Source organism: Eleutherodactylus coqui, chromosome 9, assembly GCF_035609145.1.
Source record: "Eleutherodactylus coqui strain aEleCoq1 chromosome 9, aEleCoq1.hap1, whole genome shotgun sequence".
NCBI lineage: Eukaryota > Metazoa > Chordata > Amphibia > Anura > Eleutherodactylidae > Eleutherodactylus > Eleutherodactylus coqui.
In genome coordinates this window covers 65,622,818-65,694,906 of record NC_089845.1, presented here as the reverse complement: position 1 = coordinate 65,694,906, position 72,089 = coordinate 65,622,818, and the positions used below count along the sequence as shown (strand labels likewise).

At 44.2% G+C, this 72,089-nt stretch overlaps 2 protein-coding genes across 2 annotated transcripts in view; both read left to right on the top strand.

Moving 5' to 3' along the window:
- Window positions 1-19,814: 19,814 nt before the first annotated feature.
- On the top strand, window positions 19,815-54,490 carry LOC136579145 (beta-Ala-His dipeptidase-like). Its single transcript, XM_066579490.1, has 12 exons — window positions 19,815-19,902; window positions 26,494-26,598; window positions 27,878-28,021; window positions 29,576-29,738; window positions 29,848-29,936; window positions 32,241-32,435; window positions 36,234-36,318; window positions 40,034-40,194; window positions 43,650-43,814; window positions 50,044-50,185; window positions 50,686-50,833; window positions 54,114-54,490. The coding sequence occupies exons 2-12, from the start codon at window positions 26,515-26,517 to the stop codon at window positions 54,244-54,246; spliced, it is 1,509 nt and encodes a 502-aa protein (XP_066435587.1). The 5' UTR covers window positions 19,815-19,902; window positions 26,494-26,514; the 3' UTR covers window positions 54,247-54,490.
- Window positions 54,491-65,353: 10,863 nt separating this feature from the next.
- The window catches only part of LOC136579144 (cytosolic non-specific dipeptidase-like), a 21,698-nt gene continuing 14,962 nt past the window's right edge, over window positions 65,354-72,089 (top strand). The window contains exons 1-4 of the mRNA XM_066579488.1: window positions 65,354-65,895; window positions 70,132-70,242; window positions 71,037-71,180; window positions 71,275-71,437. Of these exons, the coding sequence (XP_066435585.1) occupies window positions 65,893-65,895; window positions 70,132-70,242; window positions 71,037-71,180; window positions 71,275-71,437 (421 nt within the window). The 5' untranslated portion in view covers window positions 65,354-65,892. The remainder of the gene's footprint in view (window positions 65,896-70,131; window positions 70,243-71,036; window positions 71,181-71,274; window positions 71,438-72,089) is intronic.

The following is a 72,089-nucleotide window of genomic DNA, read 5'->3' as shown; positions in this document are numbered from 1 at the left end:
TGTTTAGGGAATGCGGTATGCCTCCCTGAAGAGGTGCGTTTTTAGAGCACGCCGGGAAGTTCTGCAATTCCTTGATTGCTCGGGTAGCCTTTGGTAGTGCGTTCCAGAGGACAGGTGCTGCTCTGGAGAAGTCTTGGAGGCGGGAATGAGAAGTTCGAATTAAAGGGGCACTCAGTCTGGTTTCATTAGCAGAGCGGAGAGCCCGGGCTGGTTGATGGATTGAGATAGGGGAGGCGATATAGGGGGGTGCTGCGCTGTGGAGGGCTTTGTGGATGAAGGTAGCGAGTTTAAATTGAATTCTGTATTTAACGGGCAGCCAGTGCAGTGACTGGCATAGGGCAGAGGTGCCCGAGTAGTGGCTGGACAGGAAGATGAGCCGGGCTGCCGCATTCAGGATGGATTGGTGAGGGTAGAGTCTGGTGCAGCGGAGGCCGATCAGCAACGAGTTGCAATAATCGAGCCGGTAGTGGATGAGGGCAGCAATAAGCGTTTTTAGCGTGTCTACAGTGAGAAAAGAGCGGATTCTTGCGATGTTCTTGAGGTGCAGCTGACATGTTCGGGCCAGAGATTGGATGTAGGGGGTAAAAGAGAGATCAGAGTCAAATATGACCCCAAGACAGCGGGCGTGTTGTCTAGGAGTTATGGTGGCACCACACTACAGTAAGAATTCCCTGCTGGGCATCTTCCGACATCGGGGCTGTACAGCCTTCAATCAGAATGTCTTCAGACATCAGACAGTGAATTGAAAAGGGTTAATACTTTTAGTGGTAGCTCCCACATTCTGAATTGTATATTTAAGAATAATTGTCATTAGTCTACTAATTACTTCTGTTCTCATATTTACCTGTGTATGGGACATTACACTTTTATTGTACCCCCTGTATCAATATATTACTATGCTCACATAAAACATACCGGGTGGATGTTACACTAATAAAATAATACAGCATATAGATTATTGGTGCTCTTGTTTAGTTGTGACATAATATGCATGTTAATTATCATTATTATTACCATGGAGCTTTGACTCTCTGGTCTTTTGCATGTACTTATTTGGAAATGGTGGTCCTTTTGTGAAGATGCTCTGATTAAAGCTCTTTACTATGTAGAGTCCCGTTCCTGACATAGCGCTGGCGCCGATGCTGTATATTGGCTGTATATTGCTCTCTAAATTGGACCTGCGCATACAGCACATGTGTGTTAGGTGTTAGTAAACTACACATATGAGGGTGAATCCCCGTTGGCTACTTCATAGTGTAAGATCTGTGTTTCTAAGACCTGCTTTTGTTACATAGAAATATACTTAGTTGAGTTACGGAGAGTGTCTTTACTAAACACCCTTTTACACCGGCCAACAGTTGTTCAAACGACCACAAGAGCGCTGATGTCAACTCTAAGCTCGTCAGCGCTCGTGGAGAGTGTTTACACAGAAAGACTTGCCGCTGGATCAGACTTCTCATCCGCTCCTCGCTCAGCACAGTAAATGAGCCTTAAGCTCTGCCGTTTGTTCACAGCGCCTGTGCCAGGTGTTAGTGGACTAATTATTTTTAATAACATGGGCTGTTATTAACCAGCATTTATTATGTGATCTTATTTGTATAGATACCAGACACTTTGAGGAGGTGATCGTCAGCTATTAGACATCAGGATCCGGTGGGATTAACTGTTAACTTTTATGGCTCTGTCCTTAACAACTTCCTTCTATTGGCTTAAGCAGAGGAATGTAGTTGGCCCATATCAGAAGGCTTAATGGAATTGATACTATTTAGATGGAATCAGCTTGCGGGCGCATGCACATAGCACTGCTTTTTCCCTGATGAAGCTAGAAATCTAGCAAAACATGTCGGAGGGGGGCTATTTATATTACTTTTTTAAGTGCAGATTGTTATAGTTACTATTCATTTATTTAGTTATAGACAAGGTCCATATCTGCAGTGGGGATATGCTCTTATTTATCTGGCTAATAGGATAGGCTTCAGTTAATACCAATAAAAATAGGCTGGACTAAAGGCCCATTTACATGCAAAGATAATCTTTCAAAGGAGTGGAAGATTGAAAGATTTAGCAATCTTTTTGCATAAAGTGTTAATGGCCATTAACACTTTATTATCTTCATTTGCATGTAAAAGGGCCTCCAGGAGCTGAATAATCACACGCCCAGCTGTGCACACAGCTGCATTGTTTTCATCGTGGCTGCTGGCACTTTACAATGTTACAATGTGGAGATAACAGCCTGTGGTCTACTGACAGATAAAGGTGTTTGCTTTATCTCATAGATATGAGATAGATAGATAGATAGATAGATAGATAGATAGATAGATAGATAGATAGATAGATAGATAGATAGATAGATAGATAGATAGATAGATAGATAGATAGAGAGAGACCTGGTAAGATAGATACATAGACCCATATGCTTGGTGGGAACCTTAGGCTTACTTTCCATTTCTACTTACTTTCTACTCCTCTGTCCTTCTCCTCTTATGTGACATATTATAGTATGGCTGGCTTCCTTTCACAGGGCATTAATTTACAAGCATTGAGTGTAGAAGTGGCACAGGTGTTTTCTACTACGGAGGGAAATAGGGGTGAATCAGATATTCATACTGTGTTTCGTAACCTTCAGAAAACGTACAAACACTATATTAAATCATGGTGAGAGGTAGCCAGCTTTGCAACATATTTGCAGCATGAATTAGCATATCGCAGTCTCAGAATCACTATGACACCCAACTGACACCTGGGAGATATTGCATTTCTAAGAGGATGGGAGCAGCTTCTAACTGATAACTCCTTGCGGATGATTCAGGATCTGCTGAATTATGAGAAAAGTTTCCTAACTGTACAGTTAGAGAAAGAAGTTAACAATATTAGGACCTTTGCAACAAATGGTGATTTTCAAATATTGGAGCAAAGATTACAAGAGAATATCGATCCTTTTAAAAGAGAAGTGAAAGATAAAAAAGCATCGCAAGTTTGTCAGAGACAGCAAGGACTTTGAGACTGGACAAGTGTATTTAAAGGATAACATTCATTCACCGCAGAATAGATATACAGATATTGGATTCAGATCTGTCTGAACTTGGGGTGGGACCCCACTATACTCAGGGCAATACAAATACAGAAAGAAGAATTAGAAATAAGATACACTAGCGTAACCGTATACCGTATTCTATCCAGTCAGGTCCTCAGGTAAATCATTTCACTTCTTTACAAAGGAGCTTGGGATTAAGATTCCCTTTTCAGGGCCCAGTTCGATTTGACACTTTAAGTTGAGTAATGCCTCCACTGTGGAAGGTGTTTTTATGCTTGTCAAAGGTGTATCCATTCCCATCCAGATGGAGTTTAAATGCTTACAATGCCAGCGGCAGAACTTCTGCACAGTCTTACCCACATATAATTTCTGGCAAGAACACTTTGTGGCATATACAATTCCTGTACTCCTACAGGTGATATGCGGTCTAATTACATAGATTTTATTATCATGCAAATTCATAAAATCCACTTTTTCAATATATATTGATAAAAAGAACCGTTACCACGGGTAACATCCTCTATTCATTCTGCTAAACCAATTTGATTCAGCAGCGGGAGAGTTGGTAAAATAGTTAAAATAAGATTTCCCCCCCCCCCCCCCCCCTTCTATATGCAACACTTGGATGTTTTTATAATAACCTGAGCAAAATCAGAGCCTACCTAAAGTATGGGCTAAATGTCCTCATAATCTGTTCTGGACATCCATCATATGTCCCGATACATCAGTTTATTCTCTTCCTATTTGGTCTAAGAAGTTTATTATATTCCTCAGATTTCACCCTTCAATAAGCTTTCCTTAACCCTTTACAGAGGTATCCCCCTCTATGGAATCACATTCTTGCTGAAAAGAGACTTCATCTGAGCAGTTTCTCCTTTCCCGTAAGTATTGGCTCACTAGAATACCTCTTCAAAGAAGGAGGGTGCCAACTATCCTAAAACAAAAGGTCACTTGTTGTTGTTACAGCTCCATATTGACAGTGACCGGTCCCGGGGATCAGCCAATTGGCAGGGATCCTAAGAGATGGATCCCCACTGATCTGCTGCTAATGGCCTATCCTGAGGAGAGGTCAGCAACAGTAAACAGTGGGACAAACCCTCTAAAGGAACATGTAAAATATATTTGTTATGTTCATGCAGGGCTTATTCGCCTTGCCTGCACGAACGAACAAAGAAAGGGGTTCACGCCTACGAATGGAGGGGATTCAGGAATCCGTACACCTGCAGGTGGAGGGGATTCAGGCATTGTCACACCTACGGATGGAGGGAATTCGGTTGTCCATACACCCGCAGGTGGAGAGGAATCAGGGGTCTGCACACCTATGGATTAAGGGGATTGAGGCATCCACACACCTACAAACAGAGGGGATTCAAGCATCTGCACACCTACGGACAGAGGGGATTCAGGCGTCCTCAGACCTGCGGGTGTAGGGGATTCAGGCAGCTTCACACCTACAAATTGAGGGGATTCAGGTGTGTGCACACCTACGGATGGGTGAGAATCTAGGTGTCTGCACAGCAGTGGACGGTGGGGATTCAGATGTACACACACCCGTGGGTGGAGGGGATTCAGGCATCTGCACGCCTACAGATGGGAGAGGATTCAGGCGTCTGCACAGCTGGGGATGGTGGGGATTCAAATGTCCATGCACCTGTGGGTGGAAGGGATTTAGACGTCTGTACACCAACGGACGGGAGGGGATTCAGGCGTCCGCACAGCTGTGGGTAGAGGGGATTCAGATATTCACACACGTGTGGGTGGAGGGGATTTAGGCGTCTGCACACCTACGGACAGAAAGGGATCCAGGTGTCCGTACAGCTATTGTCGGTGGGGATTCAGATGTCCACACACCTGTGGGTGTAAGGGATTTAGGTGTCTGCTCACCTACAGATGGGAAGGGATTCAGGCATCCGCAGTGATATTTCCCATGGCGACCTTCCCTACCGGCGTCAGTGCTGTAATTTCCCCCCCCCCCCCCCATCCGCTGCATTCCTCCGCTGTCACTGACCCTGGTGCTCTGCCTTCTTCTCCCGACCCTGCTCTGGCGAAGTCGGTCACTCGCTGTCAGTCTCCTCGCCTGCGTCACATAATGATTGCAATATGTGATGGCACCGAGGAGACGGACAGTGCAGGAGCCGGGAAGGGGATAAGAGAGAGCAGCGGAGTTTCACTGGCCCCCAGCGCTCTGCCTTCTTTTCCTGTCCCTGCCAAAGCCAGTAAGGGCACAATAAAGAGTGGCAGTGGGGTCAGTGGCACGACGAGGCGGGGGGGGGGGGGAGGGGGTCATAATGGAAACCCATTCTCCGTGGCCCAGACAATCAAGTTGTGGGCGTGGAGTTTGTCTCCACCCATTATTCGGGTGGAGACAAGATACAACAGCACTCCTCGTTAATTTATATTGGATCTACCGCATCTGCATTTTTCAGATGCAACATGATAAGAATAATTTATAAATCTGTCCTGAAACAAGTGCATAAAGTCACAAGAGCACTCTCCTTTCCGCTACAGATTTGCAGAAGGACTGTCCCTGGATACGACCTCCAGTATCTCCCCACAAAACATATGTACTGTGTGGCATTCCTTGCTATAGTGCTGATGTAATCAAGCTGTGCGTGTTCTCTATTCATTGCAGCTGGGCATGTACAGTAGTTTTGGGTCTTAGGGTGAGATGGGACACAGTGACTGGAGTGAGAGGAGGCAAGAGGGGTCATAGAGGGGCATGGAGCTAATGGTTCCTGAGCTGCTCTTCAGTTTTGAACTTTATTGACATCCTGAGATGACAGATTAAGTTAAACGTGCCGCTTGTCTTGCAATTTAGAATCATAGACTGGTAGAGTTGGAAGGGACCTCCAGGGTCATCGGGTCCAACCCCCTGCTCAATGCAGGATACACAAAAACATCCCAGACAGATATTTGTCCAGCCTCTATTTGAACACTTCCATTGAAGGAGAACTCACCACCTCCCATGGTAACCTGTTCCACTCATTGATCCCCCTCACTGTCAGAAAGTTTTTTTCCAATATCTAATCTGTGTCTCCTCCCTTTCAGTTTCATCCCATTGCTTCTAGTCTTTCATTGTACAAATGAGAATAGGGCTGATCCCTCTGCACTGTGACAGCCCTTCAGATATTTGTAAACCGCTATTAAAGGGGTTGTCTCGCGAAAGCAAGTGGGGTTAAGCACTTCTGTATGGCCATATTAATGCACTTTGTAATATACATCGTGCATTAAATATGAGCCATACAGAAGTTATTCACTTACCTGCTCCGTTGCTGGCATCCCCGTTGCCATGGCTCCGTCTAACTTCGGTGTCTTCTTGCTTTTTTAGACGCGCTTGCGCAGATCTATCTTCTCCATTCGGCTTGGCTCGGCATCACCGGCATTTTGGCTCTGCCCCCTTGTACGCGTCATCGCGAAGCTCCGCCCCCGTCACATGTGCCGATTCCAGCCAATCAGAGGCTGGAATCGGCACATGTGACGGGGGCGGAGCTTCGCGATGACGCATACAAGGGGGGCGGAGCCAAAATGCCGGTGATGCCGAGCCAAGCCGAATGGAGAAGATAGATCTGCGCAAGCGCGTCTAAAAAAGCAAGAAGACACCGAAGTTAGACGGAGCCATGGCAACGGGGACGCCAGCAACGGAGCAGGTAAGTGAATAACTTCTGTATGGCTCATATTTAATGCACGATGTATATTACAAAGTGCATTAATATGGCCATACAGAAGTGCTTAACCCCACTTGCTTTCGCGAGACAACCCCTTTAAGTCTCCTCTCAGCCTTCTCTTCTGCAAGCTAAACTTTCCTAGATCCTTTAACTGTTCCTCGTAGGACATGATTTGCAGACTGCTCACCGTCTTGGTAGCTCTTCTCTGAACCTGTCTATGTCTTTTTTAAATCAGGGTGCCCAGGACTGGACACAGTATTCCAGATGATCGAAGATTTAGACCCCCTACACACGGGCGGCAATTCTGTTGCGGGATTTACCGCAGAATTTTCGCCCGTGGAAGCTGCCATAGGATTGCATTAAAAAACGCAATCCTAGGCAGACGGCCATGACATGTCCGCATGAAATCTCCCGCGGAAAACAAATCGCGGCATGTTCTATTTCTGTGTGGGTCTCGCAGAGACCCGCACAGAAATGTCACTCCCGGGCCGCTGGCTCCGCTCTGCACATGTGCCGGCTGGCCGGCACATCAGAGAGCTGGAGCCACGGGAGAAGGTGAGACCCTCACTGGTCCCTGCAAGGGCACGGGTCGGGTCCCGCTGCGAGAATTCTCACAGCGGGATCCGACACGGCCGTCTGCAGGCGGCCTAAGAGAGCAGCACACAGAAATCTTGCATAATCTTCTTTGCATCAAAGATGCTTCTTTATTGACTCCACAGAAAGAACAAACAACGTTTCAACCACTACTGTAGATGCATCTTTGATACAAAGGAGATAACGCAAGATTCCTGTGTGCTGCTCTCTTAATCTTTGTTTGCCTTAGTACTGTGGATCTGGGAAGTCAGGATCCTACTAAGGAGAGTGCATGCATACAAGCTCCCCCCAAGACATTAGGTATATGGTTGTGCTGCTGGCACTTTCTATATTGTTGCACAGTATTCCAGATGTGTTAGTTAGTGCCGGAGAGGCAAGGTATTTCTTTTGTTTCTGCTTTCTTGTATTTTTTTGTATCTATTGTTGTATTTTTTATTGCAAACGTGCCAATAAAGTTGGACAAGTGTCAGTTTAAAACTTACTTCTGACCGCTAACTCTGTGTTTGGTGCAAGACACATGTCCTTTGACCCCAGTAAAGGCGATCCTGAGCCAACCGTGTCTCAACTCTTGGAAGATCAAGTATTATGTAACGTACTGTATGTTAAAAGTAAAGAACTTCACAGCTGTGTTTTATTCCCTAATATACTTTTTAAAGGGCCTCTAAACTAGCGCTTCCCCTTTATGTAAAGTCTTATCTTCCTTCTTCTACCTTGCCAGGACTTTTCTTTAATCTTGGTATGAATCCTAAACAAACGTCACTCCCATTCCAATACCTAACAGGGGATGAGATATTCAGTGTTACCGGCGAGGTCAGCTAAGTCCAGCCAATCAATCCTGGGCAACACTGCGGGGAGGTCAGAAAAAGCAATATAATACGGCAGACACTGCAGGGGACATCCATGATAACACTGCGACCAAATGAATAGCAGATATTCCAGATCCGCATCCATTCCAGTGATCAGCATGCAGCGCGCTGTGCAGGTACCTACAGGGTTGTATACAACGGTGTGAACTGTGCGATGCTGAATGCTAGCATTTACTCAAGCGTTACATTATCATGTGCAATGACTGGTTCTGCAGAGCTCATCGCAGCAGGGTGGCTTGCAATATGATTTGTAAATTATGTGCTGCTAATTTATTAAGAACCCAATTAAAGTTTTCACTTCAGTACTTTTTATGTAGATGTATCGTGCCTGGTGTAATTAGATACAAAGGAGCGTGTATATCATTCACTCCATATCATATATGTATAATAAATATGAAATGTACTTTATAACATATACTACTGTAATCCCTATTACAAGATTCTGATTTAACCTCTTCAAGACCAGAGATTTTTCATTTATTTTCCAAACTGTAAAGAACATTACTGAACACGTTAATTTTGCAGATTGCAATTCCAATGTGTCCAATTGGCTTCCAGGTGCTGACTGTCATGTCAGGAGATTGGCGTTAATTAAAATATCTTGTTATTTGTATAGCATCAACTTATTCTTCAGCGCTTTCAGGTAATTTATTTATTACCCTCCACCACGCTGGGTACTCATTTTACTGACCTCGGAAGGATGGAAGGCTGAGTCAACCTTGAGCCAGGTACCTGAACCACATGGGGATTGAATTTGTAAAAAAGTGTAAAAAAGTTTTAGAGAATAATTAAATATATTAAAAAATGAATATTAAAAACTCAAAAAATAAATGCACACAAAATAGAACAGGTCCTATTTTTTGCACCTGCGAGAAGTGCAATCGCAAACTAAGAAATGAGAATTAATCCATTGAAATCAATGGGTTCTTGTTACGGCACTCTGCCCCCCGAGCGCCAGTTGGGGTGCCCTGATCTCCTGCACCCCACTGTCCCTGCCTACTTGCCTCGGCCCTGGCTAACCCCAGGCGGACAACTGGGCGGCAGTCCCTGCACTGGCTAGGGACCTGGCGACTACCTAGATGGAACTACTAACAGGGGACAGAGTGCCGACAGGAGAGGCAGGTGTAACAGACCAACAAAACCACTAGGTGAATCAAGGCTGGAGGTGAAGCTCACAGGCAAACGAAGGATACTGACAAGCAACTAGGACAGACTAGAATAGACCTGACTAGAGGCTAGCAGAACCAATAACTGGCAGTGAGTTCAGGTCACTGCCAGTCTTTTAACTAAAAGCCTCCGCCCCGGGGCGGAGGGTGGGAGGAGCCGACTCTCCCACTGTTGCATAAGGGAGGTGGATGAGAGCGGGCGGCACCCTACGGGCGGACACGCCCACGCCGCAGCACGCTGGCTGCTCCACGCTGCTGCACGCTGGCTGCTCCACGCCGCCGGGAGATCCCTGACAGCACAGCTCCGGGACGCCGAAGCCGAGCACGAAGCGGCGCGCGCCGGCCGCGGGACCCAGCGCCGCCCTGCATGGTAACATTACCCCCCCTCTGACGGGGGACCTCCGGGCCCCCGGAAACTCGACCAGGCTTATCTGGAAAACGACGGTGGAACCGCCGTACCAACACGGGAGCATGAACATCACATGCGGCCACCCAGGAATGATCTTCTGGTGGAAAACCCTTCCAGGCCACCAAGTATTGTAGGATTCCTCGACACCGACGAGAGTCCAGTATCTCCTGGACCTCGTATTCGACTTCATCCCGGACCAGGGTGGGCGGAGGGGGACCGGAGGTGGGTATCACCGAAGGGACAAAAGGTTTCAGCAGCGACTTATGGAATACCCTGTGAACCCTCCATGTGGCTGGCAACCCCAGCTCGTAGGCGAGTGGGTTCACCACACGTGTGATGGCAAACGGCCCCACGTAACGTGGCGCCAGCTTCAAGGACGGGACCCGCAATTTGAGATTTTTGGACGACAGGTATACCTTCTGTCCCACCCTGTACGGTTCAGACACCGACAGACTCTTCCCACTGCGCAACTGCATACGGGCCCCCGCTGCCTCCAAGTTTCTCTGCACCTCTTTCCATACTCCCCGAAGCGTATCTGTGGCGTCATCCGCTGCCGGACAGGGCGACGGAGTAGGGATTGCTGTAAGGAAGCGAGGATGCTGACCGTATACACTAAAAAATGGAGACACCCCAGTAGAAGAACAAAGGCGGTTGTTTAGTGCAAACTCTGCCAACGGCAGGAACTCTGCCCACTGGTAAGCCTTTTCGCTGGCAAACAACCGCAAATATTGCACTAAGTCTTGGTTCTTCCGCTCAGTCTGACCATTAGTCTGCGGGTGGAACGCTGACGGGAAGGAAAGCGACGTTCCCAGGTTTCTGCAGAAGGCACGCCAAAACTGCGACACAAACTGAACCCCGCGATCAGATACAATATTTTGGGGAACCCCATGTAGGCGAATTATTTCCTTTACAAAAATCGTGGCAAATTCTTTTGCCGAGGGTAGCTTTTTTAACGCCACAAAATGTGCCATCTTTGAGAACCGGTCGACCACCACTAAGATAGTGGTGCACTTCTGGGATTCTGGTAGGTCAGTGATGAAATCTACTGATAGATGAGACCAGGGACTGGAAGGAACCGGTAGTGGTCTCAGGGGACCCTCCGGAGGACGCCGCCGACTCTTATTGCGAGCACAGACCGAGCAACCCCTCACAAAGTTGCGGATCTCCTGAGACATGCCTGGCCACCAGAAGTATCGGGAGCAAAGCTCCAGGGTCCCCTGGAACCCTGGATGCCCGGCGAGAGCCGACGAGTGGGACTCATCCATGACTCTAGGGCGTAGGGTCTCTGGCACAAACCATCTGCCCTCCGGCACCCCTGACGGAGCGTCCTGCTGAGCATCCTGTAGTTGAGGGACGAAGTTAGACTCTAACACTGCCACCACCACGCCGGGGGCTAAGATATTCTCGGGAGTCAGGGTCCCACTGTCTGGTACCCCGAAACTCCGTGACAGGGCGTCCGCCTTCACGTTCTTCTCTCCGGGGATATATGTCACGACGAAGTTAAACCTGGCGAAGAACAACGCCCACCTGGCCTGACGTGCAGTGAGTCTTTTCGCACTGGCGAGATATACCAGATTCTTGTGATCAGTATATACGGTAATTGGGTGTCTAGCACCCTCAAGATGGTGTCGCCACTCTTCCAGAGCCCATTTGATAGCCAACAATTCCCGGTTACCCACGTCGTAGTTGCGCTCTGCTGAATTGAACTTTCGCGAAAAGAACGCACATGGGCTATAGCCAGACCTCCCACTGACTTCCTGCGACAATACAGCTCCTGTCCCCACTTCCGACGCGTCTACCTCAATAAAAAAGGGTAGTAGTGCGTCCGGCTGTATTAGCACCGGGGCAGTCGTGAATGCCTTTTTTAGACGGCTAAAGGCCTCAAGGGCTGCAGGCGACCACTTACCCAAGTCAGCCCCCTTCTTAGTCAAGTCGGTCAGAGGTTGAGCAATAACTGAGTAATTTCTAATGAATTTGCGGTAGAAATTTGCAAAACCTAAGAACCGCTGGAGAGCCTTGAGGTTGTCGGGTCTGACCCATTGGGAGATTGCTGCTACTTTATCAGACTCCATCTGAATCTCTGTGGGGGAAATTACATAACCAAGGAAGGATACTTGTTTAGAGCCAAATGTACATTTCTCTAATTTGACAAAGAGTTGATACTCGCGCAAACGGGTCAGGACTAACCTCAGGTGCCGCACATGTGAATCCCAGTCAGGTGAGTACACCAGGATGTCGTCCAGATAAATGACCAGAAATACCCCCAGGAAGTCGTGGAAGACTGCGTTCATAAAACCCTGAAACACAGCGGGGGCATTACAGAGTCCAAAAGGCATGACCAGACATTCAAAATGTCCTAACGGGGTGTTGAACGCTGTCTTCCATTCATCTCCCTCTCTGATGCGAATTAAATTGTAAGCCCCCCTTAAGTCCAGTTTGGAGAACCAGCGAGCCCCTACCACCTGATTCAACAAGTCAGGAATTAGGGGCAAGGAGCACTGGTTCTTCACAGTGATTTTATTCAAGGCCCGATAATCCACACAAGGCCTTAGTGTCCCGTCCTTCTTCTCTACAAAGAAGAGACCTGCCCCGGCAGGGGACCTGGACGGCCGGATATGTCGGTTGGCCAGAGCTTCCGAGACATAGGACTTGAGGGCTTCGTGCTCACGACCGGACAGATTGAAAATGGCTCCCTTAGGGATGGGACCGTCGGGAATCAGGTCGATACCACAGTCCCACTCCCTATGAGGGGGCAGAGCCTTAGACAGTCGTTTGGAGAACACATCCTGAAAGTCTGACAAATACTCCGGAATGAGCACCGTATCTGCGGAGCACACAGCTATGGTAGACAGGTGATTGTGACACGATGACCCCCAATGAGTCAATTCCCGGGTGGACCAATCAAATTGGGGGTTGTGCAGTGCCAACCAGGGCATACCAAGCACCACATCAACCGACATCTTTTCCATAACCAAGAAAGACAGTTCTTCCGAGTGGAGGACCCCCACCGTGAACTGTAATCTTGGGGTCCTCCATCGTACCAAGCCTGTAGAGAGAGGGGTGGCATCAATGCTGGTAAAATGAATTGGCGTCTTCAACGCCACAAATTCCGCCATCAGAGAACGGACAAAACCCAGACTTATCAAGTTAGCGGCTGCTCCGGAATCAATAAACGCCCGCCCTGATCGGGAAAAATCCCCGAATCTAACATGACACGGTACCAAAAGTTTAGGAAGTACCTGAAGTCCTAGGCGATCCTCCCTGCAATCGCCTAGGACTCGGAGTTTTCCGCCGGTCCCGGCTGCGGGCGTTGAGACCTCAGTGGGCAGGTTATCACCCGATGTCCAGCTTTCCCGCAGTAGAGGCAGAGACGATGCAACAAACGGATCCGGCGTCGCTCTTTGGGGTCCAGCGGGTCCACCTCCATCGGATCGGGCGCAGAGACTGGTAAGGAGGAGGAGGGACCAGGGCCACTGACCTCCCTGACTCTACGGGTCTGCCTGTCCTGCTTCCTAGACCTGAGCCTCCTATCTGCTCTCACCGCTAGCTCCATAGCCTCCCTTAAGGACCCGGGAACGGGATGGGAAATTAACAGGTCTTTAACTGCGTCGGAGAGGCTCTGCAGAAAAACGTCCTTCAGCGCGCTATCGTTCCATGTCGAATCCCCCGCATAGCGTCTGAAGTTGGAGCAATAATCCTCCACACACGACAACCCCTGCCGCAGCGCCAACAACCGTGAAACCGCCAACCCCGCTCGGTCCGGTTCGTCGAAGATACCCCCGAGTTCCTGAAAAAAGGAGTCCACGGACTGCAGGCAGGAGGAACCCTCGGGGATGGAGAAAGCCCATGTCTGTGCCGAGCCCCGCAGCAGGGACATTATCAGCCCGACCCTCTGAGCCTCCGACCCGGAAGAACGGGGACGCATGCGGAAAAACAGGCGACACGCCTGTCGGAAAACAAAAAACTTGTTCCTCTCCCCAGAAAACACCTCGGGAAGAGGGCACTTGGGTTCGGGGCTGGTTGAGGCGTCCGACCCCTGCGACACTCCCCGCTGCTCCTGGGCCACCATGCGGGCGGATAAATCCTGGATCACAGGCACCAGGGCCTGCAGCTGGTTCGCGAGGGAACTGATCGCCTCCATGACAAAAACGGTTTTAAAGGGCCAGTTATTATGTTACGGCACTCTGCCCCCCGAGCGCCAGTTGGGGTGCCCTGATCTCCTGCACCCCACTGTCCCTGCCTACTTGCCTCGGCCCTGGCTAACCCCAGGCGGACAACTGGGCGGCAGTCCCTGCACTGGCTAGGGACCTGGCGACTACCTAGATGGAACTACTAACAGGGGACAGAGTGCCGACAGGAGAGGCAGGTGTAACAGACCAACAAAACCACTAGGTGAATCAAGGCTGGAGGTGAAGCTCACAGGCAAACGAAGGATACTGACAAGCAACTAGGACAGACTAGAATAGACCTGACTAGAGGCTAGCAGAACCAATAACTGGCAGTGAGTTCAGGTCACTGCCAGTCTTTTAACTAAAAGCCTCCGCCCCGGGGCGGAGGGTGGGAGGAGCCGACTCTCCCACTGTTGCATAAGGGAGGTGGATGAGAGCGGGCGGCACCCTACGGGCGGACACGCCCACGCCGCAGCACGCTGGCTGCTCCACGCTGCTGCACGCTGGCTGCTCCACGCCGCCGGGAGATCCCTGACAGCACAGCTCCGGGACGCCGAAGCCGAGCACGAAGCGGCGCGCGCCGGCCGCGGGACCCAGCGCCGCCCTGCATGGTAACAGTTCTATTCTCCATGTTTTGTGGGCTGTGTTAAGGAGCCCCTATGTGCGTTTTGCAGAAATGCTGTTCATGTGTAAAAGTCCTTATTACTGTTCTTAAACATTCCAAGGATGCATATGAGAGGCTTTCATATAGATCCATCATATTGTTGGGAAGTAGGTTTTTTCACTCGTAGGGCTGCCTTTCTGTAACTTTCCCTGGATATTAGCAACCAGATTGTCTACAATAATAGCAAATATTGTGCACAAAGATCAAACATTCTTTATTCTGAATAAGTCAACAGGATGGAATATAAGAAGAGTGTTTGCTAATGGCCAAATTCATTTCTTGGTGTCGAAACATGGGGATATTAGTGCAATGCACTCTTATCTGTTGCTACACTTTGCAGGCATATCTCTCCTCTGCTGCTCGTTTGCACATGCAGTTGTCAGCATCTTAAAGAAAGAGTACTTTTTAACGACACCTATTTTCAGCCAATGCACTTGTGTACCAAGTTTCTTAACCAGTTTCAAAATGTAGGTCTGCAATAAACAAAGCTCCCTCCCCTAACTTCTTCCCCAGCCTATGGAAGCTGCAGGCAAAGGGAGGGAGTTTAGCAACGCGAGCTGCTGCTAAACTCCCTCCCCCTTCCCTTTCCTGACGGCTCTCATAGACTTCAATAGGAATCTATGGAAATGACTGGTGTATTACGGCAAAAGATAGGACAATACCAATCACCCTGTGCGCTATCTTTTACGGCAGGCTGATTCTATACACCGGAAAAACGCCCATCTGAACAAATGCATTAGAATCCTATGCTTCAGATGGTCGTGATTTTCGCCTGCCATTTTATCACAGCAAAATCGCCACAATAAAACGCTTGCGTGAAACTATCCTCAGTGAAGACACATCATAAAACTGTCACATTCCTGAGCTCAGTGGACTGATTAAGTATTTATGTCTCAGCTCATTTTGTCTGTTTTAAGTTTTGAGTGCAAAACAGTCTCAAATTTCTGTGTGTGAACATTTGTATTTCAATCAAGAGGGTGTCCTCTCTGCATTTGTATATTATATATGGGCCCCATCCAAACCAGTTCCATTCTAGCCTGATGAAGGATCGATAGGAGACCCGAAAGCTCGCTGTAACATCATGTATTTTTGTTAGCCATTAAAAGGTATCATATCTACAAGATTACTTGGTTTCTCTCACTGAGAACAATCACACTAGCCTCAGTTACAAATGTCCTATGTGCGATCCTTTTGTCACATGACAGATACCAATGTGATAATCCAATTAGTTCCAAACACATAAGAGCATGTCCCCATCAACACTCACAACGCAGCTGCTATCAATGCCAGATATTATGCTGCTATACAGGATATTCTAGCAGGTTAAACTATTTTTATACTAATGAATCACTGCATTATCTACTAGAGCAGCGCTGTAGGCAGGGGCAGGAGCATGTTGATGGCGCTGTCACTGATATTGTTCCTTGTTGTAGATAGATATCACCAAATGTTGCTGCAGTACTAATTAAAGCAGCGCAATAGGGCGGTATTAGGTCACTATATCACCTATTAAGGGACATGTTGATATTGTTTTCATGAACGATTAAAACCAGCATTTTGTTCCTTAATGTGCTGTAGTCAAAGTACTCTTGTTATTACATCAAAGAAGTTATCATATAGGTGTCCCTTCATTTTTCTTTATAAAACATTCTGTTTTATTAGACCCCTGAGGAAACTGTACTAACTGAAATCCATATGGTCTGAGGGTCAAATAGAATATGTATTGCTATTCTATGGGAGCTATTGAAACTTTATATGGATAGCGTCTTACTAATACTGAGGCATATTGGCAGTACGGCAAAGAATATATGACACTGAGTTTGTTTCTAATATTTTATTATATACTTAAAAGTTACATTTTAACCTTTTTTGTATTTCTCAGTGATACAAGTGTAATAATTTTGAAAAAAGCAATCTTTGATTATTATTACCGTATTTTTCGCTTTATAAGACACACCTGATGATAAGACGCACCTAGGTTTTAGAGAGAGGAAAGTGGGAAAAAATATTTTGAACCAAAAAGTGGGCTTAAATATCTAATAAAATAACAGAATAATATGTAAACATGAACAGCAGTCAGTCAACAGCCGCATTAAGAACTATTATTACTGTAATTAACAGATGAGCAGAGATTTTTATTTTAGAACAATACACCTCTAGTCATCAGGAAACCCTCATAAAGGATTCCATCCTCAGAACCGTCCAAGGCATTACTGATGCCACATTTTTTGAAGGATCCTACAACAATTTCCTCCTTCACAGCCAGCCACAATGTTTTCACCCACTGACAAACCTGAGTGATAGTGGGCCTTTTCATGCGTCCAGTGGGTGTCAGGTCATGATTTCCAGCAGCCATCCACTTGTTCCACTCCTCTCGCATGAAAACTTTAAATGGCTTGTTAATAGAAACATCCAGAGGCTGCAACTGGCTGGTAAGCCCCCCAGGAATTACAGCTAGATGGGTCTTTGCTTCTTTAAATATTTTTTTGTGTTTTCACTGATATGTGCCCTAAACTGGTCAAGTACTAGCAGGGCAGGTTTCTTCAGAAGCCCTCCAGGGCGTTGGGGCCACACTTTTTTGATCCATATTTTCATTCCACCTTCATCCCTCCATCCTTTCCCATGAACATGGACAATAACTCCTCGTGGGAGTGCCTCTTTTGGCATGCTTTTTCTTTTGATAATTAGCATTGGTGGAAGTTGGGTGCCATCTGCACAGCAGGACAACACAACCATGTAATGCGTTTTCTCATGTCCTGAGGTTTTCACAGTTATGGATTTTGCACCTTTCAAATCAACAGTCCTGTTTGATGGAACATCAAAAGTTAACGGGACTTCATCCATATTCCCAATCTGGCCTATTTCAAAGCCATTTTTCTTTCTTGCATCAATTACAAATTTATGAAAAGACAGACTCTTGGCTTCATATTCTTTAGGCATTTTTTGCGCAATCCTAGTTTTGGTGCGCATAGCAAGGACACATCTCCTCATGAACCTGTAGCACCACGATGCGGATCCAGTGAAGTCCTTAATGTCTTTCTCTGTAGCAAGACGCTTGGCTTCAAAGATGATCATTTTTGTAGAGACTGAAAATCCGTTGTTCCTGTGACGTATTATCCACTCTTTCATTTCCACGTCTATCTGTGGCCATTTTGCAGTATGCCCACGAAAAGTGTGCTTACTGTTATCTGCTTTTTGCAGCTCCTCCTCCTGTTTTCTCCATTCACGTATCATTTTTTTTGCTAGAGGCGGCCCAAAATTTCTTTCAGCTGCTCTGTCCCCATGTTCTTTGGCGTATTTCACTACCTCCAGTTTAAAAGGGATTTTATATGCTAGTCGTTTCTTCTTTGACATCTTTCTAAAATTGGATGGATGCAGCGAAGACTAAGGTAGCTTTGTCATGCAATAATGAAAGAACTGTAAGCACTTCCTCATAGGAGGAACAGGTCAAGCGGATTGGTGGAGGAAGGGGAGCAACAGTTGTTCCCGCCGGCGCTCACCACCAATCAGCAGACAGCAGTGCAAAGGAGAGAGAACTAATTCTGAGTTTCTTTGGCCGAATTTTCGCGTGATTGCACGTTAAACTCACGATCGCGTGAACAAGCGGCACGTTCGCTCTATAAAACGCACTGACTTTTCTCCCCCACTTTGGGGGGAAGAAAAGTGCGTCTTATAAAGCGAAAAATACGGGTGGTCAGTGGTCGTATAGTAAGGGGAGGAGTAACTTGGTTTATGCTTTTGGAATGCATTTAATACATGCGTACAACGTGGACCAAGTGGTCAGTTGTCTAAGATGTGGCATAGTAGTATTTTACCTATGTGCAAAATAGGAAGGGTGGACCAGTTACGTAATAAGGATTGAGCCTCCTTACGTAGAGGAGGGAACTTAAGGTGATACAGTTCAGTGTACTTGGGGGTGATATTAACTCCCAAGTATGTAAGACATCTGTCTTTCAGGCGCATTGATAATTGAGTTTCAGAAACTGTAACAGAGAAGGTGATAAGTTGAGTATTCTATTTTATTAGTAGTATTTTTATAACCTGTGAGTCGATCATATGATGTTATAACTGCATGATGTGAAGGGAGGGTCCTCGGTGGAGATGTAAGGGAAAGGGGGATGTCATCGACAAAAAGGGAAATTTTATATTCCCTCTCTCACATATTTGGAGGACATTGAGATTAAAGGGGTTGTTCAGTTCAAGTGTAAACTATTAAATTCAGTTTGAATAGTTGATGGGGAGTTTGTACCATCTCGTAATAAGTTTAAAAGAATTTTCTTGAATGCGGTGCATCTTGAGAAACCATGAGAGTTTTTTAAGATTTTGTCTATATTTTCTGTAGACAAGGTGATGTTTAATTCTTTTTCCCACTCCCTTAAGTACCACGGCTTGTGTGGGGCCGAGTCTAGGAGTACTCCCTTGTGAAGCTAAGAGATGAGTTTTTTAGAAGGTTTGGGAAAAGATAGATATGTTTCAAACCATAGCGGGTCTCTTAGTGCATTATGGTAGAGATCCTGAAATGTTGTGAGTAGTTTATAAAGATTTAATGCTTCCAAGAAATTGGGTTTGTAGTTTGGGGTGAGCAGTACAATTTGTTCTAATTCAGTAATTTTAGGGCCTTTTAGGATTTCATATATGGTCATGGACATTCTGTTCCAGATGTGGGTGGGTGGAGAAGATTTTTTGCTAATGATGAGGGGTATTAGGGATGCAGGTGTGTGGGGGGAGGGTTTGCCTGTTTCAGAACCATTTTGACATAACTCTCTCATCACTTTGTTGTTGATTGTGGCGTGTGCAGTTGGACTTATAAGCTTATTTTGTGTTTGTATTCTCTCATTAGACCGAAGGAGGTAGTGGTCTTCTGTATTTAGAAGGCCTCTTTCCACGTGGAAGGATTGTAGGTTTGTATTCCGGTCTACCAGTGAAAGCCACCTAGCGATATATATCGCCTTATAGTAATTTTGAGCGTCTGTGTGGCTTTTCACCATAGATTTTGCCCTTTGTAATAGAGTGAAATTTGCTGCAAATCTGCAATATTTCCACAAAGAAGTCCACTATCCGTTTCTATCCACCGCAGATTTCCAGCGGATAATGCTATACCCCATGTGACCATACTATTTAAGTGAGACTTTTGAACAATGAGAGATAGTTACAATAAGATTTATTTACTGAGGATATTTCAGCATATGTTATGCTTGTGTTTGGCACCTTTAACTGGAAAAACCAGTTAGAAAAATAGATACACCTTGCTTATAAATGCAGCATACAGCTGGTCTGTGTTCCAGGGAGAGGAACGACCTTGGCATGAAATAAACTTTGAATCACTTTTATAAAGGTAAGCCATTAGTTAGTACAGTTTTTTTAATAAAGTTTATAGTTTTCTTTGCACCTGATGTACCTCATTGGCATACAACGGGCTCTGGCAGGTTCTGTTGTGGTGTCCATCACTTGGATGTAGAGCTATTCATCCCGTCAAATTTGCAACAGAGTGTCCATGAAGGACATGAACAAAGTATGAGCAGATCCTAAGTATTATACACATTGGCACTAGACACTATATACTCAGAGCTCTCAATCAGCTATTAAATGACAGGTTGGCAACTACTCTCATAGAAAGAAGCACAAAGAATCTCTTAACCCTTTCCAATCCAATTTCCCTGCCACCCGCACGCTCCCCAACTCTTATTTATTTTGGATGGGATAGCGTTTTGTGGATACCTTCAAATCACTCAACAGAAACACATAGAAATGACCCGTCATGATGATTTTATTGTCAATTTTTTGAAAATTAAATGTGAGTTTTGAGTGTTTTACATTGGGAAGATCATTTATAATAATCCCACAAAATATATGTATATTGATATGTAGTGGCCCAGAGTTAGGGGTCCCCTCCAGCACCTCAGAATATATGTTATGTGTTTGTCTCATGCATTGTCTTGAATGTAGAGTGAGCTAGATTTATGTGTATTGAGTGTTTGCAGGCATGAATGGGTTAATGTCTGGGGATGTCTGGAAATGTATTGTTTTGTCCTGTGTGTAGTGTAAAAGAAGTGTCACATGTAGAGATGAGCGAACGTACTCGGATAGGCACTACTCGTCCGAGTAATGTGCCTTATCCGAGTACCTCCCCGCTCGTGCTGAAAGCTTCGGGAGCTGCCGCTGCTGACAGGTGAGTCGCAGCGGGGAGCGGGGCAGAGCGGGCGGGAGAGAAGGAGAGAAAGATCTCCCCTCTGTTCCTCCCCGCTCTCCCCTGCAGCTCCCCGCTCCGTGCCGGCACCCGAACCTTTCAGCACGAGCGGGGAGGTACTCGGATAAGGCACATTACTCGGACGAGTAGTGCCTATCCGAGTACGTTCGCTCATCTCTAGTCACATGTCTTTGTGAGGAAAATGAGAATGTAAGAGACATGGAAGAGTCAGAGAGGCGGTCTAGCCCTGCAAAGAGACTACTTATGGCCTTCATTTGTAGGGAGAGTGAAAGTCCAGACCTGATGGAAACGCGTGGGTGTGCAGCACAGGTACTGCATACATCCGGAGGAATGGAAAACCACTACAAAGCGAGAGGAACGTGAGTGTATGACAGGAGAGAGAGAGTTTGCCTTGAGTGAAATCTTACAGATAACTTGGACTGTGGATTATATAAATGCCCCGAGAGTCCTCCCTGCTGCACCACTACAATTTGCTTCTGTACAAAGACTATTTTATTTGGATAGAATTTCAAGAGTTAAAGTAAACAAATAGAATCGACTATTCCTGGTTCTCGTTCAGAAAATACCCTGTGTGGGGACTACTATAATAATAATAATCTTTATTTGTATAGCGCCAACTTATTCCGCAGCGCTTAATTACATCAGAGAGATCCGCCGCAGAGGATGGAACGATGGCGTCACGAGTGACAAACAGGACTACCAGTTACCCATTTCGCGATCTCCCCCTGTGGTAATCGGGTCGGGCCCCAAGCTACCCTTAGGGGAGGAGACGATAGACCCACCCGTGACAAGGTTATCTCTCTACTCTGCTGTTTCCTAGGCTGAGGGATTGCTCCTCAGATGCTGCAGATATAACATACTTTTATATAAGACTCTATTAATTTTTCTAATGACAGATAGATAGATAGATAGATAGATAGATAGATAGATAATCTCTGTAATACAGTGCCATACAAAGGTATCCTATAACTGCATATAATGTGTATAGCATATGTTTCTAATACTATTCAGAAGAGAGCTCCGACATCAGAGCTATCTTCTGCATATGTATATTATACTCCAATGTTGGAGCTTTCTTCTGCATAGTGTTAGAAACATGTCCAATATGAGAGCTATCCAGGGAAATCTCAATGTTGGATGAGGTCCGACACTGAAGTGGAAAGGGAAAGGGTTGAAGGGCCTGTCTGCTATTATGATAATCCTTTATTACTAAATACAGAAGAAAGAATTAGGTCTGTATAAGTTTTCTGCCTGTGCACATAAACTAGCAGCACTAACAGCCATCAGTGATCTTAAAAGGGTCACTCCAGCAAAAACACATTCCATCCGTTCCCCCACTGACCTGATTGCCTGTTACATTCTGCAGGTCTCCTCTGTGTATTCCAGTCACTTCCCTGCAGAGTAGCCCTCTTTCTGATGCTTATCAGGCACCATCTTCAAGCTGAAATTTTTTAACTTTCACTTTCAAATCTCTCCCATGATCTATCAGCTCAGCATTAGATAGAAATTATACCATTTGTGCCTGTTGGGAGTACAGTTTAATTATCATTACCATTTATATTCACCAAAATAAGCTACAGACCATAAATATACAGTCCGAAGGATGAGCTGTTATCTCCTCTATTATAACTGTGTAATCATTGTCACTAATTGTGATAGGAGTTTTTCTGTCCTCTTCTAGGCAGTTTTTATGGTAGAATTTATGCAACAGCATCAAACAAACTGAGAAACCCTAGTTTCAGACACCATAACTCTTCACTTTCACATCTATCCCATGATGCATCAAAGCAGCATTAGCTAGAAGTTATACCATCCTGCCTGCTGGGGGGATAATTTAATTATCACTACCATCTGTATTAACCTACATAAGCTGCAGACCATAAGTATACAGTCAGGAGGATGAGCTGTGATCTCCTCTATTATAACTGTGTGACTGAAGCTGTGTGATCATCATCAGTAATTGTGACAGGAGTGCCTGTGTCTCCCTGCAGGCAGTTTCAAGCTGGGTTCACAGAGGGTGGATTTGCCGCGGAAATTCCGTCTGGAATTTCGCCGCGGCAAATCTGCCAGCGGACGCTAACCCCGGGATTGCCCAGCCATGTGGACGAGATTTCTCAGAAATCTTGTTCACACGGGGCAGCAAAGCTGGCAGAAGCTGGCACTGCGGCGCGGATTCGCTGGCCGCAGCATGTCCATTTTTTTAAAATTCCGTTGCGCTCTCCTCTTTGGGAGCACCAGCCGCAGCGGAAATGCGAGCGGCCAGGCTGCTTCAAAGCCCATCGCTAAGTGCCGTGGGTTTTGAAGCAGCGCTTTTCTCGGTGGAAATCTCACGTTTTTTTGCTGAGGCCAAACCGTGAGATTTCCGCCGGGTTTCCGGCGTGTGAGAACCCAGCCTTAGCGGTAGATCCATGTAACAGTATCACACAAACTGAGAATCTGACTATAAAATGAATATATAACCCCAAGCAGATCTGAGCTGGTCTGAATGGAGATCACATCTGAGGAAAAAGAGCCTGGAAGATTCAGATAGAAAGAAATAACTACAATAACAGAGGTGACACCAGCTCCCTAATATATACTGGGGGACAGCTACATAATGAATGAATTAATTGGCCCTTTAAATGCAGTGAGATTTTAAAACACAAAGTATTGTAGAAAGTTGTAAGCTTTTCAGTATCTATAGATAAATATGTCTCTTTGTACATTAGACTTGGCACCTGATGCGGTATACTTTTTACCAAGTACAGTATTCATCACATAGTTTAGCGAGTATACTTTACTATGCATACTATGTTTTTCTACATTACATTGTGCTCAGCACATTTAGAACATATTAACAGTATCATATTTAGTTATACTGTCAGAAAAGTTAATTGCTAACTAGTTAACTACTTGCTTTAGTGAAGATTGCTGCTCTGCGCTACATGATATGAGCACCTCCAAAGGCATTAATGACTGTTAAGGCCCATTTAAATACAACGATTATCGCTCAAAAATCGCTCAAAGCCGTCTTTTGAGCGATAATCGTTGTGTCTAACTGCACTGATATCGTACAGTTTTTGTTAAACCATTGCTACCCGCCTTAACAGGGATTCACAGCGGGATACAGCTGATACTATTGTTTCAGCTGTATCCCGCTCCCAGATGACAGGCTGGGTATGAAGAACAGAGCGGCTGTATAACACCTGGGCGCTCCATGCAGAAAACAGCTGGATGCAGAAGACAAGGGAGGACACCCCGCTTGTCTTCTGCATCCTCCACTCAGAGCGCTCGGCTGTATAACAGCCGGGCGCTCGGAGCGGGGAACAGCTGGACGGAGAAGACAAGCGGGGACACCTTGTTTGTCTTCTGCATCCTCCGCTGGGAGCGCTCGGCTGCATGACAGCTGGGCGCTCCAAGCGGGGAACAGCTGAATGCAGAGAAGAAGCGGCCCCCGGCTGTCCTCTACATCCTCCGCTTGGAGCGCTCGGCTGCATGACAGCTGGGCGCTCCAAGCGGGGAACAGCTGAGTGCAGAGAAGAAGCAGCCCCCGGCTGTCCTCTACATCCTCCGCTTGGAGCGCTCGGCTGTATGACAGCCGATACTCCCAGGGGGGAATAGTGTGATGCAGAGAACAAGCAGACCCCTGCTTGTTCTCTGTATCCTCCGGAGCGCAAGGTGATCGCTCAACGTTTGAGCGATCATCTTGCGATGTAAATGACAAAACGATTACCGATCAAAAGTCGCTCAAAAGATGTCATAATCGTTGTGTCTAAACGGGCCTTTAGATGTAACCTAGTTCTGGACATTAGATAAAAGCACTTTGATGCCTTGCTGCCAGCGAGACACAGGTGGCAACCAATGCTGAATTTCAGGTCTCTAAAGTAGCAAGTATTCTTTATATACAAAGGTTTTAAAAAATATTGTACCAGCCGCTGTAGGTGGGTGAAGAAAAGACTTAGTCAACGATTTCCAGACATGGTATTGGATATAACTTAAGGTGCTTCTACATTGAAAGATTATCGTTCGGATTCCCCCCATCCAGCGAGAGTCTAAATGATTATTGTTCAGTGTAAATGCATCCACCGACTGGACGACAAACAAGAAGCTTTTCACTTATCGTTCGTTGTTCAATTTCTACATGCAGAAAAAAAATTAACGGCGGATCGTTCCGTGTATAAGACAGTCATTCACTTACGAATGACTACCTGTTTACTCTGAATGGAGGCAGGTGGGCCGAAACAATCCCCCCCCCCCAAGCTCTGCCTCCATTCAGTCAGCAATGCTCGTTCCTCTGTAAAAGCATAGGAACCGTTATCTCTGGGATGACCTGTCGGCATCTGTTGCATGGAGTGTGTTTTTTTTTGCTATCTATGATTGGGCTCACCCAGCTTCCTTTCACACTCCAGAAACATGCTTATGGTAATTGGATTTTCATGTATCAGTCTTTCTGTAGGCATTGTTTATAGACGTCTGCTCCTAGTTTACGTTTCATAATGGGAACAAATTTTTAATACTAATAAATGCGTGTGTTAGTTCTGCATTTTGGCCAAAACGCATAGGCTGATGGGCCACGACAAGGCCACCACGCGTCCATCAGAACCTACACTATCTCACTATTAACTGTAATGAAATCCCAGAGGTGAGAGAAAAAAACAAAAACATTCACTGAAAAAGCCAAAAAATGCAATACCTGATAGCCTATGCGTTTTGGCCAAAAAGCAGAACTAACAGTCGCATTAATTAGTACGGATCAGTATTTTTTGTATGCAGTTTGCTAGAAATTTTGGGGGAGCCCATCTATCCAAAATAAAACTAAATGATGTGTGAATCAGTGCACTGACTACTAGAGATACAAGTGCTTCAGAGGGTACTCCGTTACAGAACACTGATCAGACATGCCCTTGAGTTCATTAGATTGTGACGTCCACTGCCACCATGAACCAATGGGAAAAAATAAATTCTATGTACAGCCATCTAGAATCTGATGGCGCCATATGCACAACCGATAAATAACAACTGCTAGTAGATATCACACAGCATATGAGTCTGGCTTAGGTGCAGACGTAGCAATCATTAACATGACTGCAGCATCGATTTACAGCACTGTAGTAAAGTTATAATAACGAGTTAAGTTAACGTTTGCTACATTTGTGTATCAGATGCACAATAATGGTCATCTCCGTCTCCGGATATATCTTTTTTGAACTTTTGCCAGCCAAGTCTCTGCTAAGTAATCTTTGCATTGAAGACTAGACCTGACTTTGTACTGTGAGCGGAGGGTGAGCTAATTACTAAGCTACTGATACAGAGGTTTATTGGTAAGTGATAACAGTAATGATTTCTTCAGTGTGATATAAATACCTGGTAATATCGCTGATGGAAATATGGACTGTAGAGTATTATTGGTCTTCCACAATAAGAGGCTGCATGCAAAGAGGTAAAACTGATTTGGAAAGAGTTGATTCATATGATAATAAGCAGCATGATAGAAGTGCAGCCCGTGTTTCGTATATTTGTGGAAATCTCAAGGGAACCATGACATTATGCAATCATCTGGCTTCCAGAACAAAGGGCTGTTTTCAGCTGACCAACTCTGCACTCCAAGCAAAGTTCTAATCATTTGACCTGGCATTTTTTTCTCTGCATGTAGTATTATAGTATCACATGTGCAGAAGCGCGTAGAATGCCTGATTACCCTCGGATATAACTTTACAGAAACATATTACTTCTCTGCAGATCCTCCTCCTTCAGCTGGTCATGCTGCCGCTTCACGCCAACGCCGCAACGAAATTAGAAGATCTGTTCCAGCACATTGATGCACACCAAGATGATTTCGTTCAGGTAAAGTGAGACAGACGTTATTATAACAGAGGATGGATTTGGCACATTATTATCTAGTAATATGTACCAGTATATGGTGGGAGATTGTATAGTGCATTTAGGACCCTACGCCCAATGCAGTATAGGTGCACCATAAGTTTTATTCAGTGCTGTATTAATAATCAGGACATGAGAAAGAGCTCTGGGTATTTTATACTAAAGATGTATATTTTTTTAAGGGGTAGTACAGGACTAGAAAAAAAAAGACTGATTTATTTTAGAACAGTGCCATACTTGTCCATTGGTTATGTCTGGTATTGCAACGCAACTGCATTGAAGTGGATGGCGCTGGGCTGTGATACCGCACTTAGCCCAAGGCCAGTGTGATATTACAGAGATTTTGCACACGTAATATGCTGTACCAAAGTCCCAGAGATGGCCATGTTGCCTCTCACACAGATTGCGCAAAATACGCACGCAGGTAAAAAATCACAGCATGTTCTATCTTGGTGCGTATTATGTGCACATACACGCCAAGATATTACACGGCCCTTTTGCACGCAACGATTATCGCTCAAAATTCATCCAAACAACCGAAAATGAGCAATAATCATTACATGTAAATGCGGGCATCGTGCACTTTTTATTTGAATGATGGATTAACGGTTTACTTAAAATCCATCGTTCAGCCACTGAAAGACTGATCACATACATGCCATTTGAATGTATTTAGCTTATCTTTCAATAGACTGCATAATGTAACAAGAACAATGCAATCTGCCAGCAGACATGAGGAGAACAATGGAATGTGAGGGCAGCTGTGTGCACAGCAGGGTGTGTGTTTAAACACATGCTGGGCTCTGCAAACAGCACGTGGAGGTCCTTCTACATGGAAATGAAGATGATAAAGTGTTAATGGCCTTTGCTAAATCTTTCAGTTCTTTTAAGAAAGATTAATTTTGTATGTTTAAAGGCCTTAACCCTGCTGTTTACATGTCATTGTTTGCACCATCTTCAATTGGGTTGTGTGTCCAACACTTTGATCTTAAACCATTAAGGACTGACCCACTTACACACCTCTATGGGAGCTTTATTATGGATCCATACAAAATGGAGCCATAATACTGACCTGTGCTTGATACCTTAGGTGAATAGTTTTAGTGTTGGCTGGCTCTCATGACCTATTAGAAACAGCAAAAATTCTCCTTGTCCCTCTAGGACTGAGTTGATTCACCACAATTATTGAGTATTATTATGTAAAGAATTTTCTGCAATATATCCAGTAATTATGTTCACACAGAGTCTTAAAGATTGGGTGGCTGTTCCTAGTGATTCCAGCGATCCACGGTTCCGCGAACAATTGATTAGAATGGTCCAAATGACTGCTGAAAGAATTCGCACTTTAGGGGCGACTGTGCAGCTGGTAGATATGGGCTTGGAAACAGTAAGTATTATAACCCAACTGTAGAGGTCTATAAAGTAATTATAGCACTAATGATTTCATTTGAGCTTCTGATTAGTGGAATTTCTAGTGAATATTCAGAATATTGGATTACAATGCATGGCAATTGGATTTTGAATTTTGTAGCCTCCCTCATATAATCTAAAGAAAGTTTTCCCCGATGGTCCCAGTGACTAAAGGCCCTTTTACATGCAACGATTATCACTCAAAATTGCTTCAAACGGCTGAAAATGAGCAATAATCGTTACATATAAATGCGGACATTGTGCACTTTTCGTTTGAACAATGGATTTTAGTCAAACTTAAACTCTATCATTCATCCATTTGAATGTATTTCGCTCATCCTTCAATAGACTGCAGGATGTTCTCCCCGTGGCATGTTTACACTAGCCATGAGAAGAACAATGCAATGTGTCGGCAGCCACGAGGAGAACGAAAGAATGTGTCTGCAGCTGTTTACACAGCTGGGTGTGTGTTTAAACACACGCTGGGCTCTGCAAACAGCTCCTGGAGGTACTTTTACATGCAAATGAAGATGATAAAGTGTTAATGGCCAATAACACTTTATACAAATAGATCGCAAAATCTTTCAATCTTTCAGTCATTTGAAAGATTATCTTTGCATGAAAAAGGACCTTAAGAAAAATGAACTATGAGCTTCATAGTAGGTAAAGCTGTACAACAAGGAGTTATTGTTATATTGTCACTGATCAAAAATATGATTACGACCAGTATAGCTCTCTGGCAGTGGTAGCCCATTTGTCCACAGATGATATATAAATAAGCACTCATCCTGGAAGGCCATGAATTTTTATAGGCCAGGCAAGGCTACCTGAAAAAAAGGATATGTAAATGAGCTCTTCTGGGTTTAGGGAAAACATGTTTTCCCTACTAGACTCTCTGCTATTTTGGCAGTCTACACAAGGAGATTATTCCCTTAGACCTGTATAAAAGGCCTCTCAAACGGTATCCTGCCTTATACTGACGAGGGGTAAAATCCCAGAAGCAGTTGTCTGTAGATGGGTGTCTTTTCCTTATTAGAAATACTCTGGTTTGGCTTGTTAAGTATCTGCGGCGGCAGTGGATCCTCTGTTCCCATAATTTAATTTGTGCTGGCTAATCTGGCCACAAAGATTTAGGGATTATGCAGGCTTCATCTTTGAACCCCTTTATGAAGGTGAGAACTCCACTGCTGGGAATCCCCAGACTTGTTGCAACAAAATTAGCCTGGATTAGTGGTATTCAAGTGGCGACAAAAGCGCAGTTAAATAAGTAGGGTCCGTCAGGAGTAACAAAAATAAGCAAGGTCCAGTAATGAAGCCAGGGGTCAGATCCATAGGACTAGAAGTCTTAGGAAAGTGGGGTTAACCATAAGAATGATCTGAGAAATTCCAGAGGTTGGTAGCAGTAGACTATTCCAATTACTAAAGGCAGATACAACAAAAGGAATCCCTCTATGCTGTAGGCTACTACTATTTTGATAGGTAAGATAACGTAGACTAGACTTCTGATCTTTACTTCAATGCTTACCCACAGCTTCATGGTGGCCAAACAATCCAGTTCCCCCCAGCAATCCTGGCTCAGTTGGGAAATAGCACTGATAAGGCGACTGTTTGTTTTTACGGACATGTAGATGTTCAGCCTGCAAAAAAAGAGGATGGATGGAAGACGGATCCCTACACAATTACTGAAATTAATGGTTAGCACTTCTCATAATATTGCTTAAAAAGATCTGGAAACAGATCTCAATATTAACCGAATCACTTAGTATTATCTGCTAATCTCTTTCTAAATCTTCACATTTGAAGGAAACCTTTATGGACGAGGAGCGACAGACAACAAAGGTCCTGTCCTAGCCTGGATACACGCCATAGACACCTATATAGCCCTGCAAAAGGTACGAAATATCTTTCTAAGGCCGGATTTGCACAGGAAATAGTGAGTTGTGACAAGAATCTAGGGCACAACTTGCATCGTACAGAACACGGACACCCCATCTGTGTGATGTTCAAGACATCTTACATTGCAAGTTCTACTCTTGTGCATGAATTGCAGGAAAATAGGACCTACTTCGATTTTTCCGCCTTGAACCATTGGTGCGAGGGGAACATCGCCCATATAAATGAACCTATTAGAAATAATAGGTTAATATATTGCATGGGTTGTGTGTGCGTCACAAACACACAGAGCTCATGTCATTTTCTCAGCTGTGTAAACACGGCCTAAAGCAAATACTTAAGATATTCTAGCAGTGAACCTACTGACTGGGGAACTTTGTTTCATCACCATGTTACTTTATATTTTTTCCATTGATTACTAAAACCATTCACTAAATATGCTGCCATCGCGCTTAGAGAAATGATATTCCCACAACTAACAGTTCAAGCAAGCATGTGGTGACCATACTGCAAGCATTACAGAAAAGTCAGGAGGGTCTGGGCTTGTAATTGCCCTTCTCTGCCCAGGCCACTCACTTGGCAGACTTTTGCAAACAGGCACTTCAGCAAGCTTCTGAGCAGCCAGTCTCTCAATGTGCACTGGTCACTGTAATTCTGGGCTGGCACAACTGCAGCCCATACCCCTTGATCAGTGGCTCCCAAAGTCTTACTGCCAGTTCACTGGCTTGTCAATCGATGGCAGGACTCTCTTCCTTCAGCACTGCGTCACTAGGCTCAGCATTGCAACGCTTGCCAATTGATGGGCTTTGCGTGGGCCCGCACTGAAACCTACCTTCTAATCAAGCTGGCAGACAAAAACTGTGTTTCCTGGTGCCCAGAGATACTAGCAGTGTCTGCTAGACCCCTGTACACCTGTTGGCTCCCTACAACTCAAGGGCCAACAAATGTACAACAGGCACAACAAGACAACAGAATTCTTTTTTGTTCCAAAAGAGGAACATACACATTTTAGTACCATGGATGGGGGGGAGAGAGTTATGTCCTTGGAAGAGCTTTGTTCCTCTTCCTTGTGAAAACACAAACAGGTCCAACTGGACTGAGCATACATAGTTATGGAGAAGTTGGGAAGAACAACTGTTGGCTGAGTTTTCAGCTCACAGCTACCTACAGTCATGGATACTCACCTCAAAGGCAACACACCGCTGCAGAGTATAATCACTGAACATCAGTACATGTGAAGCCGCTGCCAATGGAGCTTTTCCATGGAAACACGGGTGCCAACACCAGGAATCTGAATCGGAGATGTATTAGATTAATCGTACTTTAGGCACGAACTTCATAAGTAAAAGTAGTCTTTAATACATAGAGTTAAAAGTCCATAAAGCGACACGTTTCAGGGACATGTGGTTCCCTTTCACAAGTAAGGGACGTTTTATACGTAATAAACATCATTCAGCTAATGATTAGATCATGCACAACTAATTGTTCAATGTAAACACAGCCAATAATTGAACGACAAACAATAATGTGTCCACTTATCGTTTGCCATTTGTTTCATGTAGGCATAAGAACGATAATCGGCTCGTGTGAACAGGCAGTCATTCATTTATGAACGACTGCCTGTTTACTCTAAATGAAGGTGGGCGGCCAATGAGACAACAACAGAGGGTTGGGTCCATCCCTCTGAATGGGTGTGATCAATGATTATTAGACTCCCCGAAATCTAGCGGCTTCAGCTTTCTCGCCCGGAAGTGAAACCTCGTGAGCTGATTGTTAAGCCATAGCAGACACCAGCAAATCGAGACTGGATCTCACATGGGCACACGGTCATTGTATGTTGAGTGATCGCTGTATACAATATCTAACTTTGGGGATACTGTGCAGAAAACATGACAAACTATACAGAACATGTGACAGGCCCCCCAGAATGGTGGGACAGCCCCTGATATCAGGACAGTTGGGATGCCTGGTTTTCCTACTAGATGCATTGTTGTCTGATCAGTGGGGACTTTATTGCTGCAGATAGAACTATCTTCTTCTACAATTAATATGAAGCCATTGCATTAACTATTTGGTGGCCTTAGCATAGATTTTGCATTGGGCCCAGATGCCTCAAGCTATACCATTTGTCTACAGGGAATAGGCATGTCTACCTAGGCATTGGTTGACATTATAGTAATTGGTCTTATGGAGTGCCTATGTGCATACTGCTGTTCCCTTCTAGAGCTGATCCTTCTTAGTCCATCATTGACCTCGTGAACATGACGGACTACACAGAAATAATATATTTTTTTTTATCATAGACTATACCTGTGAACTTGAAGTTCATCATAGAAGGAGTAGAGGAAACGGGTTCTCCTGGTTTAGAGGAGCTGCTTAAAGGACACGAGGAGTTCTTTTCCGATGTTGACTATATTGTCATTTCTGATAATGTGTGGCTCAGTAGGAAACCTGCACTGACCTATGGAACAAGAGGCAACGCGTATTTCTTTGTTGAGGTAATTCTACAACCTTTTGTGTATATGGCTGAGGATTGTTCTAGGTCTACTAACTGTATATGCATATTGGATAGATCAGAAATAACACAGGTGACAGCAGAGCCATACAGACATCAGAAGGCTCCCTGCTCCCCCATAGCTCATCGACTACACAGGACACACTCCTCTCCTGGAGGGGGAGCTGTTCTGTGCCACCTCCTATGCTCAACAATCAGGCTTCACATGTGTATTTGCGCGCGCAATATGGAGTAAATAGAACGCATTCATTTCAAAGGGCTCGTTCACCTGCACATATTTTTCCTGCACATTTCAGTACTGCAAAAAACCCAACAACATGCCCTATTTACTTGCGCATTTGTGCACCCAAAGTCCTTATAGACGTCAATGGGGATGCGCAGAAAATACGCTGGCAGATGCGTTAAACACTGACTAATTAGCCATTTCAACCGGCACATCTTTATTTGCTGCGTGCAAATAAACATACCTTGCGGGCAAAAAAAATGCAGTAAAATATGCTGGTGCACGCGCAAATATGCAACCATCCATGCACAAAATGCAGTGCAAATGTGTGCGCAAATATGCATAAGTTTATGTGAATCTGGACTAAGGCTGGTGTCAAAAGAGCATACATGCATTTAAGCGCAGAACTGCACCACATATTCAAACAATGGGTGTTGCATATTTGCTGTACTTTTTGCGCATGCAAATCGCACACATGCAACCATGCTCCCATTCATTGAAATGCGAAGATAGTTCAATATGTGCTCTTTCCCTGCGCAAATGCTGCATATTCTTTTAAAGTGAAGAAAATGCGCACACAAAATCCGCTTATGTAAATGAACCCATTAAAATCAACGGGTTCTATTTACAGTGTATTGCGCATGTAAATATTTACAGGGTAATACGCTGCATAAATAAGTTTCTGGGAATCCGGCCTAAAATATCTCCCTTGACCTGGATATATTGGAGTCGTTGTCAGCTGTAGCCTTCTGACCTCATTCTTCCAATTACTAATCATCACACCCACTATGTCCCAAATAATGACAAACACTTAAGGCCCAATTACACACACATATCTTTCACAAGATTGAAAGATCAGCGATAGTTTTGCATGATGTACTAATGGGCCCTAATTGCTATTAGTACTTTATTAGCTTCATTTGCATGCAAATGAGCTTCTGGGAGCTGTTATATAAGTCAGCAGCAGGTCTGAGCTCTGTAATCAGCTCCATTGTTCGGCCACGGGCTCCCCGTGGAGAATTCAGCACCATGGACAGCAGACAGTGTGCAGCCCTGCTTATCAGGTGTTCTGCCAGCGGGGCTGAGAACTGAGAACATCTGTAACTAAGTTATAAGCTGCAATCCCCTCTCTGTGGGCAGAACACAGCGTGCGGTCCTGCTTATCAGCTGTTTTGCTGAACCACGGTTTTCAAGCAGAACTGAAAACCATCGAACAGTAAAAGATGAGCACATTTAGACACAATGATTATAGAGCAAATTTTGAGTGAGAATTGTGTCTAAATGGGCATTTACTACTTTTGGATAATTTGGTCACAGCAACCATTTTATTACAAAGAAATTTACACAGCTTAACCCAATTTAACCAAACACATTAATTAATATTCACCATCCACCAAAAGAGGAGAGGTCCTTGGAGTCACAAAATCTGTCACCTTACCATTTAAAGGAAAATATCCCAATTGCCTCCGGCCACACTCCAACAGACTCGGAGGACCCCCACTCATTGCTACCATGACAATGTTAGTAACTCCCCCACAAACCATCCTTCACATATCATGACATTCTATCCCCTTGAAATGAAACATTCATAGGGTGGGAGGGTGGGACCACCTTAAATTTGAGCATGCCTCAGCTCAACATATTTGAACTATGTACAAGCTTTTTTTGTGTGGCAGATGAACACACCACAATTTAAGTGGCTATTTAGCCTGATGAGTTCCAGATGTGCTCTTTTTTCACCGAATTGCACAGTGTATTGCCCATTTGTGTGTGCATTGCGTTTCCATTTGCGCACCACCCATACTTGTTTTTCATTGGACCTTGGGTGCGCACAAAAATTGAGCAGGTTTCTATTTTCTCATGTGCACAAAAAAGGAAATGAAAACAGACCTATTGATATTACAAGGTTCTTTTCACGGCATATTGCGCATGCAAATACAGTGTTTCTCCAAAAATAACACCTACCCAGAAAATAAGCCGACCCTGATTTTTTTTTTGATTTTTGGGGAGGTTTGAAATGTAAGCTTTTCTCTAAAAATAAGCCCTAGTTACACTACATTAGGGGAAAAAAGGGAATACATTATCTAGAAGGCACGTCCAGGTTCCTCCCGCTGCTCTCCGGAGATCCACGCAATTCCTGTAGTTCTTGGAGCTCAAACAACATCACTTTCTGGTGACGGGATTCATAAATCCCGCCTCGAGGAAGCGATGGCTGTGATTGGTTCTTCAAGCGAAGGCTGTGATTGGCAGCCATCGCTTCTCCCATTGATTGTATGATTTGGCTGAGCAGCGGTGAGCGATCAGCCAATCACAGCCATCAATATGTGGGGGAGAGATTTTTGAATTGGCTGTGCCGTGGCCATCGCTCACCGTCGATCAGCCAATTTAAAAGACATCCCCTGAAAATAAACCCTAGCATGTGTTTTGGAGCTAAAATTAAAATAAGACACTGCCTTATTTTCTAGGAAACAGGGTACATGGACACATAGACCTGTTAGAAGGAGCCCTGAGGGCTCAGTCAGATGAGCACATATCCGCACGTTTTTCCACGTGGAAAAAAAACGCACCGCATGCGTGGGCAAAAATCTGCACCTTTCAAAGAGAGAGCATATGGGTGGCAATGGACGTGGTCTTGCGGATTTTTTTCCACACGCGTTGCAGGTTTTCTTCCGTGCGGATATCTGCTCGTCTGACCGAGCCCTTATAGAGGTATATGTAGACATGTACCAGTACTTTACAGGTAGAAAAAAATGAATACTTTGTAATGCAAAATAAAGTTTCTAAAAATACACTAAACATCACAACAATAGTAAATATCACATGTGGATCTACACCAATGAAATAGGCCAAATCTGCATGCAGATCCACTGATGTGCAAATCCACGGTTCAGCTACAGATTTCCACTGTGCATTATAATTAGTCGGATCCATGTAGGATTTTTCACATATCCTGAACTTACGAAGTTTGTGGCAGCAGCTTCTCATTGCCTCTTGCAGCACTTGTGCTGTTATGTCCTCAATATAGAAGAAGTGTGACAAAATAGCCATGTGTGATCCTGAATGTCACTGTTGGTATTGTTGGTGTCTAGTCACAGCTTGTAAAATTGGGGTAAAATGCCCTAATTTTATTTCTCTGCATTTTGGAAATCTGTCTGTTCACGCTCACTTTTTTGTGAGGTTGTTTGGTTCCGCCTGTTCTTTATAGAGGCTTTCCCCCGCTCATTAATTTTAATGTGATTTTTTTTTTTCTAACGGCAAATGCTATCAGATCTCGGCAACAGAACTGTAAGCCTGAAGTTTTATGATCTTGTACTAATTGGGAAAGGGTCAAAAACATGTTAGTGTTTGTTACTTTTTCCATTGCGATCCATTAGAAACAAATGTATGTGTGACCTACTGTAGGTAAGTATATGCACAATTACAGGTAGGTAGTCCTGTTGGTGGAAAGAGCCACACTAGATGATCTGCAGAAAAGCAAAAACCATAAACAGCATTTTCAGTATTATTTATAATATAACTTAAAATACTAAATCTTTTGTTGTTCAAATTGATTTTTAGGTGGAAAGTGGGAAGAAAGATTTACATTCCGGAACTTTTGGAGGCATCATCCATGAATCAATGAGAGATCTGGTGTATCTCTTGGGTAATCTATGATATCTGCTACCTTAATTACTGTTTATCCATCCATCTTGTTCTGTAGAGGAAACCTTTCTTCAGTCTTCTCATTATTATCACAGGCAGGATTACAATGATGGATGGGTCCACCAAGAGTCACAGCTCACCTACTCCCCTTTCCTGCACAATGGATACCAAAGATAGAAAAAAGTTACCAGCGCTCCAATGCAACCAATTAGAAGGGGAAAGTAATGGTATGGGTCACTTACTTAGCAGGGGTACCTTGTCACCTGGCACCCCTGAATCCCAGATAGCAGATGATATCACAAGCGTAGCAAAGAGGTAGTGTTTATTTAATCGGTACCATGCAGTGCGTTTCGGCTAAATAAAAAAGCCTTTCTCAAGCATGTATACATTTAAAAACATCATATTTATATTAAAAAGAAAACATTTCATTACCATGCTGACGACTTCCCGTCGCCATCCGCTGGCGCCGTTCGGACCCTTCAGATGACGTAACCGCTGAGCGTGATACGTGGGATGCAGCGCTGCTTGCCACTGTCGTATCATGTGACAGTCCGTCAGCAGGGAGGGGGAGTGTTCTATGAGATGCATCGGTGGTGGAACGCATCGCTGCGTTCCACAGCCATAGTGTACACCCGGCCACACATGATAATATGCCGTATTGTGTAATCTACACACACTATATTCTGCTGACGTTATTACAGGTATATCTGTCATTTTTTTAAAGACAATTCAAACAAGACATATATATATAAATACATTGTCAGTCATACAGTTCATCAATAAATATTGTCTGTGTGATAAAAATAGTAAGCTTATTGGGGTTGAAAGATTAAATATATATGCAAGTAGAAATAAAAATAATTAACATTTTTTCAAGTATCTCGTTTAATCCACATGGATTTAAAGTATTAAAATGGAATATGTAAAACATTTCTTTTGTCTTTATCCTCGCAAATTCGCCTTTAGGGATTTTTTAAACTGGGGTAATATTCATATGGGTATGTCTGAATTGTGATGCAATAGGAAATGTCTAGAGAGGCTATGCTTCAAAAAACCACGTTTGATGTTGTGTCTATGGTGATTAATGTGATTCCGTAAAGAATTAATTGTACGGCCAATATAGCGCAACTTACACGGGCATTGAATCATATAAATAGGGTGTTCTGTGCCACAATTAAGATATTGCTTAATCGTGTAAGCAGCGTTACCTGGACCCGTTTCTATATTTTTTCTTTTATGACAGTTGTTAGAGCAACACTTGCAACAGTTTTTTCCACATTTATATACACCTGTTAGAGAGGGAAAGGGAGATTTTAAATTCATGGTTATATTGGTGTGTTTGTGGGGACGAGATGGAGCTAAAAGTTTGCCTAGAGTTTTACTCCTTCTAAAGATGATATTTGGGCATGGTGATAGTTAGAGATGAGCGAGCATACTTGCTAAGGGCAATTGCTCGAGCGAGCATTGCCCTTAGCGAGTACCTGCCCACTCGAGAGGAAAGGTTCGGGTGCCGGTGCGGGGGAGCAGTGAGTTGCGGCAGTCAGCAGGGGGGGAGAGAGGAAGAGAGAGATCTCCCCTCCGTTCCTCCCCGCTCTCCCCCGCAGCTCCCTGCCCACCGCCGGCACCCAAACCTTTTCTCTCGAGTGGGCAGGTACTCGCTAAGGGCAATGCTCGCTTGAGCAATTGCCCTTAGCGAGTATGCTCACTCATCACTAGTGATAGTGCTTCTATTAAAAAAGGATCCCCTCTCAGAATTTCCCATCTGTTCTTAATGATGTCTTTAAGTTCTGTTTCGAATTATATTGTGTAGTGAAGCATAGTCCAAATTTATTTGCATTAGCTTTCGATTTCGTTGTTGTTGTTCAAGTTTCGAATATTGGGATGGATCTTTCTTCTTGTAGTACCTTCTTATAGGAGGTTTGTATCAAATTCTCCAGATATTTCTTATTGCGAAACCGATAGCATAAAATGCTAGCTTGTTCATCATAGCTGTTTATTGTTGAGCAGTTGCGCCTTATGCGCTAAAATTGGCCTTATGGCACGTTTAGCTTCCATTTCTTGAGATGGCAACTCCGAAAGTCTTGGAAGCTATTAGCATCAACTTTTTAAAAATGGGTCTTTGTATGAATGATGTTATTTTCAATGGAAATATCCAGATCAAAAAATGTGGCCCGTATCGGATCTACAGTGCCCGCGAATTTAAGGCCCCATGTGTTGTTGTTCCTATTCTGAATAAATATATTAACCTCTTCTACTGATCCATTCCATATAAAAATATCATCGATATATCGTTTGTAGAAACAGATGCGGGGATCCCTTAGTTGCTCTTCATAGGCTCCCATGTAGAAATTTGCATAACACGGGGCACACTTTGTCCCCATCGCAGTTCCTCTTATTTGTAAGAAGAACTGGTTGTCAAACTTAAAATAATTATTATGCAGGATGACCTCTGCACAGAGCATACGTAGAACAGTCTCCCATAAAAGTAAACGGGTCAGCTTCTATCTAGGAGCCCATGAAGGGCTCATGAGTTCTGCAGTAAAGCATATCTCTAAATGCTGTTAACTGCAGCTCAGACATGATGGCTGCCCCCATAATCATGTACAGACAACAGAATATGAAAATCTACAGCAGAAAATAAAAACAGATAGAAAAATAGAATATTTTTCACGATATGGTTTAAATACATATATAGGTGATATATATCCTTTAAGACCCTAACACCGCAGGACATTAGTTTACATCCTGACAGGGAGGCAGTTAATACAACAGGATGTAATCTTAAAAGCGACTGTGGCTGATAGCCTGCCTCCCGCTGCAACAGCGGGGATTGATGAGAACAGCGATCCCCGCTCTTAATCCCTTACATACTGCAATCAATGTTCATTGAAGCATGTAAAAGGATTCATAGCGGGAGCATCTCCGTCTGTGACGTCCTCAACCCTCCACGATGTGAACATAGCGACCCAACGCCATACAATGGTATTCGGGCCTGCCATAGCCTGTGATTACTATTGGAGTTCTGCAATGCATTATCATAGCAATCAGGGCAATCATGGAAGTAAAAACGAAACCCCTTTTTTGTGCTCTTTCGCTTGTTTATACAAAATAAAACACAAAACCTTTCTGTTATAATAAAATTATAACTTTTTGATTTAAAGGGGTTCTGACATCAAAAAAAATGTTTTTACTTACCTTGCCTGGCCAGGACCGATCGCCAGGCATGTCCCCTCTGTTGGGCATCCTCTTCTGTGGCTTCTAGAAGCAGAGCAGGAGCGGTCAAAATGACCGCTTCCTGCTCTACTCCGTCTGTCAGCCACTTCCGAGGTGAACTGACGGGCCGCCCACAGCAAGCATGTCACAAGCAGTGCTTGCTGTGGGCGACCCGTCTGTCCTGGCTGAACTCCCGAGTGCTGCTCATGCGCAGTGGAGAGGCGGCCCATCCTGACTCCCGTCAGAGGGCACCTCTCTTCTGCGCATGCGTGGATTCCCGGAGCGGGGTGGCTTATCGGAGGAAGAAGAGGAGCCTGCTGGGAGATGACCCCGCTGCACATCAACATCAGGAACAAAGGTAAGTGTAAGATTTTTATGCTTTAGCAGCCATTAATCGTGGGTTCCCTGTGTCCATTAGGCAGACCAGGGAACAATGGCTGCTAAAGCATAAAAATCTGATTCGTGTCAGAACCCCTTTAACCCTCTCTCCTCTCTGTACACAGCCAGCCTTGCAGATACAGCTGGACACATCCTCATCCCCGGAATTTATGATGACGTTGCCCCACTAACGGAGGAAGAGAGTAAGCTGTATGAGAGTATAGATTTTGATATGGAAGAACACAAAAACAACACAGAAGTGAACACATTTTTATACAATACCAAGGTGAGAGATGTTTCCAGCATCATATTCCATCTCTTTAACCCTTTCCAATCCACTGTCTGATGTCTTCCTACATTCTGATTGAAGCTTGTACATCTCTAATATCAGAAGACGTACAACATGGTATTCTTCCCATCTATTGCCAGCCACTCCGCTGTCAGAGCCTCTCTGGCGCACACACACGCTGGCTTTGGCCAGCAGATGGCACCATTGTATAACAGCAAAAAGAGAAAGCCTTTTAGGAAACCCTGACTCCAAAATTGGATTGGAACAGGTTAATCCTTATTTTCCATTTTTACTGCCGATTGGCTAAACATCTTTAGGTCGCCTTCAGGTGGCCGGGGACACAGGTGCTCTTTGTGCCTCCATTACGGGTGTAACATCTGGCTTCTTGCCGTTGATCAGCAGCCTAGAATTCTACATACTACTGCTGTAACTGCAGTTGTCATAAACCCAGGGAGGTCCACATGTTGCCTACATAATCCTGATTCGAAAAACAGCATGTCTTCACAACAGCGTAAGTGGATTTATATGCGTTTTTGCGCTGCATGTATGTGGAATGAAAGTTGCGCATTTGCACATACAACTGTTTTTATTGTACCTTTTGCACATATATGTCGTGTGCAATTGTACACGCAAAAAAATATGCACCAATGCTCCCACAATTGAAATGGCCAAATTCTTTAATGAGTGCCAGATGTGTTCTTTTCCTGTGCAAATGTGCAGGAAAATAAAGCATGCAGCGTTTTTTTTCTGCACGACACAACTGCGTACGCAAAGTATGCGCTTGTGAATGAACCCATTAAAATAAATGGGTTTTATATTTTCTGCTTATTGCGCACACAAAAATTCCATTTACAAATATGTTCATGTGATTCCGGCCTGAAAGCTGGATGTTGCAAAATATGCTGCCTACCGTTTTTGACAGCTGAAGACTCTGTGAGGGAGGTGAGTGCTGTATCTTTTGAATACGCAGTGGATTTCGTGTCAAAATGCAGCAGATTTTGACCCTATTTTGGATGCATAATTTGCTGCAGAAAAAATACCCTTAGGCTGGGTTCACACACGGCGGATTCCCGTCGGAAATCTCGCGGTTTGGCCGCAGCAAAAACCGCGAGATTTCCGCCGGGAGAACCGCCGCGGCTTAAAAGCGGCCCGGCCGCTCGCTCTTTCGCTGCGGCCCGGCCGCTCGCTCTTTCGCTGCGGCCGGCGCTCCATAGAGGAGAGCGCGGCCGCAGCGGAATGAAAAAAAGAATGGACATGCTGCTTCTTCTGAAACCGCGGCTGCGGCGGCCGCAGCCGCGGTTTCAACCGGATTTACCGCAGCGGATTAGCCGTCCTGTGTGGACGAGATTTCTGAGAAATCTCATCCACATGGCTGGCTAATCCCGGGATTAGCGGCCGCGGGCGGTTTTGCCGCGGGCGGATCTGCTGCGGCAAAACCGCGGCAAATCCGCCCTGTGTGACCCTAGGCTTAAAGAGATTTTCCAATGCTAATATTATATCTCATGTAGTATGTCTCCCAGTAGGGGGCAGTGCAGGAACTCTTCACTTTGCTCAAATTACCAAAAGAGCTTCTGTTCCTTCTTCGTCCTGCGGTTCACCTGAGCTGCATGGTGCGGTTTTTCCTCTTCCATGATGACGTGTCGCACACCTACCACATTTGCCATCTGCTGAGTTCCACTCTCCCAATGTATGGCACGTCATCAATGTTTAGGGGGCCATCGCATGCAGGGGTGTAACTAAAGGCTCAGGGGCCCTGATGCAAAAGGTAAGCTTGGGCCCCTCCTCTATCTGTATCTGTGCCCGTACCCATACCTAAACCATGCTGCACAGAGGCATAACTTGAAGCTCCTGGGCCCCGATGCAAAACCTATAACAGGACCCCCAACTATAACGCTTTATTCATAGTACTGGGCTCCCTATATGGAGGAGAGAGGCCTTATGGGCCCCTCTAAGGCTCCTGGGCCCGGGTGCAACCGCATCCCCTGCACCCTCTATAGTTACGCCCCTGATCGCATGGTATGTCTAGCACAATAAAGGAAAGAAGAGCTTATTGAATGCAAAGAGCTTACTGAATGCCACCTGCCCTGACCCTCTGCTTGTCTCTCTATTTTGCGTGAACTCTACCTGCTCTGACCTTGGCCTTTGATAACGACTACATTTCTGTCTGTCCCTCCGGGACCAGGCTACGGTGCCTCTGACCTTTCCATGTCAATTGCTAGTGCACAGAGATAACTCTTGAGGGTTATGGTTTGAAGCCCTCGCTGCTAAGACCAGATCCCTTAAAAAAGGGGTTAAAGGGTGAAAACCAGGGTATCCCTGGTTACAGTTCTAAGGCATAGTTTAAAGCCAAATCAGTCAGTAGCACAATGGGGTCACTCTCTGCATGGCACTGAAACTACTGACAAGCCCACCGTAGCAAGAGAGCCACATAAAAAAAACAGACTGCATCAGCAACAGGAGTAAATAATTAATTTCCCAACCAATATTCATGATCTTGTGTTGCTTATAGCGTCCAAGATACGTTTTATAGGTTTTTGTTGTCTTTTTTTTGAAGATTTGGAAAACCCCTTTAATGAACAGTAAGACATCTGCCAATCCTCAGGCTCCCAGTAGTACGAGCCTGAGAATTTATGCCTTCACTTTCATATATGAATTGGCAAGAATCAGGTATATCATAGAAACAGGACTGGCTGTACCTATAGGCATATTAGACATGTGCCTATAGAAGGAAGGAAGGGAATGCCAGAGTTGTGTGTAATTAAAGAGGTATTCCGGGACTTTTACCCCTTGCACTAATGATGACCTATCATTATGACAGCTCATGAATAGTTGATCGTCAGGGTTCGCTGCTCGGGACCTCCAGCAATCAGCTGATTTCAGTCCCCCACTAGAGAACTAAGCCTTCTACAACGTATTACACTTCCAAATGTGACTGCAATGAGGACGGAACTGCCAACATCTGCCTTGGCTGCAGTGAGTAGGGGGCTGAGATCAGCGGCAGACCTCTGCTGATCAACTATTGAGGACCTATCCTGAGGACAGGTCATCAATAGTACAAGGGGTAAGACTCCCAAAATACACCTTTAAGTGCATTTATATGTTCATTATATTTTCGTAACATTGTGTAGGTGAAACGAGGACACCTGGGAGGAAGAAGAGGAAGGCTGTAGAGGAAGCCTTATCTCTCTAAAGCTATCAGGAGTGCGCTACAGCATTCTGCAGTTTAGGTGCTACACGGCATACAAAGACTGTGGCGCACTTCATTCAACATTTAGTATATATAGTGTATGCAATGGCAAGGCAATGTGTCTGGTATTTTGCAATAACACACTTGAAAGGTAGATCCAAGTGCCACCTTGTGGCTGTCAGTGGTAGTGCTCTTTATGTATCCAGCAACATGTGACAATTAACTATAAGCATGCTACTGAAAAACTATTTCACTTTTAATGCAGGAAGAGATTCTACAGCATATGTGGAGATATCCCAGCCTTTCCATCCATGGAATTGAAGGAGCATTTGCTGGAGTTGGAACCAAAACTGTTATACCTTCAAAAGTCATTGGAAAGTTTTCAATTCGACAAGTTCCAAATATGAAAATTCCTGTAGTAGAAAAACTGGTGAGACAAAAATAAATATTTACATACAGTATAATGTAGATATAATGTAGAAATTTGTAAGTTTCAGAATTAGACACTGACAAAATGTTTAAAGAATACCAGAATAAGCTCTGTGTGTGTACATGAGGAGTAACACTATTTCTGGCCATTGTATGTCTTGTCTTGCCTCCTGTACTTTTCACACTCTTACCTTCTGCAGGCTGTATCTGTGATTTTTAGATCTCTTTGTATTGGCGGGAAGGGTTGAGCTGCTATGCTGTGTTCTATACACTGTGCACAGAGAAAACAGCAGATTCTGCACACACACAGACATAACAGCTTGCATACACTAGAAAAATACTGATTAGTATAGATGTGATTTCAGTAGCCATATCACAGTAAACAATCAGGCGGGTATTAGCTGTGGGAGTCTCAGTTTATGTCTTCCTCCTGCCTCCTCCCCTCTCCTCTCTATAGAGTTCTATGGGCAGCATAAGTCATCACCCTCCTCTACTTCCTGTTATCCATCTTGTTATCTCTTTAGGTTGCATTTACATGAATGATTTTCCCACATGGCATATGTGAATTGCAAGATGCATAGAAATCACAAGGAAAAGAACCAATTCTGTTAATTTGGGGGCACTCACATAACCAGAGCGCTATGATATTACAGAATATAGACATTAAGTGACCAGCAGGTTTGTACTTTCGGGTCTTACATTTAGGTAGGAACTATCAAAGGTTGATCCGGGGATTATTCTGATTGCCATTATGGAGTAGGGAAGGAATTTTCCCCCAGAATGGGCTAATTGGCTTTTGCCTCTTGGGGTTTTTGCCTTCCTCTGGATCAACAAGGGGATTGAAACAGGCTGAATTGGATGGACATTGTCTTCATTCAGCCTAACATACTATGTTACTTACATGTGCACATTTTCTGTCACAGTTCTATTTTTGGGCGATATCGCTCATTCTTCCCTGTGGGAGCTTTAAAAAAAAAATCTCCCTAGCATGTACATGTGAGCGTGATACAATTTTGTTTGCTACCGTAGGGAATAATGGGTGACTTTCACCGCCGATGAAATTACAAATTCTACAATGTGAGTGAGATGCATTTTTCTCACAAAACTCATGGCACTTGGAAATCACATCTATGCACGTGTAATAGCGGTTCGAGTTTCTCAAGCCAAGATCGCACTTGCATGAGAATCGCCTGTGAAATTCCACCCTTACTAAGATGGTCATCAGTTGTCAACAGGCGGTGGATAGAAAATCACATTTCAGTCATCTTTTAGCATTAAAACATCATTTTAGGCAAATAAGGTTATTTGCTGTTTTGCTGGTTATCACGTGCAGCGTGGAGGCTTTGTTCTTCATGAAACTTTACTATGTAAAAAAACTAGCAGTAGCACCAATCCTCTGGCCATGGTGAGGGCCACCATCTGAAATATCTGGATGTCTTAGAGGCTTAGATCAGAGCCCTCACTTGTATCCCTCTACTCCTATCTTGTACCTCATTGTGTACATTTGGTGGGCACCTTAGAAAGGCTCTTCTCAGAAACCCTCAGATTTGGAAGTGAAGGAGAGTGATATCATCTTTAAGTCTCCAAAGCCATTAATTTTAGTGGGTTCCAAGGGAAATGAAATGCCGATGCTGCATTTAGACATATCGTTATTCCTCATATGTTCAAAGGAGCAAAAGTGAAGGATAATTGTTTGGTTTAAACAACGAATGATGGCCAAGAATTGTTCACCGTTTGTTCATCATTCAGCTTCAGCCGGGATAAAAATCATCGTTGGGTCACTCACTTGCGTTGCGTTGTGTTCGCTACGTGCGGGACAGACAGGGCAGGGCCTATCTTTTCTGACCATACAAATCACATCCAGGAGAAGAGCTACTGAAAAGGAAACCACTGAAATCCCATAGAGATCAGCGTTTTCGTTATGACCCCTTATACTACCAGAAACCACGTTGGTCTAACCAGGTCCCCGACCCATTGTAGGTTTATATATCAGTGAGACTACATTCACCGTGAAAATCACACATTAACAAGCGCAATATCGGGCTGAGATATCTTGATCTTCAACATGTGATTTTCATGATGATGTGTTTTTATTTAAATTTGCATCGCTTCTGTAAAATTGGGATCTTCACACGCGTATTTCACGTGAATGAAAAGATCACAAGTGTTTCCCATAAACTTCAATGGGAAAGATCACATGACACTTGCATGCCATATGATTTTTTTTCCAAGGTCCTATAGGAAACAATGGGCGATTCCTCCTGCAGAAACGTCAAAAAATTGAACATGCTGCAATTTTTTTTCCTGTGAGAAAAACATTGCTCATGTGAATAAGGGAGACTTCACACCAGCGTTTGGAGTCCTTAAAGGGGTTGTCCCACGAAAGCAAGTGGGGTTAAGCACTTCTGTATGGCCATATAAATGCACTTCGTAATATACATCGTGCATTAAATATTGGCCATACAGAAGTTATACACTTACCCCCTCCGGTGTTGGCGTCCCCGTCTCCATGGCACCGACCGAAGCCTTCTTCTGCCTGGATTAGACGCGCTTGCGCAGTCTGCTTCTTCTGTCCCGCTGAAGGGGCCGCTCCGGCGTGCTCGCGCCGCACAGGTCTTCTGCGCATGCGCAGAAGACCTCTGCGGCGCGAGCACGCCGGAGCGGGACAGAAGAGGGCAGACAGCGCAAGCGCGTCTAATCCAGGCAGAAGAAGGCTTCGGTCGGTGCCATGGAGACAAGGATGTCAACACCGGAGGGGGTAAGTATATAACTTCTGTATGGCCAATATTTAATGCACGATGTATATTACAAAGTGCATTAATATGGCCATACAGAAGTGTATAACCCCACTTGCTTTCGCGGGACAACCCCTTCAACTGAATGTGGACTGATTACAAACTGAAGCAGAACTGATGCATGCATGCAAATACCCTTTTTTGGGGTAGAGTAGCTGATTATAAGATATGCAGGTCATTGCCAACTTCACAAGTTTCACTCAGGGAGGTCTGCCAGAGCTTTTCCTACAAGCCAGCACAATATACACAATACTCCCTCCTGGCTAGTGGGTGGAGGCTGGGCTTCTCCCTCCTCCTCCTCCTCCTCCTCCTCCTCCTCTTCCCTGGGCTTAAAGGGGTGGTCTCGCGAAACAAAGTGGGGTTATACACTTCCGTATGGCCATATTAATGCACTTTGTAATATACATCGTGCATTAAATATGAGCCATACAGAAGTTATTCCACTTACCTGCTCCGTTGCTAGCGTCCTCGTCTCCATGGTTCCGTCTAAATTCGCCGGCAGCTTGCTTTTTTAGACGCGCTTGCGCAGTCCGGTCTTCTCCATTCAGCACGAGCTGCTTCAGTGTGCTCCCCGCTACAGCTCTTCTGCGCATGCGCAGACGAGCTGTCACTGCTCGGGAGCGCGCTGGAGCGGCCATTCTGTACCTTCCTCTGTTAGAGGAAGGTGCAGAGCTGCCGAGCTGTCCGGAGAAGCCGCCCAGCTGTCCCGCCGTCCAGCTGTCCTGGTAAGTGATGGGCCGGGGGAGGGGCTGCCGCTGCGCCGGGCTGTCGCTGCGATGGGGGGGGCTGTCGCTGCGATGGGGGGGGTTGTCGCTGCGCCGGGGGAAGTAGCGCTGGGCCGGGGGGGGGCTGTCGCTGGGCCGGGGGGGGGGGGCTGTCGCTGCGCCGGGGAACTAGCGCTGGGCCGGGGGGGGCTGTCGCTAGGCCGGGGGAACTAGCGCTGGGCCGGGGGGGGGCTGTCGCTAGGCCGGGGGAACTAGCGCTGGGCCGGGGGGGGCTGTCGCTGCGCCGGGGGGGCTGCCGCTGTGATGGGGGGGGCTGCGCCGGTTACCTGCTGCCTGGCGGTGGGTGACTGGTCGGCGGCTGCGGTGGGTCCGGTCGGCGGCTGCGGGGTGTCTGGTTGCCATGGAGACACAGCTGGCAGCGTCTCGGGAGCGCGCACGTCGGGCTGCAGCGAGCGACGGGAAAAGAGCCGGCGGCCATCTTGGGGAAACTTTTATAAGTTGCTGAAACGCTGGAACGGTAAGTACGAACCAGCTAGAAATGTCATTTACAGGGGGGCTTAGTAATGTGTACTTAATGGGGGGGACTGGGCAAAAAAAAAATTCACTGCTTCCTCGAGACATCTCCTTTAACTTCACTTCTCTTTCCCTCCCTCTGAGGATACCTATTGTTTTGCTTTGCAGTGTGCTAATAAAAAGGATCTCTACAACACTGAAAGCAGACAGAAGCCCTTCAGTTTGCATCCCTCTGTCATTGATTTTAATGCAAAAAACAAGACGAAAAAGTATTCTCCATTTTTTTGGAATGGGAACAATAACTCTGCAAGCTGGGCTTTTTTTCTATTCAGAAAAACTGAAAGCAAACGGAACAGAGACTAACTTAACCCAAACTGACTCTCTATGGGTCCAGTTTGCTTTAGTTGTTTTTATAAAAAAACAAACAAACTGAAAACGCAGATGTGAAACCACCCTTGATCCATTCAAAAAAAGGATTTCATATTCGGACGAGTTTTGTGCGCATTGTTTCACACAAAACTTGTGCAAGTTTCTCATTAATTTGAATAAGCCCTATAGGACTTTCACATGGGTGGAAATATTCCGCAACATGCTATGGAAAACCACATGTCTAAATGCAGATTTTGGTAAGGAATTGCTGATAGAATTAAGCCATTTTCAAATCTGCATCAAAACCGGCATGACAGACATACAGATTTTGGTGCAAAAATTTCCACACAAAGGTAATGTTGCAGTAATTACTGCCTTGCTGAGATTCAGGCGCAGGTTTTGCAGGTGCTTCTCCATCTTCTGGCCGTGGTGGGTGTAGTGTAAGGTGAGACATGCCTAGCTGCACTTGTGGGTAATTGTCATGGCTATTTAGTCTGGCTGATGCTGGACTGAATTGCCGTTGAATGGTCTCAGTCAGAACTTTCTCCTGGATCGTACATTTGCCTGCTGCTTCAAATCTAAGTTTGTGTTTTCTTTTCTATTGTGTTGCTTATGTTTACCCTCTCCCAAGTAGGGTTAACTAAGGGCCGAGGTATGAGGTCAGGTATGTCCTTGTCAGGGCGAATTGCCTGCTTTTAAGCACGTCCCTGTCCCTGACATTATTTTGACAGGGAAAGAGTTCCCATATTTTGGTTCCTTATTATTTTTACACAGCTTGCACACATTTGTGCAAGATCTGTGGGTTACGGATCCAGCACATCCTGGGTGGACGTGACACATAAATGCTGCTGTGTGTTATGGAACAAGTCCACTTGTGTGAAAGGTCCCTTACAATGTCAAGTTAGGAATTCAATTCCAGTTCTAAGGAGGGATATCGCCTCTTATTGTGGTCACATGCTTATGCCGACATTCTTCATTTTCTCAGAAGTTCCCATTTTTCCAACAACACTCAGTATCCCCCCAGTAAACTATACTTCAACGAGCAAGATTAAATATTGCTTACTGGACTTGTCTAACTGCAATAGTTGTACCAACTGTTTTATCACCTCAATGTAAACAAAATAATGGAGCTTTACCTTTATAGCCCTGATTTTTAGATTAGATCATAATCCTTTATTTGCAGCCCAAATATACCCGTATCATCTCAATGCTTTCAGAACAACTTTTAGAAGGACGACACTTGGAAGATCTGATGACACCTTCATTTATCCTCCCTGCTCCATTCAATCCTAGAAGTTTATATTGGGCACCAAAATTCCCCATAGAATTCAATATTGATGCAAAAATGCGTGCAAAATACGCTAGAAGATGCGTGAAACACTGTGTAATTGTGCAGAAAGAAAAGAACACATCCGAAACAAATTAGACTACGTAGCCATTTCAATCAGTGCGTCTTTGTTTGCCACACGCAAATTAACTTGTCTTGCGGCACAAAAAGTATAGTAACATACGACGATGTGTGCACAAAAAAACCATCATTGAGTTTGCAAATAGCCCACGTTCAGGCACACGCAAATACGCATACACCCGTGTGAAGCTGGCCTAAAGCTTGTTGTGGCAGTGTTTCATGTAGTTTTTTGAGCCATAGCTAGATGTGGGTTGAACAGATACGAGAACTGTAAAGCAAGGACGTATATTTCTTTCTGCCAGGTTCAGCTCAAAAAATGCATAAAAAATTGCCATAAAAATATGTGAAATCCCCCTTAATATAGTAAAATAAAAGCAATTATGGGTAAAATAAGCAACTCCTGCTTGTTCGGTCTTACAGGTGAAGAAGCATCTGGAAGATGTGTTTGCTAAGCTGAACAGTCCAAACAAGCTTAAGGTGTCACTGGAAATTGGAGCCATGCCGTGGGTGGCGAATGTGGATGACCCCCAGTATGAAGCCGCTAGAATTGCAATAAGAAAAGGTTTGCTTTCCGGTTATATAAATGTGCTGCACGCTGGAGGAAGTAAAACTTTTACATGTTCATTATAGCTCTACTACAAGTTCTAGAGATTCCTATAGTCCTGTGTCCAGGCAGATCTTAAGATATTTACCATTACAGTATTATAGATTGTAGATGAAAAGATGCTGATCCTAGACACAATGGAAAAATACAGTAACTGTGCCAAATGGGTCATGTGACCTCAGCATAGCTATGGGGAGTCGTAAAAGGCACTAAAGTAGCATGCACCATTTTTGGAGCCAGGTTTTGGTGCCTATGTACTGTACTTCAGCAAGTAAGTTCAAATCTCCTGATTTCAGTAGATAATTGGCAACAGAAATTTCAAAGTTTAGTAATATTGGCGTCGAGTTGTCACCAGTAAAATATTGGAAATGTGTCATTATTGACTTAGATTACACTGACCTGACCTTCTGAGAACATTAGTTAGCGCCATGCATAATTATCTCCTTTGGACTTTGCAGTGTTTGGTGTTACGCCAGATATGATCAGAGATGGCTCAACTATTCCACTGGCACGGACCTTTCAGGATCTGACCAAAAAGAAGGTAATAATGATTCCTATTGGTGGTGCAGATGACGGAGAACACTCACAAAATGAAAAAATAAGCAGGTGAGAAATGTGAAATGCTTAATGATCAATTTGTAGCTGTTTATGGGGAGGTCGAGAATAACAGCTTTCAACCAAGTGCTATCTAACATGTATGGCCAGGGTTATTCTGACCTTAGTTTTAGGAAGTAGGGTATCACCAACTCTTTAAAGGGATTCTATCAGAGTATCAAGTTATCCCCTATCCATAGGATCACAATCAGTGGTGTCTGGCTAGAAATGTTGGTGCAAACAGACAAACAGTAGAAATCACATCTACATTCAATGTAGGAGACCCCACACACACATCCCGCAGGTCAGGGCATCGTTCTTTAACGTACAAGGGATGTAAGAGCAGAAGACCCATCCAACTGCCTTTGTTAACACTGCAATACATATATGGAGTAGACCCCATGAAGTTATGGACCCATTGTCAATAAGACCCTTTGCAGGCTGGTGGTGGTTCCATACTGGTATGAGGAGTGTGTTGTCATGGCTTGATTTGGGTCCACTGGTCTACCTAAACATGTCATTGAACAATGCACACTATGTTTCACTGTTTGTTGACCATTTAAAGCCCTTCAGCAGCTTCATGTACCTCCATAATGTTGGGATATTCCAGCAAGGTAACGCATTGTGCCATCAGGCCCAAGTTGTCAGAATTAGTTTGAACAGCATTCTGGAGAGCTCCTTCGAATTATCTGGCCTGGACGTTCACCTGCCAGGACCCCAATTGAGGGTTTATGGGATGTGGTGGAGAGGGTCATTTGCACCTGAGATCCTGCACCTACAAATACCACGGACTGTGGGTGGCTATTCAGACAACACTGCATAATATTCCTTCAGACATTTTCCATCCACTTGTGGATTCAATGCTATATCTAGTTGCTACACTTCACCTGACTAAAGAAGTTCAACGCGATATTTGTTCCTGTTGCATAATCTAGGACTGAGCCGCTGTGAGCTGTACTAAGCCACAACCAAACATACAGCGTTGTGCCTAGGTAAATAACAGAAGGGCAGAATTTGGTGAAGCTCTTCAACGCTTTAAAGAGCCACTCCGGTGAAAACACATTTTTCCATTCGAGCTCACCTGATTGTCTGTCACACTCTGATGGTCTCATATATATATATTGCAGTCACTTTCATAAAGTGCAGGCTCCTGTCTGAAGCTTATTAGGCACCATCTTGATGTTGCTTTCACCTTTCCATCAATCCCATGATGCATCAGCACAGCATTACAAGATCAGTTACTGCCTGTACAATCTCTGCAACACTGCTATTACCTTCTGTATTCTATACATACCTAAATAAACTACAGTCTATAAGTATACAGAAAATGAGCTGCGATCTCAATTATAACTGTGTGACAGTAGCTATATGATTATCAGCAGTGACTGTGATAGGGGTGCCTGTATCCCACCCTAGGCAGTTTTTGTGGTAGGATTCATGTAACAACACAGACTGAGGGTTCGTTCCCACAAGCATATATCGGCCTGCTGTTTTCACTGTCGGCTGATATACGCTGTGATCTGATGCATTGGTTTCCAATGCATCAGACCACATGGCCGTATTCCCATGACATAGAAGCACTAGGCTGGCCAATATAGCGCCGGACGTTTTTACGTCGGACCCAAAAGATAGTCTTGCAACTATCTTTTGAGCCGGAATACATCAGCCGCTGCATGGGCTCCTATGGGAGCCAATGACAGTCACACTGGTAAACTCCCTCCCTCTTCTCTCCTCCCCTTCGGCTAATTCTAATGGGAGGGGGCAGGACAGGGGCGGAGCTAAGCACAGCCCCATCCCGCATCCTCTCATTGCAATCAGCCGGAGGGGAGGAGAGAAGAGGTGTGCTAGCAAAGAGGAGGGAAGGGAAAGGCTCAAAGGCATGGCAGCCTTGGCATATATGTGCTGGGGCCCATGCCGTGTGAACGGGCACCCGTTCACGAGCTTTTACGCTCCAGATGGTAGAATATATCATCCGGCCATGAAAACTGTGACCGATATATGCTCATAGGAATGAAGCCTGAGAAACTGATTACGAAGAAATGGCTGAAGAGAGGTCGGCTTCACGTGTAGACAAACATGCTTTTATTTATATATAGTGCCACATGTCAGGAACAGGATGCGTTTCGACCTAATGCAGGTCCAGGTTTATGTGAAACTGATTAGTTTCAGACAGCGTAACCCAAAGTACATATGAGCTGGTCAGAACTGACATCACATGACCTGAGAAGAAAGAGGCCAGGAGTTTTAGAGAAAAAGGAACAACTAACCAAGGTAATACTAGCGGATTTATATATCCTGGAAGGATAGTTACATAATGAATGTCAAACAAAACCACCAAAGTTGCCCTTTAATTTGACCAATCAGCGTGCAGTGCCAAGAGTAGGACCTCCACCGATTAGATATTGATAACCTATCTTAAGGGAAAGCCATCAGTATTGCAGATTCAAGAAGTATAAATATAAAAAATTCCAACATCCAAACTAAAATTTCAAGGCTTTTATATTTTTTTATATTTTATACTTCTTAAATTTGCTAAGGCATGCTGATCCACAAGTTGCCCCTGCATTTCTTCTACTCAACTTGCCAATAAAGTTAAAGGGGTTGTCCAGTCATAAATTATTAATGGCCTATCCCCAGTATAGGCTATCAGTAGTAAATGGGCAAGGGTTTGCCACTCAGGACCCATGCCGATTAGCTGTTTTCTGGGCCGGTGCACTTGATATTGCAAGCCGAATTCTAATTAATTTCAATGGGAATTTGGCCTGCAATACCAAGCCTGACCATTGCAATGCGAATGGAGCTGTCTGCTTCTTCAAAAATCAGCTCCATGCACAAGCCCACCAGCCCAGAGAAGAGTTGATTGGCAAGGGTACTGGGTGACTACTGATGGCCTAACCTAAGGATAGGCCCTTAATAGTTTACAAATGGACGACCCCTTTAACGCCTAGATTGTTTAAGCTATCTCCATGTATGCAATGTCTCCAATATTACAGTCTCATAGAACCACTTTTCTAAATTCTGTGTGGTCCAGACCGAAATTTGCATTTGAGTCTGATGCCCATGCATAATTTGTCAGTTTCACACAGATTTTTTGAAAACGGCTTTAAAATGGATGGGTGCACATTTTTAAAATGTACAATATGGAAAAGAGGGCCCTACCTTGCCAATGTATATTTACAGTGGGTGCTCAGGAGTTCATTAATGATGCGTCTCCCAATGTACAAGCATGACATTTATGGAGATTTGGTCTAATGGATACTATAACAAATGCAAGTTCTTATTTTTATTGTAGATCTAATTACATTCAAGGGACCAAATTATTTGCATCATTTTTCCTGGAATTGGCAAAACTTCATGAAGATTTGCAGAAAAAATCTAATTCCAACCAAGTAAAAATCTCTCAACGTATTATGAGTCAAACTTAAGGAATCCAATGCCTGAAACCGAGGCAAGCGAATCACTGCCTACTGTGTTATACAAGTGTCTTCTGTCAGCAGTGATTGTCCTGCACTGTTCACCAATCTTCAGTATTTCCACAGAATAGAACTTATTGCTCTTTGTTAATGTCACCTATGATATCTTAGTACTGAAGCAATGCTAGGTGAGCCGCGGTACTGGTGTTATATAGGAACAGCTTTGCTTATGTAAAATCTTTTACTTTTCTTCTGATATTTTGTATTTGTGCATTTTGTATTACAAATTAGTATTGTCTAATGCATTTTTCTGTGTTGCTATTAGTAACAATTAGAGATGAGCGAGCATACTCAATAAGGCAAACTACTTGAGTGAGTAGTGCCTTATTCGAGTACCTGCCTGTTCGCCTCTAAAGATTCGGGGGCCGGCGCGGGTGACAGGTGAGTTGCGGCGGTGAGCGGGGGGGAGAGAGGGAGAGAGATCTCCCCTCCGTTCCTCCCCCGCCGCTCCCCGCCCCCTGCCGGCACCCGAATCTTTAGAGACGAGCAGGCAGGTACTCGAATAAGGCACTACTCGCTCGAGTAGTTTGCCTTATCGAGTATGCTCGCTCATCTCTAGTAACAATAAATTCCATCTTCTCTAAGTATCCACGATGCAGCAGAATGATGCCAGATTCTAAGCATTGTTCTTGGTTACTCCGGCTTGTCCAGTTAGTCAGGATGGTTGGACTAGTCATGACAATGGTCGCTTAACACCAAAAAAGACCTTGGTAGCACCACCCAAGTTTGTGTGTAAATGGTGCTGCAACCAGAGCTACACTGTCAATGACTCTACATGACCCACAATATACAAAAATATTGAACAACCTTATGGTCCTGAGAACATAGAAGTGGCTAAACAGGCTTGCCGAGCGCAGATGAGCTGGTGATGAATAGATTAATGAATAGACCCATATGAACATGGAATGACTGTGTGTTGGAAAGAAGTCCTCTACCACCAGGGATCTCATAACACTTGCATGGCCTTCCTTTGTAAAGCATGCCACTGGTGAAATAACCAAAATCACATGGATGCAAATCTGGTTGACACCACAAAAAATGGGCTCTATCACATAAACTGTATGTTATGACCGTACAACTCCTGTGCATCCTTTCATCAATGTTTTGGACTCTAGTTTAAATGTTGAAGGAGGTTAATCTACTAAGGTGATGTTCTGCCAACTAATATGGTATTTAGCCAAGCCAAATGGCACAATTGTGTAAAAAGGCATGCAGGTAGCAGCAACAATACAAAGAAGCTTAGTAATTAAAAATATGCAAACAGTTGGATTAAAATACTTGCAATTTTTAATTTAGAAAGATTAGAGCAAAGCCAAAAAACTTCAACAGGTTTGGTATTTTGGAAAGAGAGCAAATAAAGATGTCTCGTTTACATTGGTGTATTTGCATGCATAAGTGTGCACGCTGGACCCTTAAACAGAACATAAAGCAGGGTAAGAAATTATTGAGAAACTTGCATCCAGCGCCATCCTTAACTCTTTCTGACAATTACAGAGTATCAAGCTACTCAATGTAAAGATGGAGCAACTACCTACATAACCAATCTTTTACAGAGTTGCATTGTGCTAGTGAATCACAATGAGGTAGGCAGCTAACTTAGCACCAAAAAAAACTACAAAAAGGGAAAAGCAAAGATCGAAGACGAGAAAGGGGAGAGAGAAGAGGGAAAAAAATGGGACCGGACGGGGGAATAGTAAACAGATATACAAGTAGAGTGAAAGGGGGGTGGGGGGTTGGGAAAAGTGAGGCATATGGTTCAAGATAGAAACCCCTGTCGTCTAACAAAGTATGCTGGATGACCCTGAGTCTTATGTGAGTTTTAAGAAAATAGGTTGCAGAACTCTGGTGATGATTCAAAGTTAATCCATTGTTGCTACACCTACAAATATTTATCAGTTACTCTGGAGTGTTCTGAGCACAGTTCCTCCATATGGCATACTAGCTAATATACCTGGCTTCGCCCAAGGTAATTTTGTACCGGCGCTTACCTGTTCGCAAGGAAACTTTTATACAGTTATGGTTACTTCAGAGGAACTGAGGAATAAAAATATGTATACACATAGAGGGGCGTTAGATTCTCCTCAGACTGCATGTTCCGATGTCCCTCTGCAGAATGTGCCACCCCTCCCATTCTCCTCATTTTTTACCCTTAAAGGTAATGCCCCTTTTTATTCAACTTTAACCCCAGACTGGAGGTTGCAGCCCCTTCTTAGCCCTAAAGGCATGCTCTATCCCTGCAGTCCATGGCCGCTTCCTTATGTACTTTACAGCCTTTCAGTGTATGTAAGTAGAGGTCAATTAGATTGTTTTCAGTATATACACATAGAGGTGAGGTAGATTCTCCTCAGTATATGCACAGAGGTCAGTTATATTCTCCTCAGTATATACACATAGAAGTGGGGAAGATTCTCCTCAGTATACAAATAATTTTCCTAGGCTTTATGGTTTCTGAGAAAAGAAATATGTCATGTGTCATGGATTTTCACAGTTTTTCATGCTTAGAATTAAATATTGAAGTTGCAACCCATTTCCTATTAGGACATAAAGAATGGTTGTGGCAAATTTCATGTTTGTGCAGTTGAGATGTGTGTTATTAGTTAACTTGAATAATCAAGTTGTGACCCCTTTACTTTTCCTATTTACGACCTAATGAATGGTCGTGCCAGATTTCAAGTTTGTACGACACTGAGAAGTTAGAGAATTAGATTAGGTACTTAACATTGTGGGCCACTTTTGCACTGAGAATTGAATTATCAAGTTGCGAGCCCTTTACTCTTACTATTTACGACCTAAAGAATGCTTGTGTTAAATTTCAAGTTTATATGACACCAGGAAGCCACATAACATAGGGATCACTTACTTTTGCACTTAGAATTGAATAATCAAATTGCAACCAATTTACTTTTCCTATTAGGACCTAAAGAATGCCTGTACCAAATTTCTAATTTGTGCAGTACAGATGTATTTTATTATTTAAGTTATATAGGGGGTCACTTACTTTTGCACTTCGTAGTGAATAATTAAGTTGCGACCCCTTTAATTTTCCTATTTAGTACTTAAAGGAGATGTCCCGCGCCGAAACGGGTTTTTTTTTTTTTAAACCCCCCCCCCGTTCGGCGCGAGACAACCCCGATGCAGGGGTTAAAAAAACCACCCGCACAGCGCTTACCTGAATCCCGGCGGTCCGGTGACTTCAATACTTACCGCTGAAGATGGCCGCCGGGATCCTCCGTCTTCGTGGACCGCAGCTCTTCTGTGCGGTCCACTGCCGATTCCAGCCTCCTGATTGGCTGGAATCGGCACGTGACGGGGCGGAGCTACACGGAGCCGCTCTCTGGCACGAGCGGCTCCATAGAAGACTGCTGAAGACCCGGACTGCGCAAGCGCGGCTAATTTGGCCATCGGAGGCCAAAAATTAGTCGGCTCCATGGGAACGAGGACGCTAGCAACGGAGCAGGTAAGTAAAAAACTTTTTATAACTTCTGTATGGCTCATAATTAATGCACAATGTACATTACAAAGTGCATTATTATGGCCATACAGAAGTGTATAGACCCACTTGCTGCCTCGGGACAACCCCTTTAAACAATGGTTGTTCCAAATTTCAGGTTTGTACGACACCGGAAATTAGATATTACATAGGGGTGCACTTACTTTTGCACTTAGCATTGAATAATCGAGTTGTGACCCCTTTACTTTTCCTAACTAGGACCTAAAGAATGCTCGTGTCAAATTTCATGCTTGTACATAACATAGAAAGTCACTTACTTTTGCACTTAACATTGAATAATCAAGTTGTGACCCCTTTCCTTTTCCTATTTAGGACCTATAGAATGGTTGTGCCAAATTTTAAGTTTGTACGACATGGGAAAGTTAGAGAATTAGATTAGGTACATAACATAGGTGTTACGATCGTTTGGGCAAACTAAGCACGGGGCCCACACAATTGTTACCAAAGGGGACTGGGTACGCACACGGGTTTCTGGCAAACTGACCCTGTGCTACGAGGAGGTTGACCTGGCCCTACCTAAGTGGGGACATTGCCCCAATAAGGGCAGCCCAGCGGTCTTCGGTTCTGGGCCCTAGCTGATCCTAGGAGCCACGCACCAGAACAGGACGCAGTCACATGCCACATGACAGGGACTGAACAGGACACGCAGAGCCAGAATACACAGCATACAGCAGCCAAAATGCAACCACTAGTAACAGGTGAAAAGCTACAATATAAATACCAGGTATTAGTTGACATTTTGTACAAAACGTGAAAGCTAGCAGGCCACTTCACGGCTCCTGGTTATACTGCTAGTCCCTACACTAACCAGGAGTCCAGCAGAACCGGAAACAGTTCACAGAGAACGCTGCAACAGGACAGGACACAGATAGCAGGTCACACAGCAAGCTAACACAAAACTGACAGAATATAAACGAACAAATGGACATGAACCAGCAAGACACAGATCACACAGCAAGCTTCAACAGACAAGGATTCACGACTGCTTACCCTGAACACCATACTGAGACAGACCAGGAGCTGGGTTTATATGTGAGCACAGACCCAGGAGATTGGCTAGCAGGAAGTACCGCACCCAGCCAACTCAATCAATTAACCCTGTGAGGTCTGTGCTGCTAGGAAGCTTAGAACTTCAGATCCCAACAGCACACGTAACAATAGGGCTGCACTTTCTTTTGCAATTAGCATTGAAAAATCGAGTTTTGGCCCCTTTACTTTTCCTTGTTAGGACCTAAAGAATTCTCCTGCCAAATTTCACGTTTGTACGACACTGGGAAGTTAGAGAATTAGTGGCGAGTCAGTCAGTCAGTGAGTTAGCTTGAGAAAATCCTAGCGGCGGAAATGTCACTGTAATCCACTGTGATTGGGCAATAAAGTCTACTTTTTTCTAGTACCCCTGCCTGCTGCCAAAGCCTCTTCTTCGCTATTCAGACTTCCTGAGGAAATTAAGGTTTGGATTCTCCTCTTCTTTGGCTGTTGCATTCTATAGCCCTACCCAGAGTAGGTATTCTATTGGTGCTGCTGGTACAATCTCTCTCTCTTTTCTCTGTCTAGTCAGTCAGTGAGAGCTTTCACACACACACACACACACACACACACATATATGTATATATATATATATATATATACACAGAGAGAGAGAGAGAGAGAGAGGTGGGACAATTTCTGCCGCTCTTCTGCGACCAGGAAAGAGGGAAGTATGCCCTTCTTCTGTACATTAATCCATCCAGGCTATGAAAAAAGGGCCACCAGGGGGGTATTGTCCATATTTTTCTGGCTAATTAGGTAAACGATGATTTTTATGCCTGCAGAGACTGAAGGAAGAACGAAAAGCAAATGATTCTGGTTCGTCGTTTAGTCATTGGCTCGTATTTAGACTGAATGATTATGCTTCACTTTCGTTCTTTGAACGATACTTGTTCCACCTAAAAGCACCCTAATTTAGTAAGTCCTGAAAGTACTAACTGTACAGTCAATCTGATCCTGTAGTTGCACTCTCTTTTTTAACTATCCCTTTCTTAATAGTCTTTGAATGCATGTCAGCATGAACTGGGGAAGAGATGGAAAGAGTATAGGATATTTTCAGGCTGCTTGCAAATTTTTGAGCATTCGATCTTCACTGTAAAATGTATAACGTTTTGTAATTTCTTCTGCATTCAGCACTGTTCAAAAAAGTGGGCGGTGCTTAAAGAGAGGAGCGCGGCCACCCAAGGACCGACAGATTTCTTATAATTTACAACCTGAAAATCAAGTGAATTCAGGTGTAGATTTAAATTTCTGGCACACAGACGGGCAAAGATGAGCCAAATTTATTTAGAGACACCTCTTAATAAATTTGCCACATCATACTCCAACATACTTGGGTTTAAGACTCGCATATGAAATGCCAATCTTAGTGGATATTCCCCCTAAGACCGCAGGATCAGGCTACACAGAGTTTGTTTGTTGTCTGTTGCCATGGAAACACTAAGATCTACATAGAAGTTGTACACAAAAAGCAATCGGGATCCTTAACTCAAGACCTCTTATAGAATGGCTTTATTTTTCCTTTTAGATGCAAAAAATATGGTCCGGGAAGGTGTGCACAGCCTTTAAGTGAGAAGTTTAAATGTGTTAACAAAATTAATAAAACACAAAAATAAGATTAACGACAGTGTGAAATACCTCGCTCATGGAATAAGTGGCCTAACAGCTTAACTGCATAAGTAATACATTTATTGGGTAGGAAAAAGCTGATTAAGAGATCAGATGTGAATTGCCCGCCAGACTCACTGTTATATCCAGTAAGGAATGTGTGACGTGGCCGCTGCAAAATGTTAAGCAGAATATTAAAAAGAAATCTAAAACAAGAGTTCTGTAAAAAGAGACATTTCTAGAACTCACGGCCCGCGTGACCGCTAACACGGCAATATTCAATGCATTACACTGTATCTACTTGGACATAAATGATAATGTCCCCTTCTTCAGCGCTCATCCAGACAGACATAATTTTCGCACTGCTAGCAGCACAAAAAGATCGCTGCTGTCAGCGCTGTAAAGATTGCGTGAACGGGGGCTTCCAGCTACTTGAAGTAGCCCGTTCACATGATCACAGGTACACGCTGCGTACTATCCAGAGCCCAGTAGGAGTCAATGAAAAGTCCTGCGCAGCACGCAACAAAGATAGGACAGGTCCTATCATTTGTGTGCACCACGGAACTACATGCGACCTGCACTCGCATGTCCTATCTACGTTAGGTGCGCCGTTTCACGCGCCTAACATTCTCTCATGTGAACGCTTCCATAGGAACCTATTGGTACCTAATAGAGATGCATTCGGTGCGTTGCTAGCAGTGCAAAAATTATGTTTGTGTGAACGAGCCCTCAGACAGATCCCTAGTTCCTGGTTCCATCCTCCCCTGATGAATCCTATATGATCCCAGAAAGAAACATGGAGAAAATAGGGCTTCACAGAGACGTATAGGGAAAGCTATCCTGACAGAGCCATCATTCTCAGGGTGAGCACTCAATATATCATCATTTTTAGGGATATGATTATAGGGAACATGTAGGGAAAGGACTTTACCAAACAGGATATACTCCTGCAGTACATATATATACCATAATGTACCATAACTAATTTATCAGAGTTACGTTTTTTGTCAATAATTTTTTCCCCAGTGACTGCGTAACCTAAAAACATTAAACTATACAGTTTGGGATTTTCAAACATAGTAATAATTTCTTCAGCTTCATTTATACCTTTACATAGAATTAGAAGAAAAAGAAAAAATATCTCAGCGCTCAGGAAAAGAGGTACCAATTGATGAGAATACGAACAGTGGGTGTAATAACAGACTTATTTCATGGAGGCGTCCGTGCACAGACGCCTCCAATCCCAGTAGGTGTATAGAACAAGGTCCTGCGGCAAAGGCAATCGGTTCCACGTATTTATTTACTTACAGCAATAGTAGACGCGTTTCGGCCAATTAAATCATCTGGCCTTCATCAAGTACAAGGTAAAATATGGAAAGCATACAATATTTATAACAATAAAATAAATAGGTAATTACCTCCTCATATATATATTTTTCTATACAAGTTATCTCTCCATATGGGTTTACTGAAAGCTTGCCACGTTGCCAGGCGACGCTTTCTACACCCATCTTGGTGACGCTACACCATGTGATCTCCTCATAGTACTCCCTGTGGGCCCATACAGCGTCATTACGCTACGTGCCCACAGTGACTAGCGCTACGTCATCACGTGACTGTTGTCACGTGATCACGTGCTCTAATCGTGATTACGTTAGAACATTCACACACTGACCCCATTGGGACCTCCTTAATCTCATCAGCATCCCTTGTGAGCCCATACAACGTCATTACGGTACGTGCCCACATTGATCATTTGCACTACGTCATCACGCTATCACGCCCCCCCCCGCGTGACTATCATGTGACCACGTGCTCTAACGTGATTACGTCATTACACTCCTACATCACCCCATTGCGACCTTTTTATCTTCATCAACATAGTTATGTACCGCCGCGTCATTACGCGGCGGTTCCAGTTGCGGCCATTTATGAATGGGGCACGAAGAGGAATCACCACGTCATCTTGCGGCGTCCTTACGTAATCAATGCGACCACCTGTAGAACGGGACACCACTCCACACACCACATGAGGAGGTAATTACCTATTTATTTTATTGTTATAAATATTGTATGCTTTCCATATTTTACCTTGTACTTGATGAAGGCCAGATGATTTAATTGGCCGAAACGCGTCTACTATTGCTGTAAGTAAATAAATACGTGGAACTGATTGCCTTTGCCGCAGGACCTTGTTCTATACACCTACTGGGATTGGAGGCGTCTGTGCACGGACGCCTCCGTGAAGTAAGTCTGTTATTACACCCACTGTTCGTATTCTCATCAATTGGTACCCCTTTTCCTGAGCGCTGAGATATTTTTTCTTTTTCTTCTATATACTTTCTCCATCATTTATATGTTTGGGGTTTTCTCAAGCCGCTCTGCAGCACCATCATCACCTGCATGAATTTGGGTACACATCATCTCTGCTTCAAGATCTTCATCCTCTTCTACTATTGCATCACCCCTTTGATGCAACATCATCTATTGTCATCTGAACAGTGAGCGCCTCCTACTTAATAATATTTTACATAGAATTAGTTAGAGACTAGAGATGAGAGAGTGTACTCGGCCACGCCCCTTTTTCGCCCGAGTACCGCGATTTTCTAGTACTTCCGTACTTGGCCGAAAAGATTTGGGGGGCGCCGTGGGTGAGTGGGGGGTTGCAGCGGGGACTGGGGGGGGGGAGAGGGAGAGAGAGAGGGCTCCCCCCTGTTCCCCGTTGCTACCCCCTGCGCTGCCACGCCTCCCCCCGCCCCCCGGCGCCCCCGAATCTTTTCACCCGAGTACTGAAGTACTCGAAAATAGCGGTACTCGATCGAGCAATTACTCGAAACGAGTACGTTCGCTCATCTCTAATAGAGACCTCTTTTAAAGGCGCACTTAAAAACTAGAGACTAGTTAGCAAGTTCACCCTATCAGTGGTCATGTTTTCACAGAACGACTATCTTTTAATATTTTCTTTTGAGCAACTATATGGATGACAGACGTCCCATTTAAAGCTAACCTAAGTTTTCTTTATACTTTTACTACTTATAACTTTGAGTGAATGTAATAAAACATGACCTGCATGCTTTCCATGTACTACACCTTTCTGTGTGGAAGACTCACACCAACACGACAGACCACATGCAGTCTTCTTCCTGTCATTTAAGAAAGCCCTTGAGCTGACGTCTGTTGGGAATCTCCCTCACAGCCATGCATTATAGAATGTTTACATTTAATAAACCCCCAGCAGTTACGGGTGAACTCCATTCTGCAGGAAAAGAACATTGCAGTACTAGATGATCAGAGCTTATTCTACATTAAATGGTTGTAACTCAGGTTCTATCAGGGCTACAGTGCTAAGATTCTTGGCTTTAAAATGACACCAAAAGCATATCAGTAGCCCTTACAAAGCTTCAGCCATTTGAAGTGGGGTTGGGAATACTGAATTTCCAGCTGTCAGTTTACAATCAGTGTGTGTAGAGGAGACAGGGAGGGGAGTGGCATCAGAGAAGATCTGTGATTCTTCTGTATATCTCCCTGTACCAGGGGAGGGGTTGACGTAATTTTTTGCTCATGTTATCACCCCCTCGCCCCATTAGAGAGCATATTTCTCTCTGATTGGAACATATGGGGTTCTTTTTTTTCCCAGAAAAGGAGTGAAATTCTGAGAACTTCCTCATTGAATCACTCTTCTACACCGTTTAACTGTGCAGATGCTGCAATCATTGCAGAATGTGGCATCAAAGCGTTTTTACAGAAAAAAATGTAAAACTTTTTTTCCCCCTTAAAGGGGTGGTCTCGCGAAACCAAGTGGGGTTATACACTTCCGTATGGCCATATTAATGCACTTTGTAATGTACATCGTGCATTAAATATGAGCCATACAGAAGTTATTCCACTTACCTGCTCCGTTGCTAGCGTCCTCGTCTCCATGGTTCTGTCTAAATTCGCTGGCAGCTTGCTTTTTTAGACGCGCTTGCGCAGTCCGGTCTTCTCCTTTCAGCACGAGCCGCTTCAGTGTGCTCCCCGCTACAGCTCTTCTGCGCATGCGCAGATGAGCTGTCACTGCTCGGGAGCTCGCTGGAGCGGCCATTCTGTACCATCCTCTGTTAGAGGAAGGTGCAGAGCCGCCCAGCTGTCCGGAGAAGCCGCCCAGCTGTCCTGCCGTCCAGCTGTCCTGCCGTCCAGGTAAGTGATGGGCCGGGGGGGGCTGTCGTCGCTGTCGCTGCGATGGGGGGGCTGTCGCTAGGCCGGGGGGGGGCTGCCGCTGCGATGGGGGGGCTGTCGCTAGGCCGGGGGGGGCTGTCGCTAGGCCGGGGGAACTAGCGCTGGGCCAGGGGGGTAAGTGATGGGTCGGGGGTGATGTTCACTGACAGGTGAAGGCCCCGGAGCCCAGCGCTGGGCTCCGGGGCCTTCACCTGGGCTCCGGAACCTAGCGCTGGGCTCCGGAACCTAGCGCTGGGCTCCGGAACCTAGCGCTGGGCTCCGGAACCTAGCGCTGGGCTCCGGGGCCTTCACCTGGGCTGAGGGTCTAGCGCTGGGGAGCCGGGAGCGTAGCGCTGGGGAGCCGGGGGCTAGCGCCGGTTACCTGCTGCCTGGCGGTGGGCGACTGGTCGGCGGCTGCGGGGCGTCTGGTCGGCGGCTGCGGGGCGTCCGGTTGCCATGGAGACACAGCTGGCAGCGTCTCGGGAGCGCGCATGTCGGGCTGCAGCGAGCGACGGGGAAAGAGCCGGCGGCCATCTTGGGGAAACTTTTATAAGTTGCTGAAACGCTGGAACGGTAAGTACAAACCAGCTAGGAAAGTCATTTACAGGGGGGCTTAGTTATGTATGTTTAATTAGGGGGACTGGGCAAAAAAAAAAAATCACTGCTTCCTCGAGACATCTCCTTTAAACATGCATGGCTTTAAATATTCGAAAAATAAAGAACAAAAAAACCCCACACATAATTGTTATCACCACAACTAAAACAACCGGTAGTATAAAATAGTGCATTATTTATCTAGTACAGTACATTCTGTAAAAGAAAACTTAAAAAATTCCAAAATAGCAGTTTTCTGTTCATTTTGCTTCCCCAAAACAGGAATAATATAGAATTAAAAAATGGGGTAATAAATTACCTGAAAGCGCTGCGGAATAAGTTGGCGCTATACAAATAACAAGGTATACTTAAGATTTATTACAATGATTCATCCTTGGAGCGCGGCCGTCTACGTTTATTGCTGTCCACAATATAAAACAATTCTTATACGATCTTGGTACTAAATGAGTGTTGCCAGGTCAGTACTTACTTTTTAGAGATTATTAACCCAGTATTTGCTATTACTAACCCGATCTCCCTGGGATTTGGTGGGAGAGGACTGGTACAAGGGAGTGGCTTGCCACAGCAGCATATAAGAAGTCACACATCTCTCCCTGACACCCAGTGGTGATCCCTGCTGGACAAGACTGGACAACACTCCAAACATGGTAACAGAATAGTATTTTCCTTATTTCTGTTTGGTCTCCTGTATTTACGATGATAATATAATCTATTTTAGCAATGTATTAGTTGGTAGGCTTTTGCTGCATGTGGCTTAGGGCTAAATACAATCACATGCAATTGTTTTCTACTTGACGAAAAAAATCTCATCTGAATCCTTGTTATAATTGTAGCATGTAAACAGTGAGAGGATGAGGACAATGCATCATAGGGACTACTGGGAGGTAATTCTACTCCATTAGATGCTACAAATGTATTCCCACAATAATATTGGTCTGTTTGAATGATCAATCAATCAATCAATCGGGTCTCCTGATATATTTCTGAGTCTGAACCAAGCCAAAACCTTCTCAGAGAAACCCAGTCATGGGTCTTTAATCATGATGGGGTCATCGAATACAGAGTTAATACTAGCAATAATTACGGCTGGTTTCACATCTATGTTGGAGCCTCCGGTTGGAGGTTCCGTTGCAGGTTCGGCACAAAATACCAAAGGAAAAAGCGCTGCATGCAACATTTTCTTCTGGGAACAAGCCGGGTAGCTGACACAGATCTGCAGCTGATTTCACCTTTTCGACTGAAGAGGTGAATACTCTTGCAAATCCAAGTCAAAATCTGTGTCAAAATCCACCAATGGTGTAATGCGGAAGTTGATACGGATTTTGGCGCTGATTTTGCGCTGCAGAAAATCCACTCCAATTTTGCTCCGTGTGATCATTGCCTTACATAAATTTATTACATCAGTTATTTATTAAATTAATTAATTTAATCATCCATACCATTTATATAGCTTCCAATGTAGGAATTAAATATACACTAAAATGACAAACAATATATTTCAATATTTAAAAAATTAAATTAGTAAGACTCCTAAATTGCTCAAAAGCATTTTTCAGATGAGCTTCCAAAATAAAGTAAAGAAATATATATGTGAACAAAAATGAGTACAATATATATGTATTTATGTGACGTACTGAGAATATGAAAAAAACATTTTTAAAAACTTTACCCAATTTTGGTGTTTTAAATAAATATATACAAATTGTTTCAGTCTACTTCTGCCACCTAAATAAAGTATAATATGTGACAAAAAAAAGCATTGTCAGGATTACTTGGATGTGTAAAACCTTTACAGAGTAAGTGCGACTTCACACGGTCGTATTCACATGCGCAAAATCAATACGCAGAGAAAAGAACCCAGTGATCTCAATGGGTTCATCCTTATGTCCTTTTGTGTGTGCATTTTGCGAAAAAACCTGCAGCATGCTCTATTTTTGTGCCCATTTGCGCACCAAAGGTCCCCTAAGAAGTCTATGGAACGTGCACATATGCGCACTCAGTGCGGGTGCAAATGTGCAATACACCGCGCAATTCCGTGAAAAAAAGAACACATCTTGATCTCATTAGGCAAAATAGCCATTTAAATCAGAGCGTGTTCATCTGCTGCGACTAAATTAACATGCCCTGCGCACACAAAAAGTACATTAAAATGCGCTGATACATGATACAAATCTACCGCGTTCATAGTTCAAATAAATTGCGCTGAAGAGTGCTCAATTGCGCATACGCTTGTTAAAGTGACAGATACCATATTTTCAAAATTTGGCTTGGTCTTGAAGGGGTCAGTACGGAAAAATCTAGAGGCCATGACCATTTTCTTATCATGAATATTTACAGCAGTGATTGACCCCCAGCCATTTGTGAGTGCCTAATTGGAGAGTCAGTTACTGTTCTGCCCCGCTTTGTGCCTCCCTTCTCCCATGAGGACTCACTGACATGATGCAGTTGGGTTCTGGCATGTCTGCGACTTTTTCATATATATTTAGGTAGTATTTTAATAAAGCTCCATTCCACAGTCCATTCCTTTCCGAGTTCTCATTGTTACAGCTTATTTGCAGATACTGGCCCTCTGCTGGACTATACAGGGTATTGCAATAATCCTACAAGTAAGGTTCCTGTCAATTCTTTTGAGTATAAAGCAATTCTAGGCACCACCAGACTGTTGCTCATAAATTGTATAAGCACATTTCTCCTTCCCATTTTCAATAATCCTGCCAGCGTCTACCCGCCTCCAGCTTAGTAAAAGAATATACATATGGAGTATGGCTTTCCGAATGCCTAGCTGATGCTGATAGTAGCTCATGGATATAATATAAACACTTTAGAGATGTACACATATGTCAAACACAGAACTACATTCCTGCCCTGCAAATTCTGCTACATTTGCTGTATGACTTACACTACAAGGAACCTGTCATGCTGCCCGAGCCATGGATAGTATGGACCCGGGACAGCTATGTACACTGCACCCATGTATGTCTTATTTGGAAATGCTGCGCAAGCAAGGAGAGAACTATCACTCTAGATCAGAGTTGTCAAACTCATTTTCACCGAGGGCCACATCAACCTTATGGTTGCCTTCAAAGGTGATTGTAAGACTGTATAGTAATAGTTACCCCATAGTGGCTGCAGTAGTAATAGGGTCCCCCATAGTGGTCCCAGTAGTAATAAAGTCCCCATTGTGACCCCAGTAGTAATAGTGACCGCTATTATGATTCCAGTAGTAACAGTGCCTCCATAGTGGCCCAAGTAGTAATAGTGACCCCCATAGTGGCCCCAGTAGTAATAGTGTCCACCATAGTGGCTCCAGTAGTAATAAAGCCCACACAGTGACCCCTAGTAGTAATGGGGTCTCTCATTGTGGCTCCAGGGGTAATAGAGACCCCCTCTCCATAGTGGCCTCAGTAGTAATACTGACCCCCATAGTGGCCCCAGTAGTAAGTGTTCCCTATATTGGTGGCCCCAGCAGTAATAAGTATCCCACATAGAAGTCTCAATAGTAATAGAGACCCCCTATTGGTTTACATACCTGTCCCGGGTTCATGCTGTTGGTTTGGGCCGATGACAGGTCTCCTTTAAATGGATGTAGTTACTGTATTATGCTTTTGTCAGGTAATACAAAGCATTTTAATTTAAAGGGGTTGTCCCGCGAAAGCAAGTGGGGTTATACACTTCTGTATGGCCATATTAATGCACTTTGTAATGTACATCGTGCATTAATTATGAGCCATACAGAAGTTATTCACTTACCTGTTCCGTTGCTAGCGTCCTCGTCTCCATGGTGCCGTCTAATTTCAGCGTCTAATCGCCCGATTAGACGCGCTTGCGCAGTCCGGTCTTCTCCCTTCCGAATGGGTCCGCTCGTGCCAGAGAGCTGCTCCTTGTAGCTCCGCCCCATCACGTGTGCCGATTCCAGCCAATCAGGAGGCTGGAATCGGCAATGGAGCGCACAGAGCCCACGGTGCACCATGGGAGAAGACCCGCGGTGCATCGTGGGTGAAGATCCCGGCGGCCATCTTACTAAGGTAAGTAAGAAGTCGCGGGAGCGTGGGGATTCGGGTAAGTACTGGACGTTTTTTTTTTCTACCCCTGCATCGGGGTTGTCTCGCGCCGAACGGGGGGGCTATTGAAAAAAAAAAAAACTGTTTCGGCGCGGGACAACCCCTTTAAGATGTACAGAAAAATCTGTTTTGAACTTGTAGATAGTTTTCTTATCCTCAAGCTATTTCCTTCCTGCGCTTTTATTGTATTACTTCACCATCTACTTATGTTTTATTATTTTAAATATTATAGAGCTGGAAGAAAATGGAATTGGGACCATTTGGCACCTAAAGTGGTCTGAGCTGGAATTCAGTCTGACTGTAGAATATAATATGGCATGCGTTGCACTTTTGTGGACAAGGGGGAGACAGACATAAACATAGTGTTAGTAGTGATATGACTTCTAGTTACGAATAATAATTATATGCCAATGAGGCGCACGGTAGACTAAAGTAATTGTAATATGGGTTGCTGTTCAAATGTATGCCATCAGCTTCTAGTCCCATAACTGTTCAAATATGTCAGCTATTAATTTAACCATTTATTAAAGGGAATCTGTCAGCTCCTTAGAGCCCCATAAGCTAAACTGATTGAGTTGACATGCTGAGTCCAGGGAGGTAGGTATTATACTTACCTTCCCTGACTAGTCCTCTCATTCTATGTATGTGCCAGTGGGACTCATTGCAGCCATGGCTCTGACAGTGTACAGTGAGGGACTGGTGAGGAAGGTAAGTATAATACTTACCTCCCTGGGCTCAGTAGGTGAACCCCTATGAGCCCATAAGCACAAAGGAGCTCCCATTAACAAGCCTTACACATATCTTCTCTTTTTTATTTTGCAGCTTTTTCTACTGTACATTGTATCTTTGCTATCCAGCCATGCTTTCTTATCTCCTGTGCCAAACAATCCCTTATTTAAGCACATCGATGATCATACGCATGACTATAAGCAGGTAAGCCATGTTGTTCATTATTATTACGCTATTGCTATAATATTGTTATCGAATTAAAAGGGTTATTATTAACAAAGAAAAGCGATGAGGTACAATATAAGCATAAAGCTGCCTGTTAAAGGGCTTATCACCATTTCCTGTCTCCTATGGTACACATTTGGCCCTCTATACTGATAGCGGGCCGGATGATCAGCTCATCACTAGGGATCCTGAGTTCCCAGTGATTAACTATCGATGACCTACCCTGAAAATAGATAATCAATAGTTTTTGCTCAGAAAACACCTTTAAAGGAATGGGTGGATTGCAGTACATGAGCAATATTACTACTGCGAAACACTGTAGTTTGCTGACTGAGTAACAGAAACACATATGTTAGCACTCATATACATTTAATATCTGAATAAAACTGCACATCTGTTGTTTATACTAACCGCATAAAATGCAAGGTTCTTAGTGCAAATTTTGATCAAAACGTGTGGGCCCATCTGCCATGGTTTGCAGATTGAGTATTTCCTAGCACTGACTTTCAAGTAACTACTGACAATGCAGCTTGGCTGGTATGATGTTATGAGCAGGCAGGATTTACCTGTGGCCAAGAATAGGACAGCAGAGGACCTCAGATGCAGTTATGTTCAGGTAAGTGAAACGCAGCAGATGTGTCTCTGAATAGAGCTGAATTCCAGTTTTTGCCTGGAGCTCCACTATTCTACTGGTAGAATTCCTTCAGTACACGTAAGCAAAACCATAACCAACATGAGCATCTTGCTAATCACAATATGTACATTTCTTGCAGAGATTGAAGGATTGGGTGGCAATAGAAAGTGATTCCAGTGACCCATCAAAAAGAGACCAGGTTGTACACATGATGCAAGTGACAAAGGACTACATCTTGCAATTAGATGGAAAAGTAGAGATGGCAGAACTTGGAGAGCAAGAGGTCAGAATTCTGATCATCTTCGAATATGCTGTTTTTATTCAATTAGTGCAATTCTAATAATAGTTGATCTAATTATTAAATGCATCCATTTTAGTATTCACCTGGGATAAAACTCCCTCTGCCACCAGTGATTCTCGCAGAGTTTGGGAATGACACAAACAAGCCAACTGTCTGTTTCTATGGACATATGGATGTGCAGCCTGCAAAGAAAGATGATGGATGGCAAACAGAACCCTACACCGTCACGGAGAAAGATGGCAAGTCATGCAAAACTTAGTATTTGTCAGTAAAGTATAGCGTTATTTATGGCAGTATAGCGAGTGATCATTTAAAAGACTTGAAAGTTCAGGTTTCACTGAAGCTAATCCCAATATCTTGCTTCTCCTTGTGGAAACAACGTGGTAATCGGTGAACTTATCTCCTAACAACCAAAACCGTGGTTAAATGGGTTGTCCTAAGAGAACCTTCCATAACATTTGGAAAGAGAAGGGGTCTGTCCCTTACTTGTGTTCCTTCTTTATTAGCCACAGTGGAGCAATGCTGTAAAAGGGCAACTTCTGCTCTGGTGGCATTTGACTGGATGATATGTAATACTACATTCCCAGTAAATCAGCTTCCACTGATCATTAAGGCTTTCCGCAAATAGACATGTGGAGATCAGTTAATCTATGGCAAAGACTGGAAGGAAAGGAAATGCACAGATGGTACAACCTATTTAATGAACCCTAATAAAGCACAAAATTGTGTGCTGCAGTCTTAATTGATGAATCATTAATAATAGATAATAAGTGCGGTTTCAGAAGTTTTGATTAGGAATTCTAGATTATCTCCAAGTTTGTCTCCAATTGTGTCTTCCACATTTCCACATCAACAAGAAAACATGCTGTAATCTATGCTAGAGACATAAAA

Coding starts and splice junctions, on each gene's coding strand:
- LOC136579145 (XM_066579490.1), top strand. CDS start 26,515: ATGCTGCCGCTTCACGCCAACGCCGCAACGAAATTAGAAGATCTGTTC. Junction 36,319..40,033: donor AGATCTGGTGTATCTCTTGG/GTAATCTATGAT, acceptor CTCTGTACACAG/CCAGCCTTGCAGATACAGCT. Junction 40,195..43,649: donor CATTTTTATACAATACCAAG/GTGAGAGATGTT, acceptor CTTTTAATGCAG/GAAGAGATTCTACAGCATAT.